The following is a 72,089-nucleotide window of genomic DNA, read 5'->3' on the forward strand; positions in this document are numbered from 1 at the left end:
TTCTATTTTTTTTTCACAGTGAATCATTTTTGGCATACATTTGTGCTGGTATTTCTTATTTGCACATTTTAGAGGTGTGCAGTAATTCACTGCAGACTTTGGTCCAAGTAAAAGCATGTCTCTTTTCTTCAACTTTATGAAGGTCCGGCTGTGCTGTTTAGATGTGACATGAAGTCACATAAAGTTACCAGGTTACGTCTGCAACCTGATAGCAGGCAGTTGGCTAAGTTCTGAATCATCTACTTTTTTTGTTAAAATTTGCATTAGATAGTGCACACACTAGTGAGCTACGGCAGCTAAGTAGTCAAGTTGGTAAGTAGCACCTTGACATAGCTTCAGCATCCCTGCTTTGATTCTGAGCCACAAGGTTTTGCATGTTCTTTCCATGGCCACAAGACATGCCAGTAGCTGATAATTTAGCTGTTTGGCTAAATTGCTCCTAGGTGTGAATGTGTGTTCTAGCATGTTGTCCTGTAAGAGGCTTCAATCCAAGGACCCAATGTACGCCCAGTATTCCTGGGATAGGCTCAAGATTGGGGCTCTGATTTTCAGAGGTTATATGGTGAAATACACTGTGGGATTTTACCATCCTTGGAACTGTGGGATTTTACCATCCCAGGATTGTAGCTTCTTTGCTGCTGTGAAAACTCAAGTGGTTGCTACAGTATAGCTTGGTGAATGTTATGAGGTTCCAAGTGGTTTCTGTGATGTTTACTATAAGTTTCAAAATGATTCCAGGTAGTAAAAAAAATGAATTAGCTGGTTGCTAAAGAAACTCAGGTGGCTGGTAGCTATATTATAAGGTCTCATTTATTTGGTTGGGTGACACTAGGAAGCTGTAATGGAGTCCCATGTGGTTGCTATGGTTTTTCAAAAAATATTTTAGTATGATTTAAGTTGTTTACAGGGTTGTAGTTTGTTGGCTGCTAATGGATCTAAGCTGGTTACTAGATATTGCTTGTTGGCTGTTATGGGGTTCCAGGTGGTTTCTATTGTGTTTTTAGGAGATTTAACATGATTCCTGTTGGTTACAAGGTGGTAACTAGTAGGAACTGCTAAAGAAACTCAGCTACTTAATCCTGGTATTAGAAACAGTATTTGGGTTCTATGTTTTTTTTAATGAGGTTTTATTATGATTATTCCTGGTTGCAGGAGTTACAGGCTTGTTAGTTGCTAGGGAACTCATATGGTTACTGGTATTGCATGATGGCCATTATTTGGGGGTTTTGTGGTGTGTATTGTTGTTGCTAATTGATTACTTAAGATTGTCCAGGAAACTATTTTGGTGTCCCAAATGATTGCTATTGCAAGGAGTTTCAGTATGGATTAAGATGCTTAAAGAATTGTATTTTGTTGGTTGCTAATGAAAATCAGGTGGTTGCTAGAGTCTGATTTGACTGGTCTATTTTAGTGTTTCTATGAGGTTTCAATATGACCTATGCTGGTAGCAAGGTTGGAGCATGTAGGTTAACAGTAAGGCTCAGCTGTTAGTTGCATGTTGTTAGGTGCTGTTTTGTGGTCCCAGGTGGTTGCTATGGTGTTTTTAAGCAGATTTGATTCCGATTCTTTCTGGTTGCAAAACTTTAGTTTAGCTAGTTGATAAAAGTTTAGCTGGTTGTTTGGATACTGATTGATGGCTTTTATGGGGTTCTAGGTGGTTGCTTTGGTGTTTTGTATGAGGTTTCAACATGATGTTCAAAGGTCCAAGATGGTTGTTATGGTGTTTATAGAAGGCTTTATTTTGATTCTTCCTTTCTGATTCTTCCTAGTTGCAGAATTTTAGTGTGCTAGTTGCTAACAGAACTCAGCTAGATTTTGTCACAAAGTTCCCCGTGGTTGGTATAGTGTTTATATGAGGTTTCAATGTGTGCCTAGTTGAAAACTTGGGCCTGGGCTCCACACTAGTAGTTAGCCAGTTACTCATGAAATTCAGCTGATTCCTTGGTTGTTTAAATGGTTGCTATCATGGTTCAGGTACTTGCTGGGGTGTTGTTAGGTGGCATTTATGGTGCACCAACTGGTCTCGCTGTATCACAGTGTTGTTAGGATGTTTCTATGTGACTCCAGTTGGCTGCTAGTTTATTGCAGGCAGGTTTCTATGATATTCCAGGTTGTTTCCAGCAGGTTGCTATAATAATCTGCATGTTGCTAGAGTTTGAATGACCTAAACCAGCCTCAATGCTTCCCTATGACCCAATTTTCAGCATTGCTATTTTTTTTAAATAAAACAATAAGCATAACATAAAGAAATACAAAAAAACAAAGAAATATAAACCTAAAATGTTTTCAATAAAAAGTGGCATTTGAAATAGAGTTTAAATTAAAGAACTCAACATTAAATGAAACTAAACAAATCCGAATAAATTCAAAAAAGAAAAAAATAAATCAAGAAACTTAAATAAAATTTAAATTTAAATTGAAAATGAAAATGTGTCAATTTTAACTACAAAAGAAATGATCTGTCAATAAAAGAAGTCAAGTTTAAATAAAAAAAATGTAAAGAAGCAGCTTCAGATCAAAAGAAGTAAATTTTATAATAAAATAAACAGCTTAAAAATACTGTGTATGAACTAAACTGTCTTAATGAAGACACAGCAGGACAAATAACATTTATCTGGGTTCTTACAAATCTGTTGGGCTGGTTGTCAGCTACTGCATTGCTGATTTTACAGTTATTTAAATTAGTAATATTTAACATGTAGTAATATTATTTTCAAGGACAATCAGGATTTTATTAAATAATTTAACCATAAATAGGCAAGTAAGAACAATTATTTGTCAAAATATTGGACAATAAGTCCTTTACTAACTATATCTGTCGAAAATGTTGATGTTCTTAATAGTTTTTAACTGTAGAATATAGAAAAAAAATCAACTGATCCATGAGCAGTTTCTGGTAGGTCATCTTTGTATCTGAGAACAGTTGTTTCTTGTATTGAGTTTTTTTTTTTTTTAATTTATTTAATTATGTGAAGGTTGGACATCTGATTTTAAGATACTTAAATCCCAAAAACTGTTCATCAGGGAAATAGTTGATCATCAGACTACTTTAAGTGCACCACTCTCATAACTTTTGCTATAATATTAAATTAACATTAAAATTTGCATTTAAGTTGTAAATCATTGATTATGCTACATTATACTGAAGCTTTATTAAAGCATTATTTATTCCTCTTGCTTTATAGATATATGATTAATTTACAATTAAAACTTGGAAACATTTTTTGTGATAAAGCAGCATTAATATAGTTGCTATTAAAGTAAATAAGCTTTCTATACTAGGCTATTACTAAAGAAAATATATAATTTCATCATAAATTTTATGTTTCAAATTAAGAATCAATGAAGGCATGGACTTTACAAGATGTTGCAAACATTCTGAGATTCTGTGTCATTCAAATGGTGATTGGTATTAACAGGCCAAAGAAATACTGTAGGTCTGGCACCAACAATCATTCCACCTCCACTCTTGTAAGTCACTCTATGCTCCTCCCTCTTCTGAAAATAAGTGGTAACCACAGCCATGTCCATCCTCTTAGCAAAGTCCACTACCATCTGCCCTTCAAGGTTCCTATCCTTAACTCCACACTTGCCCATCACCTCCTTATCTTACCTTAACTTGTGTTCCCCTCACCAATTAAAATCTGCTCCTATCATCACTCTCTCACCTGTGGGAATACTCTCTGTCACCTCATCTAATTCACTCCAGAATCTCTCTTTCGCCTCTAACTCACCTACCTGTGGGACATAACCACTAACAACATTCAACAACACCCCTTCAACCTCTAACTTCAGACTCATCACCCTGTCTGACACTCTCTTCACCTCCAGAACATTCCTCACAAACTCGTCCTTCAGGACCACACCTACCCCATTTCTCTTACTATCCTCACCATAATAAAACAGCTTGAATCCTGCTCCTATACTACGAGCCTTGCTACCCTTCCACCTGGTCTCCTGTACACACAGTATATCCACCTTCCTTCTCTCTATCATATCAGCCAGCTCTCTACCTTTCCCTGTCATAGTACCAACATTCAGAGTTCCTATTCTCAGTCCTACACTCTTACCTTTCCTCTTCTCTCTCTGTCTACACACTCTCCTCCCTCCTCTACTTCTGTGACCAACAGTAGCCCAATTTCCACCAGCGCCCTGTAGGTCAACGGCACCGATGGCGGTCGTTGTTAACCCGGGCCTCAACCGAGCTGGTATGAAATTCAGAGTACTGACGATTCGCATGATTAAATTTGGCAATGTTTTACGCCGGATCCTTTTCAATGTTTTATCCTGGTCAGAGTTTCAGAGCATCTCGAGCTTCTCCAAGAAACACTAGGTATGAAGCAGGAAGACAAATGAAAATTGATTACAGTGGGTTGTAGGCTGTTTATTAATGTGATTGCACATTGTATTCACCAGCAACATCTGACACCTGAAACATGTAAGTTTGTGAAATTACCACAAAATTGTGTAGTTGCTGTGTTAATCTCTCAGCATGCTTTTTTCTGTTATCTTTGCAAGCTGCAAATGTTATTACAAATGTTTTTTTTTTTTTTCCTGTGGTTAACCACAATGTTGATAAAGTTGAGTCTCTTTGATCTTGTGGTTTCTGATACTTCATATGTACCATTTTACTGTTTTTGTAAAGCTTTTCAGTGACTCTGTGTCACTGTGCCACTCCTTCAAGAGCACAGTGATAGAGTGCAGAATCTGAGAGCTTTAGACCTCTGATAGTAAGTTCAGTAGAGTTTCTGCTTGTTTGTGTCTCTAATCGATCATCATCAGGAGTGCTCTGGCCAGTACTTGACCTTGCACCTTTAAACAGTAAAAACTGTGGTGCGCTGTTAGGATATTGTTTGTACCAGTAAAGCAAAACAAATTCAATGGTTGTCTCATAGGAACATTTCAGAGTAACTGTGTCTGTTTCTTCCCCAATAATGTTGACATCTTCATCCATTGGACCAATTTTATCTGCAAAACTACCTTTTATATATATAAAAGCAATGAAGTATTAGTGAAGTATTTTCTGTAAACCCAATATAAACTTAAGAAAACAATAAATTACTAGATTAACCCAACATAATTATTAATTAATGCAATTAATTAACTGTTTAAATATAATTGAAAATGAATGACCTGTAACTAGAGTGAGAATCAGTGGTATGTATCTCACTATGTACAGTAAGTTGTATAGTTGATCCATTTCTGAACACAGCTCTGTGAGGATTCTGTATAATAGTGCTGTATGTGCTGAACTTTACACGTCTCTAGAAGGACACACCCAGGAAGTGATGCTGTTGTAGTGTAACTTTGTACAGATCATTACATCACAGTTTCAGTGACAGAAAACTGAAGTCATTAATATGGCTGGTGTTGTATTTCAGGATTTATCATTTATACAATACTATAAGCCTCTACCTGTTTGTGTGGTGTTTAAATTATTTGTACTTTTATAAATATTTAAGATATGTTTCTGTGGAACTGCATATGTGATGAATAAGCTCACTGGCCACTAGATCAAGCTTTTATATGAAAAATGAATGCAAAAGTTCTACAGTGATCATCCTAGGAAACTAGATCCAGATTTAAATAAAATCTCTTATGAGTAAATTTGCTGTGTCTATTTCCAAAAGGAATTAAATTCAGTTCACTTAATTTTTTTTTGTACATCACTTTTAACAATGGACATTGTCTCAAAGCAGCTTTACAGAAATACAGAAATTCAGAATAGAAATTACAAAGTTTAAAATTAACTTTATCCCTAATGAGTAAGTCTGAGGCAACAGTGGCAAGAAAAATCTCCCTGAGACGATATGAGGAAGACAAAAGGAAACCCATCCTCCTCTGGGTGACACCAGAGGGTGTGATTATAAATAAATTAATTTCTACAACTGTATATATAGTCAAAAATTAAAAATCAAAATCAAATCAATTGCATATATCAGTTAATTGATGTGGATATGTAAGATACACAGAGAGAGTCCAGCATCTAGGATCTAGCATTTTCTCGCTGTGGCCTTAGTACAGAACGAACCCAGCCACTGCGATCAGCTAAACCAACCCTAATGGGATCAGCTAAAAGAGGAATAAAATGGCAGTATATTTGCCTTCAGTGTAGTTAAACTGTGTGAAAGTTTTTGTACAGTGCAGCTGGATTTCCTGTCACTGTGGGCTCCAAAGCACAGTAGTATAGAGCAGAGTCTGATACAGCAGCAGAGGAGATGATCGGATCCACTTGTTTAGTTTTATCATCAACTTCAGCAGACAGACGTGGTGGCATAGGGTCAGTTTTAAATCCACTTGGAGTGATGAAAAAAGGAACTCAGGTTTAGATTTTGGATGTTGTTTGTACCATTGTAGGTTGCTTACTGTACCACTGAAGTCTTTGTAGCTGCAGGACAGAGTAACATCATCACCTTCATCTACAACTTTGAGTGACATGTGGCTCTATTGGATCTGCCATGGAGTCACCTGTCATTGAGAAGAGAGCAATGTTTTTATTTTTGAGTTACATTGCTCAGACTCATTTTCTAATTATTCTTAACATCACACAGGCTAATTAATCATTAATGTAACACTTCCTTTCTGAGAAGGTCAATGATACCTTACCTAAGGACAGCCACAGACACATGAATATAACAGTGATCATGATGAATGGTGTTAGCAAAATGACAATATTCTGAGGTCTTTCTGTACTTTATTATATTAATATTTCAGAGGTTCATGAAGCTCCACCCCTCAGCATCATATGACAGTGTCACCAGTTTTACTGACAGATTCTTGACTTACTGCATCCTGACATTACATTCAGTCTCACATGTGGAACAAGACATTTAACATTCATCTAATAATTAGGATTTAAATATTATACCAGGTGTCTCTAACTCCTTTTTGGACCATATTAGTCCAATGTCAAGTGGGCTAGACAATGAATAAATCAGTTAATCAAATAATTGTTTGTTTATTTATGTGACCAATAACACAACAACATTATCTGAAAGCTTTATCTTCAATGTAAAAATGATTTCATTAGGTAAAAAATAAAAATCTACATGATAGATACAAAATCTACAATGCTGAGTTTCTTGAACATTTCCTGAAAGAGACATGGTTACAGAGTGACAGCAGCACGTTTATTAGTGGCTGGGTTTATTGTTTTATTGATTCATTATCTTTTCTTTCTCATTTATGTGTGATTTTGTATCACATGACAGTGTTGATTGTTGATTATTTCAGTAGAATCCAGGATTTACATTCAGCTTCAGTTAAAGGAGCTATATTTATATTTTATGCAAACAAACATGAAGCAGGAAAAATTAATTAAAGGAAATAATTGTAATAATCATTAAATCTTTTAATTAATTCATTTAAATAATCATTTATTTATAAAAATTGAAACCAGTAATTTAACTACACAGTGTATATTTATAGTCAGAGGTGTCTGCATCTTTATCTGGAACCAATATTCCATTTAAATCCAAACTGGTTTCTAAAGTAACCAAACATAACACTAATCCATTCGACATAGTCATGTTGTTTTTCAGATTCTATTTCATCGGTCAGCCCAATTTAAGCTGCAAAAGTTCCTGTTCTAAAGAAGTATGTAAATAAGATAAGTTTCTGTTCTAAAGAAGTTTATAAATAAAAGAAATAAATCTGTCAAGTATTGTGAACAAACTACAGAATATGTTCACTCTATGGACCCTTTCTTACTCTTCAGGTCTAACCATAATAGTAACTGGGTTTTTTTGGCACCTTTCTATGAATATATTGCAGTATATTGAAAATACTTCTCAAACACTACAATTCCAATACAAATCTACAAAGCTCAGTGTGTCTATTTACTTCTGAGCCATTAACCACCACTGTGGAGTGTAACCTGACAAAGAAATTAATTACTGAGTATGGACACTCCAAACAGGTGGAAATCCCATTTCATGCTGGTGATTATTGTTTATTGACCAGTTAATTAACTAACAAAGATTAGCAGTCCAATTTCTCCTAACATCTTATATTTGAATGTTATCTAGAATGACTACAACACTTGATTTATCAGTATTAACAAATAAAACAGTTGAGTATTGGAATAGTGTAGTTTAGTTTCTGTGGTACTACAAAACCTATACAGAATCCTGCACTTCAACAGAGGACCTGTCAAGCTGATTAGATGTTTAATTGCTTTTAGTTCAGATAATTAGCTTGACAATCTATAAACTTTTAGTGTGTCAGGATGGCCAAGTGGTCTCCCCTAGAGGCATGGGTTCGAATCCAACTTCTGACATTCACTTGTTTCCTTTGTGTTGTGATCTAATGCAAATGTCTGTTCTTGCCTGTTGAAAGCAATATTTTGGGGCAGTGGTAACTCAACCACATGTTCAGTCCCTGAGCAAGGCTTTTAAGACCCTCACTGCTCCAGGAGTGCTGTATCATTGTTGACTTGGTGCTCTGACCACAATCTCCAAAGTTGCAGTGTGTGCAGAAAGAATTTCACTTTGCTGTAATGTTTAAGTGACAAATAAAGGCTTCTTCTGTATATATGAATGAATACAGATGTGAGCAATGTGCTGTTTTATTTTAAAGTTCATGTGGTGAGGTAAGAAGGTAAAGGGTGCTGTTGTCGGCGGTGTGCTCTGTGGCTGTGAATTCCAGATGGTGCTGAGCAGAGACAAGGCCGGACGCAGGGAACTTGGGGAAATAGAAATAGCCTTTATTTGTCAGATATACATTACATCATAATGAAACTTTTTCTTCACATATCCCATCCTTGGAGGTTAGGGTTAAAGCACAGGGTCAGCCATGATACTGCACCCCTGGAGCAGAGGGGTTTAGCCAACAGTGGCAACTTGGCTTGATCCCCCGATCTTCTGGTCAATGAGCCAGAGCCTTAACCACTTGAACCACCACTGCCCTATATGTGGGGTACAGCAGGATTGGGGAACATCATCCTCACTTAGGTAGATGGAAGCAATCATTATCACAGTCCACCAAACTCCATTATCCTTCTCTGTCATAATCACACATATACACTATATTGCCAAAAGTATTCGCTCACCCATCCAAATAATCAGAATCAGGTGTTCCAATCACTTCCATGGCCAGAAGGTGTATAAAATCAAGCACCTAGGCATGCAGACTGTTTTTACAAACATTTGTGAAAGAATGGGTCGCTCTCAGGAGCTCAGTGAATTCCAGCGTGGAACTGTGATAAGATGCCACCTGTGCAACAAATCCAGTCGTGAAATTTCCTCGCTCCTAAATATTCCACAGTCAACTGTCAGCTGTATTATAAGAACGTGGAAGTGTTTGGGAATGACAGCATCTCAGCCATGAAGTGGTAGGCCACGTAAACTGACGGAGCGGGGTCAGCGGATGCTGAGGCGCATAGTGCGAAGAGGTCGCCAACTTTCTGCATAGTCAATCGCTACAGACCTCCAAACTTCATGTGGCCTTCAGATTAGCTCAAGAACAGTGCACAGAGAGCTTCATGGAATGGGTTTCCATGGCCGAGCAGCTGCATCCAAGCCATACATCACCAAGTGCAATGCAAAGCGTCGGATGCAGTGGTGTAAAGCACGCCGCCACTGGACTCTAGAGCAGTGGAGACGCGTTCTCTGGATTGATGAATCGCGCTTCTCCATCTGGCAATCTGATGGACGAGTCTGGGTTTGGCAGTTGCCAGGAGAACGGTACTTGTCTGACTGCATTGTGCCAAGTGTAAAGTTTGGTGGAGGGGGGATTATGGTGTGGGGTTGTTTTTCAGGAGCTGGGCTTGGCCCCTTAGTTCCAGTGAAAGGAACTCTGAATGCTTCAGCATACCAAGACATTTTGGACAATTCCATGCTCCCAGCTTTGTGGGAACAGTTTGGAGCTGGCCCCTTCCTCTTCCAACATGACTGTGCACCAGTGCACAAAGCAAGGTCCATAAACACATGGATGGCAGAGTCTGGTGTGGTGAACTTGACTGGCCTGCACAGAGTCCTGACCTCAACCCGATAGAACACCTTTGGGATGAATTAGAGCGGAGACTGAGAGCCAGGCCTTCTCGTCCAACATCAGTGTGTGACCTCACAAATGTGCTTCTGGAAGAATGGTCAAAAATTCCCATATACACACTCCTAAACCTTGTGGACAGCCTTCCCAGAAGAGTTGAAGCTGTTATAGCTGCAAAGGGTGGACCGACGTCATATTGAGCCCTATGGATTAGGAATGGGATGTTTATATCTGAGTCAAGGCAGGTGAGCGAATACTTTTGGCAATATAGTGTAGGTGTTGTGATATATTTTTGTACATTATAGTATATTAAAGTATATATAAGTTTAAAATTTAAAAAAATAATCTTAAGCTCTCTCTCAAACATTCAAGTCAGAGTCATGTAAGATAAGGACTGTTGTGGCATTCTCTCACTTAAGCTCAAGGATTTCTGTTTTTCTCAACTTATTTATCCATTTTAACAAAGATACTTCCACTTTATTGACAGACTATGTTCCTCGTTTTTTTTTTTTTTTCGTTTTATTTACGTCAGAACCATGGATTGCAGATGTGTCAGAAAGTTCAGGAATAATTCTTAATGGCCTAACAATGCACCAACTAATTTATTATGACTGTAACAAATGTTTATTCATCTATTCAGACATTCATTATGCATGTACACACAACTGCATGTTACTTTGCTGCATGTGAGCTAAGGCAATGTCCTTTTATAAAACATTGAACTTTTATAAAACAATGAACCATCTGGTTCCTTACATGATTATACATTTAATAAACTACCCAAAATTTACCTGTTTCTATGTCTGCAGAAGTACCATACTACCTTTTGTACCATCGACCATACTGGTCCTCTCTCCTATAGCTAACACTAGTTAGCTATAGGAGTGTGTTAAGTGTGTAGTCTGTTTTGGAACATGTGATTGTGTTCACACTACAGTGTTATACGTACTATCAGCGTAAATTTTTACTGTGTGTATAAGCCTTTAAAAGGGTCTACAAATAGTCTATAGGGCTTGGACTCCATTCTCCCTAGTCATTTGCCAACAAGGCTTTTTATGTGTCTCTCTAGTGCCCCTCCATTACGCTGCTAACTTTACTAAATCCATTTCATCAATGGTATCATCCAATTCAGACTTCAGCTTAATCTCTTGTGTCATTTGTACATACTGTCCAAATAGCCAATGTGTCATACGTTGCACGAAGCAAAGGAATTAAGCAACATGACAAAAATATGAATATCAGTAGTACTATTCCTACAATGGTCCCTAGTCTAAACAAAACAGCCTTCCAGTTTGAAGAGAATAACTAAGAAAACCAATCATCTGATGGTTTATAAGTGTTTTCTATGTGCTCATCTCTGAGGTCTTTCAACTGTCTTAGTACCTTACTCAGATTACCTTCTGGGCCCGTATGCATAGGGATGTAGGTGAATGAACTCGCAGTAGCTTTTCAATTCCTTCAATCGGGTGGGGCCTTAGGAAAATGAAACTGAGTGTAGGAGACAAACAAATGGGCACAAGTGGTGTAGATTGTGCACAGCGCTGTCACAGTTCTCTGGTCCCCTCGTTGGCATGAGACTGGGAGCTCGAGATGTTCTATCGTGGCATTTTTCCTGTGTATGCTGTAGGTGTCGCCAGGATGACCTTTAATGATCCGACCTTCTGGGCTCGTTCCACTTTCGCTTGAAGACCTTGACCTACACCCAGTCCCCTGGTTGCACAGTTCTCAGCTCTTCATCGATTTCACTCATTCTTCCTTCAGTGGCACCTTTCACCTGTTGGAATATAGCTCGATGTATTTCAGTTAGATGCTTTACATAATTACCAAGTTCATTTTTGAGCTGCTCAAGCGGAGGACCTTTATAAGGTCCTCATAAGTATGTTACAGGCATTGGTCGTCCAGTAAGCTTTTCATGCGGGGTTAGATGCGTCATTCGGTTAGTTTGCATTCTCATACTCATCAATGCTAATGGCAAAGCTTGTACCCAATTCATCTTTCCAGCCTCACAAATCTTAGCTGGTTTAGCCTTCAATGTTCTATTAGCTCTATCCACCATTCTCTGTGACTGCGGATGATAGACACAACCCAATCTGTGCTTTATCCTTAAATACTGGAACACTTTTCGAATCACTTTGTTCACAAAATGAGTACCATTATCTGAGCTAATTTTGTCAGGGATCCCAAACCTTGGAATAAGCTCTCTGCACAGAACCTTAAGGCCTGGTCACACTACAAGACTTTAACCGTCGGCAGATCGCTTTGCTGTTCAGACTACATGACTTCACTCTATGTCTTTTTGTCCTTGTGGTGTTCACACTACGCAACGCTTTGTAAATGATCCACAAGAGGGGGTCGCACACCACATGATCTGACAACAACTCTTGTCACTCAACGCCGTCCCCAAACCACGTTTTGTCACGAAAACACATGCAACAGGTGGATCCGGAAATGACACGAGACTTTCGGTAATAAATGTTGTGTCCACACTATTTTTGAAGCCATGTTGCTGCTGTTGCTTTTCTTCCGGTGACCTCAACTCAGTTGACTTGCTCTCTTATTGGCTGGAGGTCGTAGCTACAATTGACACCATGTGATGTCGAGTCGGCTGACCGTCCCAGATATTTAACATGCCAGATATCTGGATTTTGTCTGAGAGGTGTCAGCGACGCGTCAGTGAGCCTCTTTGATGCGTCATTGAGGAGTCCTGGGGAAACCTGGTGTCACCTGAGCCAGGTGTCAATAGGTCTTACATATTCATGAATAGTCATTGATTATTCAGTGAAACAGAGGCTCTGTTGAAAAAAGTTAGGCACATCAGTCACTTTACCCCAAATAAAAGGTCTTTCTGAGTTTTATAATTTAGCTGTTTTTCTATGGGCCCACACCCAAGACTTTCCTGAACTCAGTCCTGTGTTCAAAACAATCTGCAAGGTTTGTTTATTCTCCATTTTCACTGTTTTTCTGCTAGAGTTCAAAATTCTATTTTCGTGTATGTGTATTTTGACATAAGCTTAAAAGTCACACATGAATCTAACATACTTACATCAGCCATATTATGAAAGCCCAGTTTGTGCTCTATGTAAATAAGTTGAAATGTATTAGCTACTACACTGGTAAAGATTTGAAATTTACACAAATTTAAGAAGAGCCCAGATTCACTGCAGATCTTCAAAAAGGCCTCAGACCCCAGAGGGTTAAAGGTATCCCAAAGTAAGCACAGCAGGGGGCACCTGGATTTGAACCAGGGACCTCTTGATCTGCAGTCAAATGCTCTACCACTGAGCTATACCCCCACAGGTAAGGGCTATCAACTGACAACAGGTGTATTCTAAATGGATGCACTTTCAAAGTGTTTTAAACCTGTCATTTTAATATTGGACCAAGGGTTCATAGATTAAAAGTCAATCCGCAGTTTCCTCCTGCCATGGGATTATCTACACATGACATCATTTGTAGGTTTGGTCATTTCCAGACGACTTTTAATGTTGTAAACTGTTAACCAGTTAAGGATACCTGAATTAGTGGAGTCAGGCAGGGGTACGCGGATTCGTCCAGGGGGCCTTCTGATCCGCAATAAAATTCTCTAACACGCACTCTGCTTGGTCCCAATGAAAAGAGTGTCAACTGGTCTAGGTGGTCTACTGGTGTGGGAATTATTTGTTACAATGAAAACAGTCCCTGCTGGTAGACGTGGCATAATGATCAGGGCAATATAGTACTGTGAAGACAGTCCTTGTTGGTGCAGGGTGTGTGGAATTTGTTCATAGCAGATGCTGGGCAACTTAACACAAATCAATCTCCACTTGAAAGCCAAAGCCTATTTGAGCATCTTTGCTATCCAAGAGCATCCCTTCAAGGCGACAATTTACCCATCTTTGTAAATTCACCACGTTGTGTAATCCATTCCATGGATAAGTTAGGGTGTCGGAGGACGAAGGTAGGTCTTACCCTGGATAAAATACCAGCCCAAAATTCATACTATGATAACTAATACATTAACAAACAGAAAACCCAAAACAAATGGGTTAGTGCAAAGGGCACTATTTACACATACACACACACACACACACACACTGACAGACCCGCAGCACAGGCGATCTCACCCAGTGTCCAGCTCTTCAAGTCCTGCAGAAATCCGCGGAAGTTTTGATAATTTTATGATCATTCCTAAATATTATACATTACATTAGTAATATTGACTGTCAGATACTGAGCCAGGAAGTGGTCACGTGATGAACGAACGAACGAATCAGACCCAAAGACGGTACTGACTGCAGAGCTGTAGCCTATGAGGCTGTCACGTGACGAGCAAGTTTCCCCGCACAGACCCAGATAGGATCTTGCGCATGCGCGGTCAATACAAAATGAACGAATCTCTCCCAAGTCATATTCAAAATGAACGAATCTTTCATGAACGACACATCACTATCAAACACAGTGATTCATAAAAGCATTGTTAAACATGTATAAACAAAAAGTGACCGTGTGCCTTTATCATGAATTAAAGTTTAAACCTATTTTTCTCTACTAAGAAAAAAAGGCAGAAATCCCTTAGATTAACCTGAAGAAACCCGAAAACATTTGGTGAATTCCTCCAGAAAACATTTAAAACGTCGCCATATAGCGCAAATCAAATCAAAAACTGAAACTATTATGCTATTCCAAGTAAACAAATGCACTAATATGTGTAAAATGGTGTTTGATCCTTTACAGTTAGAATTTCAGACTATGATCCTGACAGGTTGGGTCTTGAAGGCTATCTGTATTTTGTTATTTTGACATTTTCATTTCACACTGTAGTGAATGATTCAAAGTTTCTGATACTCTTTAAAAGGGATTTGTAAATAAGTGAGAAACAAAACTGTGTGAAAGTTTTTGTACAGTGCAGCTGGATTTCCTGTCACTGTGGGCCTCAGAGCACAGTAGTATAGAGCAGAGTCTGATACAGCAGCAGAGGAGATGATCAGATCCACTTTCTTATTCGTTTTATCTTGCTCTTTTTTAAGTTGTACAGACAATCGTGGATGAGGTGGTTGAGCCTTTGTGACAGTTTCACTGGCTTCATGAATCAGCAGCAGAAACTCAGGTCTTGATCCAGGTTTTTGTCGATACCAGTGGAGACTGTAAACTGATCCAGTATATGTGCAGGACAGTGAGATGTTGCTGCCTTCCATTGAAAATACATTGGTTTGATCTGGTTTAATGTTATTGTCAGCAGCCTCTGCTATAAAAACATTACAACAATATTGTGATTATTTTAATCATAAATGACACATTTCACATGGAAAATTGTGTCTTCTTAATTAGAAAAAATAATATTTTGTGTGCAGTGTATATGACTTACCAACATCAGCAAGAGTGAAAAACACCACGAAGAGGAACAACATTGTTTTCCTGAGTGTTTAGTTCAATCCTCTAGCTTTAGAAATGAATGTCAGTGTTACTATTTGATGTACATCTCCACCTCTAGCTCCACCTACTTGTATTTATGCATATTCATGATAACTGTTCTATACTGTATACTGTTTATATAAATCTGTAGAAATGTTTTTGTATTAATAAACAATGTGGTCCTAAGCCATGGATTCACTCGTACCATTTACTCAATTTTCCTGTGATATTTTAACATTGTTAGTTACATCACTTGTTTTTGCGTCTCTCTCTCTCTCGCTCTCTCTCTCTCTCTCTCATTAATAAAATAAGAATCTTTTAATGGATGGACATTCAGGAATTGTTATAATATGTAATGAAGTCCTTTCTTTAGTAGTTGGTGTTTGTGACTGCACTGTGTGACACTGGTTGCATAGTGCTACTTTCCATTTGTAATTTTACAGATTGTTCTATTGCCTCATTGTTCTGTGAAATTCTATCTAAGACAGTTTTACTGGATTAAATGTACTTAGCAGTGGTATTTATTGGTTTTGTGTACAGAAATCTGTTTTGTTTATTTACCTTCCTCTGTGTGTCATTTGTACAGCAGAAGGTGGCTTATTGTTAGAACCATTAAAAGAATAAGGTTTATTTGAGAATACAGAAGAAATATTCACACAAAAGTATGTCTTCATAACCCCCATATATTTCTCTTTAAATACTGCTGAATTTGTCATTTTCATGTTTGAAAGCAGCTATAAAACTCAACTCCACTGAATTGGCCATTAAGAAAGTCCTGTCCTACATCTTGTCCTAACAGGGAAGTAAAGACACAAAATTACCTTAAATTTACTTAAATACTTGATTATTAATCACAAGATAATATTTGAAACCAAAATACAATTAAGAAATAATTCTTAGTTGTTGTTTTTTTTTTATCTTTCCTACACTGAACACTGTGTAAAACAGTAGAAAAAAGCAGTTATTTATAAAGGATTTTTTCTCTGTAATACTGTAATACATTATGTGTTAGTTTTTGCCTCTTCAAGGCAGTGGTGGTGAACTTGCTGTTATTCACTGCAACAAACTCAAAAGATTCAGTGCTGCCTTCCATGATATAGTGTTGGTATATTGTATATTGTAAAATTCTGCTGCGATGATATGTTCACTGTGTGGTGCTCTAGATCTTAACCCACAATAAGAGAAGTGACTGCGCCATCTTGTGTTCACTGAAGAGAAAAACCTTAACACACTAATAAATAAAGCCGTGCAAAAAGGTCATACAGCCACACATATATTGGATTTTTAATTTTTATTAGACCTTATATTTAAATTGTATTTACAGTTTGGGGTGTCATCCATTTCTCTCTTAAATACTGCTGGGTTTGTCACTGTATCTTTGTTTTTTATATTTTCTTTACGTTACTTAATACAAAGCAGAAAAAATAAATAATAAGGGAAAACTAAAAGGAATCAGATGTTGAACACGGTTGTAAAACTCAACAACTAAACTAAATTGGCCACTGAGAAATGCTTTATATTCACATGATATACTTTCTGTCCTATCAGGGGATTAAACACACACAACTGCCTTTAGATAAATTTACTTAGATGCTTGGTTATGAATCTCAACATAATATTTTAAACCAACATACTTTTATGAAATGATTCTTAGTCTTTTCTTCAAATGTTCTCACACTGAATACAAAAACAAACCAATGCAGTAATGAATGATCCAGTTCTAGTCAACTGTAGTGTTTATAAAATCTGATGACACTGATAATGCATGATGACAGGATAATGCTAGGTGAAGTGCAGGCCAGTTGGTGGGTGCATGTGTAAAAGTTTAGGATTTAAAACAAAACAAGAAAATCTAAATAAACACCATATAAAATAAATAACAAAACTTTACATCAGACGCACTTCAGCAGTTCATTATTTTCTGTGATTTTGTGCACCTTAGTTTATTAGCTTTTTTTATACCATGAATGGTCTTAGCTGAACGGAAATATTCTTTCTGTACTCTAATATGTTCATTTTATGAAGCTCCACCCACAGCATCACATGACAGTGTCACCAATGTTGCTGACAGATTGTTGATTCTTACAGATAAATCCAGGATTTACATTCAGCTTTAGTTAAAGGACCTATATATATTTTAAGCAAACCCAAAGCAGGAACTATTTGTAATATACAGATAATAGCAACAATATAATTAAACAAATGTAATTATTCTAATGATAATTATACAACTGTTAAGCCATAATATAAAAATTAAACAAGTTTTAAATTAATTACACATTATATGTTTGCAATCAGGCAGCTTAGTGGTTAGCACGTTCACCTCACACTTCCACGCGTCCATCTCCATGTGTCCTGGGTTCAAGTCTTGCTCCTGCTCACTGTGTGTGTGTATGTGTGTGTGTGTAGAGTTTGCATGTTGCTTGGTGGGTTTCCTGCGGGTGCTACAGTTTCCTCCCAAAGACATGCTTCTAGGCTGATTGGAGTTCTGTAGTGTGTAAATGAGTGTGTGTGTGCACCCTGCGATGAATTGGCACTCTGTCCAGGGTGTATCCTGCCTTGATGCCCGATGATGCCTGAGATAGGCACAGGCTCCCTTTGACCTGAGAATAGATCAGATAAGTGGTACAGAAATAAAATGTTAAAAAGTAATCAGTGGTGTCTGCATCTACATCTGGAATATTCCAATCCAAAATAGTTTCTAAAGTATCTAAACCAGTGGTGGGCCATCAGTGCCAGCAAGGCCTTCTCTGCTGGCCTAAACAGCAGTGATCTGAATCACTGATTTGCATTTTAATATATTTTTCCATGCGTGTGTATTAAATTATTCCCAGTAGTCTATTCTCTACATTTCCTAGCTTTGCTCTTGGTTGCGCTGCTTCCAGTAATGATAAGAATGTTTATCTAATCATATTTCAGCCAGTGGCTGACATCATGTGTTGCCAGAGTGAAAGAAATCTGTCTTAAGGCCTTCAGAATGAATAGTGCAGGCGCCCGTAGCTTATTATAAGTGGCAATTAAAATTGTTACATTAACCAATCAGATTTCGAGTTGGCGTCATTGGCGCCATCTAGCAGGCATACGATTACGTCAGCAATTTCCCGTCCGTTGATTGGACAACTGGAGTAGTCAGAGGCAGAGAACCACACAAACTAAATAAAATTATTTTAACTCACAATGACTGACAGAGGAGAAGAAATCGATTTGGTGGCAGACATCCTTACACATGCATTTTCAAGGCAGACTGTAATAAAATTGACTATTCCTTGTGAGGTGTGAAATACTCTAGCCTAATTTCTATTTTACTTTGCTATTAAACGGTTGAGGACACCAGTGAAGACCGCAGGACGCGGTAACCATAGTAACCAGTGATTTCCGGATTGGACCTAAGATTTCCAGCCAAGCTACAGCTTAAAACCCGTCCATTTAAAAATAAAATAAAATAAAATAGCAGCCCAAAATGCATACTGTGATAACTAATACATTAACAAACAGAAAACCCAAAACAAATGGGTAAGTGCAAAGGGCACTATATAGACACACACACACACACACACACACACTGACAGACCCGCAGCACAGGCGATCTCACCCAGTGTCCAGCTCTTCAAGTCCTGCAGAAATCCGCGGAAGTTTTGATAATTTTATGATCATTCCTAAATATCATACAACATTACATTAGTAATATTGACTGTCAGATACTGAGCCAAAAGTGGTCACGTGATAAACGAACGAACGAATCAGACCCGAAGACGGTACTGACTGCAGAGCCGAAGTCTATGAGGCTGTCACGTGACGAGCAAGTTTCCCCGCACAGAACCAGATAGGATCTTGCGCACTTATGGTGTTCTAGATGGCTACTTAATTTACACCTTAACACGAAGCAGGATGTAAGCCTAAACATGTCCTGTTCTCCAAAAAAGATGATGTACTGTACATTTCCTCCCGCCGCCCCATCATAAGTGCTAGCTCAACTCAGGAATGGTTTACCATGGGGGAAAAAATCACATCATAGCAATGATTTTACTATTACTGCATCAGGCGATTTTTTAGTGATTGGATTTTAGGTTTGAGTGACTTGTGGCCAAGAGACAAAATCACTCTCTGTATGAAATCAAATGTGCTCTTCAGAGCTGCAGGATACTCTAAGTTTAGATCATAAATCAGTCCAAAGAGCAGACACATTGCTTGTGGAAGATTTTCCACATCATCCACAACCATGGTACCTTCCAAAATGATAGCTGTTGTTTTGGCATCAAGATGCAGGGAGTAGGGTAGTGTTGCAGTTGCAGAGTGCTCGGGAATCACCAGTCAAAATTCCAATTGCAATTTCGGACATTTCTTCATTGTCATCACAGTCCTAAAAACAGGGCATATAGCAAAAATAAGGTCAAAGTAAGACACAAAACATCTTTTAAGAGCATATACTCACAGTAAAATGTGAAACAAAATTAATAACACTACAATATGTCTAAATGTACAGGCCTTTTCAATCAGGACACAGCAGTGGATGCAGGAACGAATACAGACATTCAAACCACTGCATGAAAAGACAATAAATCAAACGGAAGGCCAGCTATATAAATTAAAACCTATTCTAAAACTCACAATTTGATATTTGAAAAGTTATCAAAATACATAATTATGGAGGAGAATTGACTGAATTTTTAAAAAAATTTTCTTTCTTTCAATCTAATCTCCTTTCTGTATTTTATATTCATTTTACTGTACTTTCTTACCTCTTTTACTGACTTCATCTCTGTTGCATCTGTCCTTTATTCTTCCTACCTGTCTAAATTTCCAACCTCCTGTTTATTGTCCTTCTTACTATTGTTTTCTTTCTTTTCTTTATGTATTATAAAATGTCTTCTTACTGTCTTTTTTTCTTAATTTATCTTTACTTTCTTTTCTCTACCCCAGGTGTAGGCAAGTTCGGTCCTAGAGAGCAGTCCTGCAGATTTCAGCTCCAACCCTGAAAAAAAGATTTGCTTGCCTGTAGCCTTAGTAATCCTGAAAACCTTGATTAGCTTGTTCAGATGTGTTTGATTAGGGTTGGAGCTGAACTCTGCAGGATTGCGGCTCTCTAGGACCTACCCCTGCTCTACCCCTTCTGTGTTTCAGTTTCCGTACTGTTTAGATCTCAAAACTGTTTAAAGAGCAGTTTGCCTGTCGAAACTACTTACAAAACAGGTCTTGTAAAAAATCTTCCTCTCCAAGAAGGAATGGTAATCCATAGAGAACGGCTGTTCGTCTCACGTTGATGTTGGATTTCTGCAAAGTTATGAAAATTATTATTTAATAGCGCTCATGGCACTAACACAACACAAAGCAAAGAACAACAGCAAAAGCAACAGTTGTTTTAATATAAAAAAAAATTGTGATGTGTGTGAGGAGCTTACATCATTTTTAATCTGGTGCAAAATCTTCTTAAGTTTGGATAAAATTCTGTCATCATTCACTTGCCCTCTGGTTTTTCCAAACCTGTATAAATGTCTTTGTCCAGCCGAACGCAAAGGAAGATGTTTGTAAGAATGTCAGTAACCAAACAGATCTCATCCCCCATTTACTACCATAATAGGAAAAATAAATACTATGGAAGTAAATGGGGGATGAGATCTGTTTGGTTACTGAAATTCTTACAAATACGTTCTTTTGTGTTCAGCAGAACTAAAACATTTATACAGGTTTGAAACTATCTGAGTAAATGACAGTTTTAATTTTGGGTGAACTATTTCTTTAATGATCCATAAAACCAAGAATATTTATTCACCTGACTCTGTGTGAAAAGGGCTGGCCACCTTTCCACTGTATTCTTCACTGCAGGTTCCTTCTCTATCAGTTCCTTTCTACACAAGGCAAATGTAGAATGCATGTTCTGGGCTAGTGCAGAATTAACATGACGTTTCTTCATGTCTTCCACCATCTCCTTCCTTTTAGACTCCATGCTGGCTTCATCTTCACCATCAGGGAAGTTCGGTAGAAAGTTGATTTCAAACCTCTTGGGACTTGTGATGTTTCTCTGAGGCTGCCGTCCCCTTCTTTTCCAACCATTTATGGATATCTCCAAACATCCAGCTTGATGCAGTTTTGAGTGGTAGTTACCCATTTTCCATCTGAGGCTATCATACCACCTATTCCGCCCCTTAGATGAGCTCTCCTGACACTTGTAGATATGTTTTATCTCGCATGTATTGTAGATTTCCCTGATGTAATCTGTATTCAACGTCAACAGGAAAAGTAGGGATCTCAAAATATTCTGGCCATGCAGTCCATAGACTATGAGATGAATGATCATCAGAAGCCACAGACAGGACTTCAGTGTCAGCTGTGTTAGGGGTTGTTGTCATCACAGTTCCATGTGGGCTTATCTGGCAAGTCAGCAATGTAGGTAAGATTCACAAGGGAATTGCTGAATTCTGGATCTTCATACTGAAGCTTTTCTTCAAGTTGCTCCATCAGGGAGTCAACTGTCTGTGGTTTCGCAGGAAGTATGATTTTTCTGATGTCATTTTCACAAACTATAACTCAGAGTACAGTCCTTGTCTCCATATTTATTCTCTCTACAAAGGTTAAAGAATTGGGTTGGTTTTCTTAAATTAAAGTAATAGCTTCAACAGAAAAACAGTTGTCCAATTGCATAATTCTAAACCCATCCTTTGAAAAAAATGATTTGAAAAGTTTCACTCATCCTTGTTTAAATGTACTTTAAAAAGTACACAAAATAATTAATAATTTAATGTGACATCTGCCATACAGTCCAAGCATTTAAGGCAAATAAATTGGTTTGCTGAGAAATCAACTTCAATATATAATCCATTTCACTGGATCAACCCTTCACATAGAATAGCATTTAACTGCTGCTCTCTCAGGAGTGCATGCAGGATATGACCATTTAAAGAAAATGAATTACATTTCAGTTTGTTTCTTAATAAACCCATTGATACTATTCAAACACTTGAAGTTGAATGAAATTATATGATGCTTTTGTGTCCTCCTGAAGTTTGAGAAGCAATGCTTGCTATCTTCTTACATAGTAGTCAGACATCAGCAATCAGAAATCATTACAAAAATAAGCCTTTTTGTCTTCCAAGTAAGAATGAGAGTAAACAATTTTTCAATAATTTCAAGTCTCTTTAAGCCTGAATTATCATTCATTCAGCATATGATATAATGTTGGAGTGTAACACAGGTCCTTCCCCGAAGTTTATAAGAGTTCTGAGAGTTTGGTGATTGTCAGTGATAGCACATGACAGCAAAGTTCAAAAGAACGCAGGTGCTGAATGTACCAACATGTCAGATCTTTACACACAAACAGAACAGCACTGTTGATGACAAGAATTTTGAAAAAACTGTCTGAAATCAGACAGGCCTGGAAAAGTACCAACAGATACAACCATATCTGGATTATACTTGATTCCATCATTGCTCACAGATGATGCTGTGAGGACAGGATATCAAGGGCCACCATGAGGGGCAGAAGTCTAATAAATGCCCAATTCTCATGGGCATTACCCCCAGTGGTACCTTATGAGGCAAATGTGCCTGGGATGATCTGAGGCTGATAAACTTTGTCTGAGAATTTGTAAGGTAACTGCTTGATAGCTTGAGTCAGGGATTCAAGAGATATTAATTTCCTTGATACCAAATCATTAATGCACAAGGACATTTCAATAGGGATGACACCCTCCATAAGGTTGTGCATTATGTCAGGTGGAAAACCACCAACTGTGTGAAAATGTTCCAACCTTTCACTTAACACACAGCCACCTTTCACACCATGTTCCCGACCAGACCTCCTTCTCCTGGATTTCACTCCTCTTTGCAAAGCAGAACCGACATGGGTGCTCAACACTGAAACTCTCCTGTAGTCCTGCAAAAGAATGTGCACCCAGATTATCAGATGAAACAAAAAGCAAACTTCCTTTCAAACAGTCTCCTAACTGTTCAATATATACACCATGCTTTTCAAGAGTTTCAAGGTCCCTAACAAGTGGGTGCAAGATGTCTTTGTAACCATGATGTTAAATTGCACTAGCTCTGCATAAAAATGCTAGCTGAATTGACTGAAGTGATGAAAGATCTTTTGAGGAAAGGTTGGCTAGAATCCAATAGAGAGCAAATATTTTGTTTCTTTTGAGAAGTGTCAAGGGGATTGGCAAGCTCAAATTCATCAAAATAAAGACCTAGGACAATCCTGAAGGTCTCAGTGTTGAAAAAGTCACTTTCTTGATACTGAGAGAATCCATGGCCACTTCCAGAACAGCGGAGACTCCCGGCACATGTGGCAGGGTATCCAGGCGATCACCAACTACAGAACATCACCACCTGCCTGTGACAGTTACGACTCCCTTCCAGATGCGCTGAACGACTTCTACGCTCGGTTTGAGGCACAGAACAACACAACAGCGAGGAAGACCATCCCTCCTCCAAACGTCCAGGTGCTCTGTCTCACCACAGCTGATGCGAAGAGAACTCTATGCAGAGTTAACCCACGGAAGTCTGCTGGACCAGACAACATTCCTGGCAGAGTGCTGAGGGAGTGTGAGGAGCAGCTGGCATATGTCTTCACTGACATCTTCAACATCTTGCTGAGCAGCTCCATCATCCCAATGTGCCTCAAGACAATGACCATCGTCCCTGTGCCTAAGAAGTCTACGGTTTCCTGCCTCAATGACTATCAACCCGTCGCACTCACACCAATTGTGATGAAATGCTTCGAGAGGCTCGTCCTGAGGCACATCAAGTCACAGCTACCACCCTCACTGGACCCCTTGCAGTTTGCGTATCGTCCTAACCGCTCCACGGATGACACCATCACCACAACCCTCCATCTTGCCCTCACACACCTGGACTGTAAAGACTCCTACGTTCGAATGCTGTTCATAGATTTCAGTTCAGCATTCAACACAATCATCCCTCAGTGGCTGATTGAGAAGCTGAGCCTGCTGGGCCTGAACACCTCTCTCTGCAACTGGATCCTGGATTTCCTGACTGGGAGACCTCAGTCTGTCCGGATCAGGAACAGCATCTCCAGCACCACCACACTGAGCACTGGAGCTCCTCAGGTCTGTGTGCTCAGTCCACTGCTGTTCACTCTGCTGACTCACGACTGTGCAGCAATGCACAGATCCAACCACACTGTCAAGTTCGCCGATGACACAACTGTGGTGGGTCTCATCAGTAAGAGCAGTGAGTCAGCTTACAGAGAGGAGGTGCAACATCTAACAGCCTGGTGCAGAGCCAATAACCTCTCCCTGAACGTTGACAAGACTAAAGAGATGGTGGTTGACTTCAGGAGAGCACAGAGTGACCATTCTTCGCTGTTCATCGATGGATCCACGGTGGAGCTCGTCAAGAGCACCAAATTCCTTGGTGTTCATCTGGCAGAGAACTTCACCTGGTCACTCAACACCAGCTCCATCACCAAGAAAGCCCAGCAGTGCCTCTACTTCCTGAGGAGGCTGAGGAAAGCCCATCTCCCTCCCCTCATCCTGACTGTGTTCTACAGAGGGACCATCGAGAGCGTCCTGAGCAGCTGCATCACTGCCTGGTTTGGGAACTGCACCGTCTCGGATCGCAAGACCCTTCAGCGGATAGTAAGGACAGCTGAGAAGATCATCGGAATCTCTCTCCCCTCTATCACGGACATTTACACCACATGCTGCATCTGCAAAGCTAACAGCATTGTGGATGACCCCACACACCCCTCACACACACTCTTCACCCTCCTGCCATCTGGAAAGAGGTACCGGAGCATTCGGGCCCTCACAACCAGACTGTTGAACAGTTTCTTTCCTCAAGCCATCAGCCTCCTCAACACCCAGGACTGAACTGTAGAACAACTCTCTCTCACACACACACATAAACACACACACACACTCAAGACTGAACTGTACAAAACTCTCTGTCTGTCTCACACACATACACACACACACACACACACTCTCTCTCTCTCTCTCTCTCACCTGGATGGATACACTTACACACACACATACACACACACATAATTTAAATTGTTCATTACTTGTGGCACTACCACTACCTGTCATACGCTGCTATAGTTATACTTATGTTTATTTCTATTTGCACTACCTCAACTGCTGCTGTTGAATTTTTTTTGCACAATATTTTTTACATCATTCACTATGTACTGCGTCAGCTATATGTGGTTGAAATGACAATAAAGCTTCTTGAACCTTGAATCTTGAGTGCCATCTCTGTAAGTCTTAAATTCATTAACTAATCGATCATTGCAAAGAACCCTATATAGAATGTCAGCCCAGTTTAGCATTTTCTGCAACATTTGCAGAACTGGCACATAAGAGACTGACTCTGAATCAAGCTTGTATTCAACTGGCATGGCAATCAGAAATTCACTCTGAAAATATGATGCTCCTCTGCTTATTGTGGAAAGAGGCTCACCATCTTTGGTCATTGTCAAGATGAAAGAAGTAAAATTTGATTTATATGTTGAATTATTTCCTGTGAATCCAAATCAGAAACATGCAAAATCACCTGCATTTTGAGAGAGTGAGGCTATAATTTGAGAAAGAGTGAGGCTCCAACTGAGGACGCAATTCATCAAAGTTTTCAATCTCTATATCATTTATCTCCAAAAGTTCATCTACAGGATCAGCGCTCAAGGGCTATTCTTGTTGCACATTATCTACACTGTGTGTAGCAACATACAAGAGAACGTCAGATTTTAACTGCCTCTGATCAAATGCTCCATGCTCTCTACATTTATGGGAATTAAATGTAGAGTAGATATTGCTCTCAAAATTGCAATTGTTGTAGGGAAACTGCACAGTTCTATGATTTTTGAGATGCTGCCGCAAATGAGAAAAAAAATAGACTCTGTGCAGGGCTCCTCAAAACTGCAAAGTGGGCAGTGAAATATCAAAGGGATGTTATCACATGGACTGGATAGGCTACCATGTGCCTGATGTGAATGATGTTTTGTTAAGTGTACACTTATTGCATTAAATGGTTTGAATGAGCACAGACAATCTGTGTAGAGACATGGAATTGGAGTACTTCTAGTGTAGCTTCCATGTTTTATTCTGTAGTGTTTCTACAGCTGAGCCCACTTTTCACACGAAAACAAGCAAAACCTACACTTCCACTGCATGAATTTAAGTCCCCAAAATAAGCACACACTAAATAAAAAACACAAAATATGGTACATGCTTGTTAATTAAGCTATCTTAATTCAGGCATCATGTTGTTCATTTCCATGTGAACCACACGTGCGGATCAAACGTTCTAGAAAGAATGTTCATAAAGGCCGCACAGGTTTTTACATATCATTAATGATAAACCATGAACTTACAACCGATTAAAATAGCTTAGAAATGTAATAAAACAAGTGTTCAGTAAAAGTCGATTTTTGCAACCTAGCACTGGTCGCATTTGACATAAAACTACTTCAGTGTGCCTTTTTATGTCTTTTCCTCTTTCCACACAACTAGCAAATAAAATTGTATTTAAGTTGTAAGAGACACTGATGTTTATAAACAGATCATTGTGAGCATACCTAGTCATTCTACTACATCCCTAAAACGTGCTGTTCTTTGAGTTCTTCTTCGTCAATGTCTTCTCCAAACACCTGTGTTCTGTCACATTGCACATGCATGAGACAAAAGCGTGTTTAAGAAATTAGAAGAGTAATTCTAATTGTGATAGTAATAATAATTGTAATAGTAATTGTTTCGTCCTATGCTGAAACTTAACCAAAGGCCAGTAAATATATCAAGCTCTGTTCATACAAATATGGTGGATTGTGATGTAGCAGCAGCTGATTGGCAATAAGCTTAAATCTTACTGGTTTCCAGGTTATTTTATAGCACAAAGGGGAAAAAGACCCAGAACCTATAAATAAATAAATAAATACTCTTAAGTACTCTTAAGTTTAGTTCACACTACACAGTCTAATCAATTTAAATCAACAAATTTTCTAAAGTCAGTTAAATTTACAAGTTTTTCTTGAGTAGATTCAACAATTACTTTTTACAGTGCATGTGTTTGACTGGTCTATACCACAAAAAGAAAATACTGTATATTACTGTTAAATTCTATGGTAACCTGCTTAAGATTTTACAAGTATGTTACTGTATCGTACTGTTTGGAAAAACAGTATGTTGCTGTTAGAATTTGGATGTAATTTTACAGTCTGTCACTGCTCGAAGTCCATGTTCATAGCTTGATATTGGCTAATATGGCCCACAAAAATGAATTTTGTTATAAATCATGATCATTTCTGAAAGTAATTGAATGAAAACATTCAGGGGGAAAAACACTATCTTATCTCTATTATCCCAATAGGTGGCAAAATAAGTCAACAAACATGATTTAATATACAGTATTATATATATAATCATGATATACTGTGTAATCCCAGTTAAGTTCATTTCAGGTCCAGGTTGTAACAGTACAAAATGTGAAAAAAATATATAAGCACTTAAAAATGTATATTTCTTTGCAGTATGTCTTTCAATAGATTATGCAGTATGTTGGCGATATATCCATGTGTACAATCAGAATATAGTATGTAGATGCTGATAAATGAACGGATTCAAGAGGAAATGTGTTTTTTGGTCACTAATCTGGTTTTATTTCTGGCCCACTTGTTCATTTCTTTGGCATGTCCCATGTTATCTTTTCTTGGTGAAACTAAACTAGTTTCTCTGTTGTCCTGGTTTCATGGTTGTTAAATTTTTTTAGCTACTTATTTGGGTAAACAGGTTCATTACATAATTATAGATACTTTAATGTAATGAACGTGAACAGAGTCAGAAACTTTAATTTAATGAAATACTTTGCAATTGTAGATTTAAATCAATCATGAGTAACTGAAAGGAAACAGTTACATGGAGGAAACCTTTGAGATGACATGAGGAAGAAACTTTATGACTTTAACTCATTAGAGAATACAGGTTGTAGCTACTCAGGCAGTGAGGGCTTAACAGACATACATGAGACAGCGAAGGTTAAAATTCACAGTGTATTTATTTGGTGCACATAGGGAAAAAAAGAATCTTTGAGTACAAAATTCAGTGAAAATAGAAAAAGGAGCAAAATAGGGAAAACATGGTTACACAGCCATGGTTGATGGTTGATGGCTGAAAGGGGCTGAAAGGGGTCCAGGTACGGTGGAGCAGTGACGAGTGCAATGGCTTAGGGATGTCTTCCCTAAGTGTCAGGATGGCCGAGCGGTCTAAGGCGCCAGACTCAAGGTTCAAACCTTCCCCCTGATGTAAGGAGGATTCTGGTCTCCGAATGGAGGCGTGGGTTCGAATCCCACTTCTGACATGATCCTTTAGGGGCAGTGGTGGCTCATGTGGTTAAGATCAGGGGTTCAAGCACCAGCCCTGCTAAGTTGCCACTGTTGGGCCCTTGAGCAAGGCCCTTAACCCTCTCTGCTCTCTGCGCTCTGACCCCAACCTCCAAGGATGGGATATGCGAAGAAAGAATTTCACTGTGCTGTAATGTATATGTGACAAATAAAGGCATTTTCGTTTCATTTCTTCGGTCTCCAACAGCTTTGCCATGCTTCACTCGCTCCACACCGCAGCCATGTGCTCCTCTGCTATCCAAAACATTGATGGTGCTGAACCAGCACGGTCTGTTCAGGTTTTTTATCAAGAAGAAAAACCTTAAAACATGTATCTTCAATTCAGTAAAACTTTCAATATAACAGAACTGTCAAAATTTTTGTACAGTGCAGCTGGATTTCCTGTCACTGTGGGTTAGGGTTAGAGCAGAGTAGCATAGTGCAGAGTCTGATACAGTTGCAGAGGAGATGAACAAATCCCCCTTTCTTCTCCATGGACTTTAATGTTGAATCAGAAAAAAACACTTTAGTCTAAAGTGAACAGTTGTTTTATATGTCTGAAATTAGTTTAGCTCCTGAGATTAACAATGGCAAGGGTTAAATATTTGTGCAGTATGAATGATAGAAGAACAGGCAGAGCCTATATTACAGAAGGTGCTCTTGTACTTGTCAGACCATAAGATAACCAAGTTCGCCATCTTGTGTTCATCAAGAAACATATCTTTCTTTTCCTCTATTTATGCTATTTATATTCTTGAGTCTACAAAACTTTCCCTAGGTTCTACCTAGCTATAACCTTGCCATTTTAAAAAACATGTCCCCACCAAGAGATGTCAGAGTGACCATTTTAGCAATTATAAAGGAAACCCAGCAAATCTGTACACTCTATAGATTACACTGAGCACCTGCTTAGATACAGAACTGCTCTGAACAGCAGCTGGTCAGCGTATTTCTCTAATATCAATAATGCCAGCTGTAATAATTGATTTATTTTGAAGATGAGAGCCCGAGCTGCTTCTTTATATTTTCTGTAGTGTAGTGGTTATCACGTTTGCCTAACACGTGAAAAACCGGGCAGAAACAACCCAAGGCTTTTGAGCTTTGCTTCAGTATGCGTCCACTCATCCTAATCGGCACCCTGAAGGCGACTGGAACAGTTTCTCCACAATGTGATGCCTAGTTTGAAATGCGCTTTAGTGCTTAGAAAATGAACAAGTGTCTACTTCAAATCAAGCAGCGCGTAGGGGCTTTTGCTGCAGACCTCTCACAAGCAGAGAAGCCTTCGTCACACTCTTGCCAAAGCCTGCTAAACGCAGCTGGCGGACTGTCCTGTTCCGTTTGCTTTTTCAAGGGCGGCCCTCGTACATTTGCCACGCTCCAACATGCGGCTTAAAGGTCGTGCGTTGGCCGGGAATCGATCCCGGGTCAACTGCTTGGAAGGCAGCTATGCTCACCACTATACCACCAATGCCTGAGGTCGCATACTCATTACTCGGTTGAAGGAACGCTTAAGCCTTTGCGTTGATCGATTATTTATTTATTTACTTACTTTGCGGTTCCCCCGCCGAAAGGAAACACTTTCCTTCGCTTCTGTTTCTGTAGTGTAGTGGTTATCACGTTCGCCTCACACGCGAAAGGTCCCCGGTTCGAAACCGGGCAGAAACATCTTTTGGTGGTCAGGGGCTTGTGCTTTGCGTCGAATAAGACTCGAGTATTGCGCTCTGTAGCACCCGTGCCTTGGGAACAAGCAGAAACTGAGATCCGGCCCCACTCCCACATAGTTTCTGTAGCGTGACTGTTTTCACGTTTTCTGCTCATTTGCACTGGCGAACAAAAGTCTTGATATTGTCTTTTTTTTGTTTTCTATTTTGGTTTAATTGATTTATTTTGAAGATGAGAGCCCGAACAGCTTCTTTGTAGTTTCTGTAGTGTAGCGGTTATCACGTTCGCCTAACACGCGAAAGGCCCCCGGTTCGAAACCGGGCAGAAACAACCCAAGGCTTTTGAGCTTTGCTTCAGTATGCGTCCACTCGTCCTAATCGGCACCCTGAAGGCGACTGGAGCAGTTCCTCCACAATGGGATGCCTAGTTTGAAATGCGCTTTAGTGCATAGAAAATGAACGAGTGTATACTTCAAATCAAGCAGCGCGTAGGGGCTTTTGCTGCAGGCCGCAAGCCATCACTTACACCACAATTGGAAATCGGAAAGAGCTCTCACCAAAGAACTCTGGCCAAAGCCTGTCAAATGCAACTGGTGGACATTGCTGTTCCGTTTAGACTTTCGAGACCGGGCAGAAACAAGCCTTGAGCTTTGCTCCAGTAAGAGCCCACTTGTCCTAATCAGGACCCTGAAGGTGACATACTCACAATTTGCTACTTTTTAAAAAACATGTGTTCATTCATATCTAAGAATATTGTATTTTGCAATAATAAAAATGTTTACTCACCCAGTGAAAGCCACAGATACATGAATATAACAGTGAACATGATGACTGGTCTCAGCTGATTGAAAATATTCTTTCTTTACTCTGATATGTTAACATCATAAAGGTTCATGAAGCTCCACCCCAAAGCATCACATGACAGTGTCAGTGATGTTAGTGTTGATTCTTATTGAAACATCCTGGCTTTACATTCATTTGGAACCTGTCCTGAACATGCAGTAAACAAACAATAACAGAATGAAAGATTTTTAATAAGGAGAAATATTTATTCCATTTCATAACATTAATCAATAATTGAATTAGAAAATACTTTGTTGTGTGGATTATAAATAGTGCATCTACTTTGGGACATTTAGGTTTTTTTTTGTTTATTTTGAAGCCTGTTTGTTAAATAGGATTACAAACATATTGGGGAGTATTTCACTGAGGTGAGGAACAAACCAGCCTCTTTTCTTTCTTGTGTCTATTATTTTTTAATCAATCTCATTTGATTTCTTATTAATATCATTATTCTGCTTAAAAAAATCACTGTCCCAAAAATCAATCATCCCATAACCTTGTACTCCAGTACATGTTAATTCTGAACTAATGCATGTACTAATCTCAAACTAATAAAGAGCTAACCTTAACTATGCTGTGAGTTTTATAAATTCATGTGGGAATAATACCACCTCACATACATTTCACACACACACACACACACATATATATCATGGATATTTCCTTGCTAGACCACCAGAGGGCAGCACTGAACATTAGAGTTGAACTCTATTTTGGTTCTATGTTCATTTCCCCTGTTCAGTTGGTTCACCTGTTTAGTGTTATGTGAGTAGTGACACAGGAATTAGCTTCCCGAGTTAAGCTCCTTTGCTCTACCTTGTAATTGCCTAGCTTCTGTTTGACGCACGTTTGTTTGCCTAGCCTAACCTAGCCTAGCCTAGCCTAAACTAGCTTAGCATAGCCTAGCCTAGTTTATTTCCGAATCAGGTTTTGGTTTGCTTTATTTTACTGCAGTTTCTGCTTCTATGTAGTAGTTTATTCAGCAGAATAAAAGACAAATTCAAAGTTATCAAAATGAAATGTTTTAAAATGTCTGTGTATTGATAAATCCTTTATTATAAGAAGAGGAATTGTGGGATCTTTTGATTCTGTTTGCCAAAAAGATTCGCTTAAATTCATTTACTGATGTTCTCAGTGACTCTTCATAAGTTACATCATTACACCAGTTGGTGTTTCAGTCTGTCAATACATTCATTTAAAAAAAAAAAGGTTTCAGGAGACTGAAAGTCTTAGTATTATAATTGATTCGAATTGGGATGTCGACTTTTAAGAGGTCTGATAAAGTTATTTTCAAGGAAGCCATTTCAGGCAGTGAGAGAGGATCAATCGATACAAATGTAATTTGGAAAAAAATACACATTTTTATGTTAGTGTATTAAATAGTTTTAATACAATAATTTAGCCATCTAGCCAATGTAGCCATCAGTTATTTCAGAATAACAGTCTCTGTTTCTTTCCTGACAATGTTGGCATCTTCATCCTTTGGTCCAATTTTATCTGCAAAACTGCCTGGTGTAAGAATAACATAAAGAAATATATCAGTGAAGTATTTTTTGCAAATCATATAATAAAAAATAAAAAAATGACTAGATTAATACAAATGGTAATTAATCAATATAATTTATAAACAGATTAAATGTCATTGTAATAATTATTATAACAGATGAAAAATAAATGACCTGTAACTAGAGTGAGAATCAGTGGTATGTATCTCACTATGTACAGTAAGTTGTATAGTTGATCCATTTCTGAACACAGCTCTGTGAGGATTCTGTATAATAGTGCTGTATGTGCTGAACTTTACACGTCTCTAGAAGGACACACCCAGGAAGTGATGTTGTATTTTTCAGATTCCATCTAAAATAAACCAAATAAATCAAATATAGCATTAATATTCTAACTTTAATGGTACAAGAATGTCCAGAACAGAGCGTTTACTGGGTTTCTGATCCACAGTGTCCACTGGGTCCATGCAATAATAACCAGTTACACAACAAACTAGCTGTATGAGGAGTTGTTAGTGAAGTGCAGTTTGGGCTTTATTCTACAAACAATACAACATTGGTTAACCTCTAATATTGTGTCCATTAAAATATTACATTTGATGGTTAAATGATGGTTAATGTTACAGGTTGATGTTACAGGTTGATGATGAAGTGAATGTAAAAGTGTAAATATCTCCATCTTGTGAGAAAAGCATGGCTCTTAAGTTGGTAAAAGGAAAAGAAGAGTAAAGCTCAGTGTAATCACTGCTTGACTCGTATGAACATTTTAGAATAACAGAGTCTGTTTCTTTTCTGACAATGCTGGCATCTTCATCGGTCAGCCCAATTTAATCTGCTAAACTGCCCATTATAAAGAAGAATATAAATAAACTATTTAGTAGAATAACAAGTAAACTCTATGTCACAATTGTTTACTGTGAAAAGTAGCTTCCATCATCTCAGAGAATGTGAGCAGGTTGTGTGGTGCTCTAGTTCTAGACCCACAATAAGATAAGTGACTGCGCCATCTTGTGTTCACTGAAGAGAAAAACCTTAACACATTAATAAATAGTTTTATAATTTAGCAATTTAAAATCTCTCTCTCTCTCTTTCACACACACACACACACACACATTTTCATGAAAAAAAGGGATTTAAGGGAGAGACACACTTCAGCAGGTAAAAGATAGTGTAGTGTGTGAACATTATCTGTGAGTGAGCATGTAGTGAACACACCCCTATTACACCAATAAACTGATCACATGCAATTACAATTTTGTAGTATGAAAGGTTCAGTGACAACAGCCTATGCAGGATTATAAAGGAAATAAAAGATTTAAACATTGCTTGGTGAAATATGTTTATGGCTTGTTAAAGTTGGGCTTTCAAACTACATAATACTTAAATAAGTAATAAGTAATTGTTCTTTATTATAACAATGACACAACACCACACTACAAGAAAACACTTTAAGCAGAAGGATTTTAACAGTGTGATAGCACAGTGACACAGCAGGTAGTGTTGCTGCATCACAGCTTCAGGATCCCCAGTTTGATGATGAGTTCAGGTTACTGTCAGTTTGTGTGCAGTTTTGCATCACCTCCAAAAAACATGACAGTAGTAAATTTACTAATAAATTCACTATGTGTAAATAAGTATGTGAAAGGGTTTGTGTATGGAGCTCTGCAAAGGACTGACATCCCATTCAGGGTGTTTCCTACCTCATGTGTGGGACAAACTCCATATCAACCATGACCCTGATCAGTAGAGAGAAAGAGAGAATCCCCCAAAAGGACATGTAACTTTCTCTAAAGCATTGGCAAAACTTCTTTATATATAACAAAACTGTGTGAAAGTTTTTGTACAGTGCAGCTGGATTTCCTGTCACTGTGGGCTCCAGAGCACAGTAGTATAGAGCAGAGTCTGATACAGCAGCAGAGGAGATGATCAGATCCACTTTCGTACTCGTTTTATCTGGTTTTATGGACAATCGTAGATGAGGTGGTTGAGCCTCAGTGACATAACTACCACTTTCATCAGTTAGCAGCAGAAACTCAGGTCTTGATCCAGGTTTTTGTCGATACCAGTGGAGACTGTTAACTGATCCAGTATATGTGCAGGACAGTGAGATGTTGCTGCCTTCCATTGAAAATACATTGGTTTGATCTGGTTTAATGTTATTGTCAGCAGCCTCTGCTATAAAAACATTACAACAATATTGTGATATTTTAATCATAAATGACACATTTCACATGGAAAATTGTGTCTTCTTAATTAGTAAAAATAATATTTTGTGTGCAGTGTATATGACTTACCAACATCAGCAAGAGTGAAAAACACCACGAAGAGGAACAACATTGTTTTCCTGAGTGTTTAGTTCAAACCTCTAGCTTTAGAAATGAATGTCAGTGTTACTATTTGATGTACATCTCCACCTCTAGCTCCACCTACTTGTATTTATGCATATTCATGATAACTGTTCTATACTCAACATTTTGACATTATGAGTTTGGATCTCTCTCTCTCTCTCTCTCTCTCTCTCTTTCTCTCATTAATAAAATAAGAATATTTTAATGGAGATTGCCACAGCAACATATGTCATGTTCTCCTAGATTGCCACTTACATATGCTGTGGTTTAATAATTTAATATATTAAGATAGTTGTGATGTCTTCATAACCCCCATATATTTCTCTGTTCGTGTTTTTTTCCCACAATGATGTTGAAAGCAGTCATAAAACCCAACTCTACTGAATTGGTCATAAAGAAAGTCCTACATCATGTCCTATCAGGGGAGTAAACACAGAATATGACCTTAAACTTTACTTAAATACTTGATTATTAATCACAAGATAATATTTGAAACCAAAATACTTTTATGAAATGATTCTATGACAAAACAGTAGAAAAAATCAGTGCACTAATGAATGAGATCTAGTCAACCTTGAATGAGGAACCTGTCCTAAGCACATAGTAAACAAATACTGACAGCATATCATTTTTAATAATGAAAACAATCAATCTATTCTATAAACATTAAATCATCATTAAATTACTATATATTGTGGTTGAAAAAAATAATATACACACATTAGGGCATTGTTTGTGTGCTTATTTGTTTGTTGCGATCATAAATAGGACAGTTTGGAGGGTATTTCACTGAGGTGATGAACGAACCAGCCTCTTTTGTGTCTTTGTCTATTTTACTTTGTCATGACCCATTTGATTTTAATATAATTGATAAAGCCATCTGCTTAATAAAGCCACTGTGAAAACATTAGGCATCATCAAAAACACTTTGCAGTTCACAGATTAGTATTGATTCACCCCTAATTATTAACAGTAGTACAGATTTATTATCAAATATAATTAGGATCTGTGTCTTGGGACCTGAAACAAAAATCTCACTTAGAAGTTTCCTAAACAATCTTGCTTTCTTTTACAGGTTCGGCAGATGCAGGGTCTCAGAGGGTAACAGACATATTCCCAAATCCCACAGCAATTAAGTGCTGAAGTATTTCAATCAATGTCAAAAACACACTGGGAAATCAAACTAGTGGACATTCTTATTATTCAAGACTCAAGACCAAAGTAAACCTGCACAGAAACATATGTTGAACACGTCAGATCTCAAGCACAATAAACAAAGAAATAACTGCTCATCAAAGAATTAGCATTTATTATCATTATACCTGTAATAGTATAGCATTTTGTGGTATTTCTAACATGTGAACTTTACACTGTCATTTACTAAGCTAGCTAAAGTCAGTGGGCTAAAAGCTGCCACCACTGGCTATGAGAACTGCCCTTAGTGCTGTGGAGACTGAGTGAACATGTGGCAGCACAGTGAGAGTCTGGAGTGGAGCAACCATTTCCATTTCAACCACAACTTGTGATTTCAAGTGCTATTTTATAATCTGCCAAATAATGAAGAGTGAAGTATTTAGTTCAGTGTTAAATGAAAAATCAGCATAAAATTATTTAAATACATATTGTTATTGAACTTTGTGTTACATTTTTATTACATCAGGGGAATAACAAATTCATTATTTTGATTAAAGATGAACATTTATTTTTAAAGGATTTCTTCTTTGATTGTTCAACCAATAAGCATTACCAACATATGTAAGAGGATCATTGTTGAAATTCAAAGCAAATCAACACCAGAGTCTGAGAAATAAGAAAGAAAAGTGTATTTGAATGAAACAGGTAAACACCTCCCCCTGCTGAGAAAAACATGCAGCTTGACTTTTTGTACAGTCTGTTTGAGTTTTGTGTCACTGTGGGCTCCATGGTGCAGTAGTACAGTGCAGAGTCTGATACTGCAGCAGGAAAGATCTCCAGATCTACTTTCTTCTCATCTTTACGAACTTTGGTGGATAGTCTTGGGTCATGTTCAGCTTTAGTGACACCATCTGAGGATTTATGAATCAGCAGGAGATATTCTGGTTCTGTTTGAGGTTTTTGTCGATACCAGTGGAGATAGTAAGCTGAATCATCATATGTGCAGGTCAGTGTGATGTTGCTGCCTTCACTTGAAGATATCATGGTTTGTTCTGGTGTAATGCTGCTGTCAACAGCACCTGCTATAAAACATTACAACAACATAAACATTTCTACTTTCATTGTGTAAGTTAATTAATCATGTTTAGGTATCAGCTCATTTCCAGCATTCACCTAAAGTTTGTGTATAATATAAATGACTTACCGATGTTTTTAACAACTATGAAAATAAAGAAGAGTAACATGACTGTTGTGTCTCTCTTGCAGTAGGTATAAATGGCAGGATCTCTGTGAAACTTTCTAAACTGTATCTTACCACATCTAGCTCCACCCACTTTTACTCAGTAATAATATTTTGTCAGTTCTGGCATTATATGTGCTAAATCCATTGTTTAAACAACAAGCAGTGAATGTTCATAATATATTTTATTGCTTGTTTAAGTCTGTTTAGATTTGATAGATTTAGTGATAATATTAAGCAGTTCACTAGAATGAGAATCTCTTTACTAATTGTTTGCATATTGTTTCTGTAGTATAGTAACTGCATTCAATCATATATTCAGATTAATTTTATATATTCTGTAATGCTACATGCTACACAGTGTCATTAATGCCATAGTTATCTGTTTGTGTCTAAAGCCAAATGTCAGTATCTACCCTGAATGAGCCTCCCTAACACACCCATATAAAATGATTCACTATGCTGGTGTAAACAAATACTTGACAAAATGAGTCCCATTTGTTTCTGAAGGTATGAACACCATCTAAATTTGAACAAGTCTTACATCCTCTGTGATAAACAGACTAGCATTAATGTGCTCCTTAATCTCTATCACTAGTGAACCTTTGGGTACCTGCTACACGTTCTTTTTTTTTTTTTTTTTTTTACAGTGAATCTTTTTTGGCATACGTTTATGCTGGTATTTTTTATTATGTGCACATTTTAGAGGCATGCAATACGACAATTCACTGCAGACTTTGGTCCAAGTAAAAGCATGTCTCTTTTGTTCAGTTTGATGAAGGTCCTGCTGTGCTGTTTAGCTGTGACATGAAGTCGTGTGAAGTCACCAGATTACGTCTACAACCCGATAGCAAGCAGTTGGCTAAGTTCTGAATCATCTATATTTTGTTATAATTTGCATAAAATAATACACACACTAGTGAGCTACAGCAGCTAGTTAGTCAAGTAGATAAGTAGCACCTTGACATAGCTTCAGCATCCCTGCTTTGATTCTGAGCCACAGATTACTCACTATGTGGAGTTTTGGATGTTCTCTCCATGGCCACAAGACATGCCAATAGCTGATATATCTAGATTGCCCCTAGGTGTGAATGAGTGTTTTAGCATGGTGTCCTGTAAGAGGCTTCAATCCAAGGACCCACCCTACTCCCAGCATTCCTGGGATAGGCTCAAGGTTGGAGCTTTGATTTTCAGAGGTTATTTGGTGAAATACACCATGGGATTTGCACCTCCTTGGACCTCTCAAGAAACAAGCTTCCAAATGAGAACCAAGCAGCCGGCACTCCAAGTTTCCATTAGTTTTGTCCCACTCAGTCTATTCCATGTAACATGTTAACAGTATAGGAAGGGCTCATCACTTTTCAGTTGACGACTATTGTAATAATTTCACTAACTCCATTCGTTTGGAAAGGAGACATCAACAAGCAGTGTTCTTGGGGATGTGCCCAAAGAACAGAAAGGAATGAAAGGAAGCCAATATTAAGTGGCAGGAACTTGGTTCATTTCATGAAAATAGTCAACATTAACTAAATACAAATTAATTTCTTTTCATTAAGTAGCACTGGTTTCAGTAGAAATAAAAATACTTACACAAATAGTGACAATGTGCAAAGCTTCATGTACATGTACATTCTCAGTACTTTTTCCACACCTGTGATATGGTGTATTCCAGTGGTGGGCTGTGCATTTCACACCTAGGCCTTCACTGGTGTCCTTCCTGAATTAATCCACCTCTATACCATCATTATGACGCCACGGCAATAGATACTAATCAACCGTTAAATAGAAAAGTATATATTCTCTGATTATCCAATCAAAGGACGGGAAATTGCTGACATAATCGTATGCCTGCTAGATGGACCCAATGACACCAACTCGAAATCTGATTGGTTAATTTAACAGTTTCATTGCCATTTATTTTAAGCTATGGACGCCTGCACTATTGATTCTGAAGGCCTTAAGGCAGATTTCTTTCACCCTGGCAACACATGATGTCAGCCACTGGCTGAAATATGATTGGATAAATACTCTTATCATAAATATACACTACTGGAAGCAGCGCAACCAAGAGAAAAGCTATGAAGTTTAGAGAATAGACAACTGTGAATAATTTAATACACATTCATGGAAAAATATATTAAATATATTAAAATGCAAGTCAGTGATTCAGATCACTGCTGTTTAGGCCAGCAGAGAAGGCCTTGCTGACACTGATGACCCACCACTGGTGTATTCCCTCCTTATGCCTAGTGTGTCCATGATAGATTCTGGAGCCTTTATTTAGGAAGATCAGTGAATGAACCCATTGTGGAATTCATGTAATGATACACATGTAAATACATATTGTAATTAGTCATATTAACATGTTTGTGTTACAGCCTGGGAATTATGTTCTGTTGGCAAAATTTCCCATCTTCTGTTTAGTTCAGTAAAACATTTTAAAACTTTATCTACTGCCATCTGTACAGAGTGTGTAAGCTCTTCTCTCTGGCAATACAGGTCAATCACAGACATAATTAAACTGAACAAAGTGTGACATTTATTGAATGAGAAATGCAGCATAACCAGTTTTTAGACATCTTTAGGCAGACTGACTGCATTTACTGTCATGGACTGCTGGACAGTTCCCTGTCAGGACACCAGAGGGCGGTCTGGCAGGGTTTAATTTTGTTCCCATGTGTTTTTGTTAACGTTGTATGCACCCTACCGCCCCACCGCTGCACACCTGTTCCTTACTTTTCAATGACTTTATCAGTACCTACTGCTTCTGATTCAGTATCTTCTGCTCGGCCACTGATACAGTACGCATTGATCAGTATAAGTGTGTAGTATAAATACAATATTGATATTCTTCATCTGTCATGTTGACATGGTGACCTGCAACTGCAAATCTGTAACAGTCTGCCAGTTAGAGCACCTGAACTTATTTTAATGATATTTATGGCTTTTGTCTGCATTTTGATGACATTTGGAAGTCCAAGACAATGGAGGCACCAGACAAGTGCTTTTTTTAAATAAAAATACATAAGTATCATCATCATCAAGCACTTTGCATAAAATTTACCTCAGGTTTGATTCCCTGACTCCCCTGTCCTCCACAAAACCTTTAAGAGAACAATGGGGGAAAATGCCATTCGGATATTTTCTGCAAGGTTGACAATGTTACTTTGGGACACCTTTGAAAATATTATTCTCCTTCCCTAGATTATACTACACCTCTTAAATTAGACACTTCTGAATGTTGTGAATCCCCAAACAAGTTGTACAATATTGTGCCTCTTAGAATACATGACAAATCCTAATATGTGTTTGTACATATAAATGAATGAAAATTCATTCGAATTAATCATGGGAAAAACTACAATGCAAAAGTACAATGAATTAAATTTTAAACAGTACACACCAGCAACAAGTGACACAGTGTCTCTTTATTTTATTCTCTTTCTTCAGCTGCATATGTTACCACAAATGTCTTTTGTGTCTGTGGTTAACTGATAAGTTGCTAAAGGAAGTATCTTTGATATTAAACGTTGAACTTCAAATGAATTATTTCATAGGTTTTTGTACAGTCTCTCAGTGACTCTGTATCACTGTGCTGCTACTGTAAGAGCACAGTGATAGAGTGCAGAATCTGAGATCTGCAGATCTTTGATAGTGAGTTCAGTAGAGTCTGGGGATGTTTCTGCATTGAATCGAGAGCCAGAGGGGTTGTACTGATCTGAACTTGCTAACTTTGCACCTTTAAGCAGTAAAAACTGTGGTGCACTGTTAGGATATTGTCTGTACCAATAAAGCCGAATGCTACCACTGCTTGATTCATATGAACATCTCAGAGTAACAGGGTCTGTTTCCTTCCCCACAATGTTGACATCTTTGTCCTTCGGCCAAATTTTATCAGCAAAACTGCCTGTTGTATTGAAAAATGATTAATAAAGATATAATACAAATATCGAAAAATTCTAAAAATGTTTTTTGTGTAACACCAAAAACACTGATATTAAAAATAAATGAATTAATTCTATGAATATTAGTTGATTCCATTAATTAATTGATGAACTGATGAAAATTACCTGTAACTAGAGTGAGAATCAGTGGTATGTATCTCACTATGTACAGTAAGTTGTATAGTTGATCCATTTCTGAACACAGCTCTGTGAGGATTCTGTATAATAGTGCTGTATGTGCTGAACTTTACACGTCTCTAGAAGGACACACCCAGGAAGTGATGCTGTTGGAGCATAATTTTACACAGATCATCACTTCACAGTATCAGTGACAGTGAACTGAGTCACTAATACAACACAGAACTATTCCACTGTTGCTGATCAACCCACTGCATCTGACTTCACCTCTTAAACACATCTTTTGGAGTTAGAGGTCAGGGCTGTGTCTCATGACTCTAACACCAAAAAGACACAATAACTCACAATACTTTAACCTTTGGTACTAACTTTTGAAACAAAGTTCATTTCCAAGCATGAAATGAAGTATTTTTCTACTTTATTTTGAATAGAAATTTTAATAGAAAAGCTATACTTGTTTTCAGGCTGTATAGGTACAGGTGTTTTGTTAGCTGATCATTCTGAACTACTGTATAAGTGCAGCATTTAACTCTTCAAGCTACTGTTATAAACACACATAGCTAATGTTAGCTTGCTAGCTAGCTATTCTCACAGTTTTATTAGAGAACAATCACCTCATAGAATAACCTGATACATTACTGTTACATATGAGATGTTAAAAGGCAATTATAATGTTGCAATATATGCTTGAAGACTACAAGTTATCTAGCAACAAAAACTGAAAATAACAGTCTGTGTCTTGGGGTAAAAACAAAAATCTCACTTAGAAGTTTCCTAAACAGACTTCATATGAAATTTAAAGGAGACTGAGGCGATCACGAATTTGTGTACAATTTATGGAGAAAAAGGAGAAAAAGTGTCCATGATAGATTCTGGAGCCACCGTGACCCTGATCAGGATAAAGTCTTTACTGAAGATTAATGAATGAACCCATTGTGGAATTCAGTTATGTAATGATACACATGTAAATACATATTGTAATTAGTCATATTAACATGTTTGTGTTGTTGCCTGGGAATTATGTTTGTTGGCTAAATTTCCCGTCTTCTGTTTAGGTCAGTAAAACATTTTAAAACTTTATCTATTGCCCTCTGTACAGAGTGTGTAAGCTCTTCTCTCTGGCAGTACAGGTCCATCACAGACATAATTAAACTGATCAAAGTGTGACATTTATTGAATGAGAAATGCAGCATAACTAACCAGGTTTTAGACATCTTTAGGCAGACTGACTGCATTTACTGCTAGATTTGTTAATATGGGTCTTTATCATAATATTTGGGTGTTTTTTGTTTAGTCACAGTAATATCTGATGGATTTTCTCAGCCATCACACATTTAGTACATATACTACTTATATAAACTTAACTATATATGAACTTAACTCATGCATTGGTAAATTGTAGTTTTATTTTATTTGACAGCTGATTTTATCCAAAGTAAGGAATTGTTTACACAGAACACAGTATGAACACAGAACACAGTATGAACACAGAACACAGTATGAACACAGAACACAATATGAACACAGAACACAATATGAACACAGAGCACAGTATGAACACAGAACACAATATGAACACAGAGCACAGTATGAACACAGAACACAGTATGAACACAGAACACAATATGAACACAGAACACAGTATGAACACAGAACACAGTATGAACACAGAACACAGTATGAACACAGAACACAGTATGAACACAGAACACAATATGAACACAGAACACAATATGAACACAGAACACAATATGAACACAGAGCACAGTATGAACACAGAACACAATATGAACACAGAGCACAGTATGAACACAGAGCACAGTATGAACACAGAACACAATATGAACACAGAGCACAGTATGAACACAGAACACAGTATGAACACAGAACACAGTATGAACACAGAACACAGTATGAACACAGAACACAATATGAACACAGAGCACAGTATGAACACAGAACACAGTATGAACACAGAACACAATATGAACACAGAACACAATATGAACACAGAGCACAGTATGAACACAGAACACAATATGAACACAGAACACAATATGAACACAGAACACAGTATGAACACAGAACACAATATGAACACAGAGCACAGTATGAACACAGAACACAGTATGAACACAGAACACAGTATGAACACAGAACACAATATGAACACAGAGCACAGTATGAACACAGAGCACAGTATGAACACAGAACACAGTAGGAACACAGAGCACAGTATGAACACAGAACACAGTATGAACACAGAACACAGTATGAACACAGAGCACAGTATGAACACAGAACACAGTATGAACACAGAACACAGTATGAACACAGAACACAGTATGAACACAGAACACAATATGAACACAGAGCACAGTATGAACACAGTATGAACACAGAACACAATATGAACACAGAACACAATATGAACACAGAGCACAGTATGAACACAGAACACAATATGAACACAGAACACAATATGAACACAGAGCACAGTATGAACACAGAACACAATATGAACACAGAACACAATATGAACACAGAGCACAGTATGAACACAGAACACAGTATGAACACAGAACACAGTATGAACACAGAACACAGTATGAACACAGAACACAGTATGAACACAGAACACAGTATGAACACAGAACACAATATGAACACAGAACACAGTATGAACACAGAACACAGTATGAACACAGAACACAGTATGAACACAGAACACAGTATGAACACAGAACACAGTATGAACACAGAACACAGTATGAACACAGAACACAGTATGAACACAGAGCACAGTATGAACACAGAACACAGTATGAACACAGAACACAGTATGAACACAGAGCACAGTATGAACACAGAACACAGAGCACAGTATGAACACAGAACACAATATGAACACAGAACACAGTATGAACACAGAACACAGTATGAACACAGAACACAATATGAACACAGAACACAGTATGAACACAGAACACAATATGAACACAGAACACAATATGAACACAGAACACAATATGAACACAGAACACAGTATGAACACAGAACACAGTATGAACACAGAGCACAGTATGAACACAGAACACAGAGCACAGTATGAACACAGAACACAGTATGAACACAGAACACAGTATGAACACAGAACACAGCATGAACACAGAACACAGTATGAACACAGAACACAGTATGAACACAGAACACAGTATGAACACAGAACACAGTATGAACACAGAACACAGTATGAACACAGAACACAGCATGAACACAGAACACAGCATGAACACAGAACACAGTATGAACACAGAACACAGTATGAACACAGAACACAGCATGAACACAGAACACAGCATGAACACAGAACACAGTATGAACACAGAACACAGTATGAACACAGAACACAGTATGAACACAGAACACAGTATGAACACAGAACACACAGTATGGAGACTTTGAACATTGATTTCTGGCATAAATTGGCATAAATGTGAGTGTTTACACTGAATAACAAAATTTAAAAATTATGAAACTATTGAATATTATATTTATTTGTACACTCCTTTAAACACCAGACAATAACAAAGCACCAGTTCAAAATAAAATAAACAGTGATTACATTTAAGTTAAATTAAAAATGTAATTTTAAAAATTCCTGTTCTTTTATTTAGTTTCTTTAACCAGGGCTGGGGTTAAGATAATATTTGTGCAGTATGTATGATAGAAGAACACCCACTGTGGGTGGAAGGATCAGGATGGAGTTGGGAGGGTGTAAATACAACCATGAAACTATGTTACTGAACTTTAATACATAAAGTAATAACATCATTTTCATTCAACTTTTGGCCCTCAACAATAGAACAAAAACAAACAAATTAAAAAAAAAATGTTTAGCATTTAACACCTTTTACATGACACTCTTTCTTTCTTTAAGGCCATAGGTTAAAGTAAAATAAAAAAAATCAGTTGAAATGAAAAAAAAGAAGAAAATAAAATCACTATTTCAGTCAAAAATCATTTCAGTCCTCCTGATGTTCTCTCGTATACTTTCCTGAAGAACAAATCTTTCCCAGTAGTCCCTGATTACCAATTAAGTAAGCATGAAAGTCTCAGCTGCCGTGATTGCTTCCATCAAACAGCACAATAAGGTATGTCTTCCCGTGCTTTCAGAGCTAAGTCGACCGAATGTGGCGCTATCACAGCGTTAACAATTGCTTCAGTCTTCGTACGAGACTTCATAACAACCTAAAAATGCAAATAAAAGTTCACAGACAAAAAGAGGTTTGATTCATCAAAAAGAGTATTTAAACTTTGTATATTTATAAAGGATTTTTTCTCTGTAATACTGTAATACATTATATGTCTGCTTGTGGTGGTGAGCATGCTGTTGTTCACTGCAACAAACTCAAAATATTCAGTACTGCCTTCCACAATATAACCTTATTTGAGTATCTGACATTGAAGGTGGTTGGTCTAACACCACTCATTATAATTCTAATCTATTGACCACCTTAGTGAACACAACATCTTCAACAGTAATACAACCTGATGACTTCAATATCCATGTAGACACGGATTCTGCTAAAACCGAGGAACTTATGTCAATACTGGAAAACTTTAACCTTATGCAATATGTAAACTTACCCACCCACTCTCATGATCACACACTTGACCTAAACTATTCATTTGGGTTAAGCTGGGTATCTCTGACCATAAGCTCATGGACAAGGGATATGTTTCTCTTCTCTATTTATGCTTTTTCTATTCTTGACTCTGCTAAATTTTCCCACCCTTCTGAGATTCTGTCCAGCTATAACCTTGCCATTTCTCAAGCTTTAGAAGGACATGTTCCCACCAGTATAAGTATATATATATATATATACTTATACACCAGTATAAGTCTGGTTCCCTCTTCCTGCACCTCCCTGGTTCACTCCTGAGCTTCAGAAAATGAAAGTGATTGAGTGACCCCTTGAGAGTCTATATATGAAAACCAGCCTAGCTGAACGCTCTAGGTTACTGTCTGTGCAATGGCTTTCTGTATCCTCTGATAGAACTTATAGATCTCTGACCAGGAAAAAAAATAATAATAATATTAGTCTCCTAATAATCCAACATTTGTCAAAACAAATTTATGAATTTTGTATGAATTGAAAAAGAGACAGAATTCCCCTAATGCCACGTAAATTCAAAATCATCAGTAGAACTACTTTCAATATAACAAAACTGTGTGAAGGTTTTTGTACAGTACAGCTGGATTTCCTGTCACTGTGGGCCTCAGAGCACAGTAGTATAGTGCAGAGTCTGATACAGCAGCAGAGGAGATGATCAGATCCACTTGGTTTTTATTTTTATCAATTTCAGCAGACAGACGTGGTGGAATGGATTCACTTTTATCTCCATTTGGAGTGATGTAAAGAAGGAACTCAGACTTAGATTTTGGATATTGTCTGTACCATTGCAGGTTGGTGTTTGCTGCAACAACTGTTTCATATTTGCAGGACAGAGTAACATTATCACCTTCATCTACAACTTCATGAGTGAAAAGCGGCTTTATGGAATCTCCCATGGAGTCACCTGTCATAGAGAAGACATCATAATGTTTTTAAACTTTACACAATCAAGTCAGAATTACATAAATCACACCTACAGTCTGATGCTTCATAACACCACAAAAAGTAATTATTTAGTAATTCAACAATGAATATTTCTGCAATAACAAAATGTCAGTGTTAACTCACCTAGTGAAAGCCAAAGACACATGAATATAACAGTGAACATGATGAATAGTTTTAGCTGAATGAAAATATTCTTTCTTTGCTCTATGTGATCATTATGATGGTTCATGAAGCTCCACCCCACAGCATCACATGACAGTGTCACTAATGTTACTGATTCAGCCTCGAAGGAGGAACCGGTCCTAAGCACACAGTAAACAAATACTGACAGCATAGAATTTTTTAATAATGAAAACATTCAATCTATTCTATAAACATTAATTAATAATTAAATTACTATATATTGTGTTTGTAAATTTAAAATATATACTGTACATTGGGGCATTGTTTGTGTGCTTATTTGTTTGTTTGTTGTGATAAACCTGTTGTTATAAATAGGACAGTTTGGAGGGTATTTCACTGAGGTGATGAACAAACCAGCCTCTTTTCTTTCTCTTGTCATTTGACTCATTTGAACATAATTAATATAGCCATCTGCTTAATAAAGCCAGGATATAAAAGTAGTTTATCAATCAACATCAACATCTCTGGGGTATGTGAGCAGGAACCTAGTCCTTTGCCCACAATAAGCTAACTGACTACGCCATCTTGTGGAGAAAGGAGAATGACTATACCACAACAAGGTTTTGTTTGTTTGTTTGTTTTCTCTACTTCTTTACCACTTTGCCCCAATTTGTACTGATGAATTCTGATAAAACATGTACAAAGTGGGTGATTTCTTAAATTCATTTTCCTGGTAAGGCTCAGCTGAAGTAAAAGAAACTGCACAGGATGCTGAATGTGGATGTGAATTCCGTGAATGTAGTGATGATAGAAGAGGCGAGGTTTAGTCTCCTGTCTCTGCAGAAAACTGACAAACTGATGGGATTTTATGGTGGACTATCATTGTGCTTAGTAAAAAAGGTGTAGTATTTCCTACACTGTTCACCCGATTTGAATGAAAAACTCTTAAATTAAAGGTGAAAGTATACACTTTAATCTCATTTTCACTCATATTTGGTTGTTTATTTCATAGAACATTTTCTAAGGCATTTCACTAAAGTGAGAAGAAAATCTTCTGCTGGTCTTGGTCATACTATCAAAGATGCCAGAAAGCCATTAAGCCTCACAGGAGAGAGGTGTTTGGTATGTGTGCATGACATTTGCTGATTTGAATGAAGGTTGGTTTTCACTTGGTGTGTGTTTGGTAAACTGAGTGTTTTATTTGCTTTAGGTGTCTTACCTCCTCCCTGTGGCTTTCATATACATTTAGATTTACTTTTATCAATACCACTGTAATCAGCTAATCTTTATGGACATGACTGTAGGTGTTAATCATGAATACACTATATGGCCAAAAATATAAAGATGCCTAAATTGACCCCCATATCTGAAATAGGAGGCCATGACTTTGCAATAGGATGTTCAACAAGCACATGTGGGTTCCTTGGTCAGATGTCCACATACTTGTGGCCATGCAGTGTACCTACATGTACCTCGGTGTTGACAGGTTGGGATGTGAAGTACACATGGATAATTTCTATGTGGTGTTCTCCTTGAGTCCTGTGTGTGTTTTCTCCAGGTTATCCAGTTCCCTGTCACATTCTAAAAACATCAGTAAGTGGATTGGAGATTCAAACAGAATATCATCTAGACAGAAAAAGATCTGCAGAGGAACAGAAACTTTCTCCAACAATTCTCTCAGTTAAACGAACATTCTTACTATACCCATATTTCACTGACAACCAGAAACTCATATAGATTTAATTTGTGTTCATCTAATAGTTATGTTTATCTACTTAAAGATGCTCAGTGTGACTACATTAAACAGTTTATTCTGAGTGACTGAATGAGCAGAATGTGTTATACACTCAATAAATGCAGAGCAGTGAGACTATTTTCTTTAATATCAGTTCATTAGAAAACTATGTTATATCTTGAATTATATCCTGATCACACTCCCACACCTGTCAATATACACCTACATTCATTCATCTTCAATAACTGCTTTATCCTGGTCAGGGTTGCAGTGGATCTAGAAGGCCACACCCAGGAAGTGATGCTGTTGGAGCATAATTTTACACAGATCATCACTTCACAGTATCAGTGACAGTGAACTGAGTCACTAATACAACACAGAACTATTCCACTGTTGCTGATCAAACCACTGCATCTGACTTCACCTCTTAAACATATCTTTTGGAGTTAGAAGTCAGGGCTGTGTCTCCAAAGGACACAATAACTCACAATACTTTACCCTTTGATACTTGAACTTTTGAAAATAAGTACATTTCCAAGTATGTATTTTACTTCATTTAAATAGAAAAGCTATACTTGTATTCAGGCTGTATAGGTAACAAGAGGTTTTGTGTTTTTGTTAGCTGATAATTCTGAACTACTGTATGAGTGCAGCATTTGACTCTGCAAGCTACTATTATAAACAGACATAGCTAATGTTAGCTTGCTAGCTAGCTATTGTTACGGTTACATCAGAGAACAAACAACTCCTGAAATAACTTAATATATAACTTTTACTGTTACATGTGACAGGTTACAAATGACAGTTGCAACATATACCTTGAGGAATTCAAGCTAGCTAGAAAGAAATACTGAATGGATCATTAACTTAGGGAACAATCTCACTTAGAAGTTTCCTAAACAGACTTGCTTTCTTTTACAGGTTCCACAGATGCAGGATTTCTATGGGGAACAGACACATTCCCAAAACCCACAGCAATTAAGTGCTGAAGTATTTCAATTAATGTCAAAAGCACACTGGGAAATCAAATTAGGAGACATTCTTTATTGTTCAAGACTCAAGACCAAAGTAAACCTGCAAAGAAACATATGTTGAACACATCAGATCTCAAGCACAATAAAGAAAGAAATAACTGTTCATTGAATAATAAACATTTAATATCATTATTCCTGAAATGATGAAATGGGGTATTTCTGGCATGTGAACTTTACACTGTCATTTTCTAAGCTACCTAAAGTCAGTGAGCTAAATGCTGCTACCGCTGGCTATGAGAACTTGTGATTTAGTGAGATATTTTTGGCTGAAGATCTTTCTGTCTGCTCAAAGGGTTTAGAGCAGAGAAGTCTTTTCTGTTCAGCATGGGCTTGTGTTTTAATTAGTTTGCTAACTTGTGCTGTCAGCTCTTGACTGATCACAAATAACATGTAACACCAACACTAACAGACAGAAGGAGCACACAGCTGCCTGAGAAAGCTGACTGGCTAATATCAGTGCTGGATCAAGTGCTATTTTATAAACTGCTAAATAATGAAGAGTGAAGTCTTCAGGTCACTAGTGTTACATTAAAACTCAGTATCTTAAATTATTTAATACATATTGTTAATACATATATTGTTTATATGTTTATATATATATATATATATATATATATATATATATATATATATATATATATATATATATATATATATATATTTATAAAAGCATTTATCAAAAGTTTGTGTATAATATAAATGACTTACCAATGTTTTTAACAACTATGAAAATAAAGAAGAGTAACATGACTGTTGTGTCTCTCTTGCAGTAGGTATAAATGACAGGATCTCTGTGAAACTTTCTAAACTGTATCTTACCACATCTAGCTCCACCCACTTTTACTTACTCATAGTCATGTCAGCGCTGGTATCATATATGCTAAATTCTTTGTTTAAACAACAAGCAGTGAATGTTCATAATATATTTTATTGCTTGTTTAAATTTGTTGAGGCTAAATTTAGATATGTTTAGTGATAATATTTAGCTGTTTGCTAGCATGACAGCTTCTTTACTAATTGTTTGCATTTTGTGTCTGTAGTATAATAACTGCATTCAATCATATATTCAAATTAATATCAGAGGTTATTTGGTTGAATAAAGCATGGATCTTGAACCTCTTGAGAAACAAGCAGCCAGCCCTATAAGTTTTCATTAGTTTTATCCCACCCAGTCTATTCCACTTAAAATCAGGGTTTTGAACCCAGGACCTCTCACACCCTAAGTAACAAGCCACGACATCCTTCTCTCGCTTGCTGTATGCAGACGGATGGTCACTGTACTCTGCAACTGTACGGCCATCCTGTTTGTATGGACTTGGGTCTGATCAAAAGGTTACACAAAGTCAAGTTAACAATAAAGCAAGGGCTCTTGTAGGATTTTAACCTTTCTGCAACCCTCAAGAACCCAGCAGCCAAGTGTGAACCAAGTAAGCAGCTCTTGGCATTGGGCCAAATACATCATGAATCTTGGTTAACATGATAAGCAAAATCCAAGTCTTGCAGAACAAAGAGTTAATGGGAAAGCATAGGCTCATACAGGATTTGAACCCAGGACGTCTTGCACAAAAAGGATGAATCATTCCATCAAACCAACAAGCCAGAATGCTTTTTACTGGGTTGTCAAGCACTGATGCTATTGTACCGTACCATGCAAATGCACGTCTTCCTGTTCTATGGGCCTGTGCAAAACTTTTCAGTTGACTACTATTGCAAGTCCAAAATGCTGGAAAGGAGACATCATCAAGTAGTGTTCTTGGGTATGTGCCCAAAGAACACAAAAAAATGAAAGGTATTAAGTTGCAGGAACTTTATTTAACTTTACGTTTATTTCATGTAAATAGTCAACATTAACTAAGTACAAGTTGGTTTCTTTTCATCAAGTAGCACTGGTTCCAGTAGCCAACATAAAAAAATGCTTACACATGATTTGTGTTAGTGTCCATGTGCTTGATTCCGTTGCTATGGTGTGTTCCCTCTTTGTGCCTAGTGTGTCCATGATAGGGAGCCACCGTGACCCTGATCAGGATAAAGACTTTACTGAAGATTAATGAATGAACCCATTGTGGAATTAAGTTATGTAATGATACCAGTGGTGGACTGTGCATTTCAGACCTAGGCCTTCACTGGTGACCTTCCTGAATTAATCCACCTCTATACCATCATTATGACGCCACCATGGGCGTTGCTAGGCCATTTTCTACTCAGCCCTCTACAATTCTCTATAAATTGTACACAAATTGGTGATCGCCTCGGTCCCCTCAAAATTTCATATGAAAACGGCAGCAGACTTCGGCTCCTCCCCGTCTTTCAGCGCGTTCTTCAATCCACAGACTGCTGCGTCGCAAAGCAAGGATCAGAGGACAAGTGTGTGTGTGTGATCAGGAAGACTCGTATTTGGCTTGTTCAGTACTGTGTTATACATATCTATGCAATACAGTGGAATGCTGCAATAAGTTTACCATCTTAACCTGTTAGTCAAACCTTTATTTTATTTTATTTTTTTATTTTATTTTATTTCTATTATACCCTCACTGGGGGCTGAGCCCCCCTTAAATGAAAATTCTAGAATCGTCCCTGGATGCTATGGCAATAGATAATAATCAACCGTTAAATAGCAAAGTAATAAAGAAATTAGGCTACAGTATTTCACACCTCACAAGGAATAGTCAATTTTTTTACGGTTACATTTCTCAAAAAAGACATTCTTGATGACATATGCAGCAAAGAGCAATCTCCTGAGGACGCAGCATCCGGAATGGGACACAGCGAATATAGAAACAATGTTTATGTGCAGTTCGCTGCCTCTCTGACTACTCCAATTATCCAATCAAAGGACGGGAAATTGCTGACGTAATCGTATGCCTGCTAGATGGCCCCAGTGATGTAACAGTTTCATTGCCACTTATTTTAAGCTACGGGCGCCTGCACTATTGATTCTGAAGGCCTTAAGGCAGATTTCTTTCACCCTGGCAACACATGATATCAGCTACTGGCTGAAATATAATTGGATAAATACTCTTATCATAAATATACACTACTGGAAGCAGCGCAACCAAGAGCAAAGCTATGAAATGTAGAGAATAGACTATGGAGAATAATTTAATACACATTCATGGAAAAATATTTTAATTATATTAAAATGCAAGTCAGTGATTCGGATCACTGCTGTTTAGGCCAGCAGAGAAGGCCTTGCTGGCCCTGACAGCACACCACTGAATGATAGATATATTTTTTATATAATTAAAAAATAAAAAATTATTAAATTAAATTATTAAACTATTTTATCCCTATTTTATTTTATGCCAAATGAGCAAGCCTGTGGTGACGGTGGCAAGGAAAAACTCCCTGAGATGATATAAGGAAGAAACCTTGAGAAGAACTAGGCTCAGAAGGGAACCCATCCTCATTTGGGTGACACTGGACAGTAAATAATGTAACTGTAGCTGATTAATGTCCTTTTTACAACAGCAATAAATGGCTCATGGGGAACTATTAGGTCACTGTAGTTTCTGAGGTCATTAAAGACACTAATTCCTTGCTGTCTCAAGCTGACAGATGTAATGGCAGATCTGTGATGGTGTGAAAGTCCCCAAGTGGCTCTGTCCATGGCTGTCTCCTGGGTCAGGCTGTCCACACAGATCCATCCACAGCATCAGTGAGCACCACCAAGCGACAAGACTCTGACCAGGGGTAGAGGCAGTGGTCACACAGGAAGCTGGAAAATAGGATATTAAGATATTAAGATTAATAAGATATTAAGTATGCTTCTGATCATGTGATGTTTAAAGACTCCGGCAAGACTAGCTATGACAGCATAACTAAAAGGGAGAGCCTGAAGGTGACAGACATGAAGGCTTCCCGGGACATAAAGCATCCAACCACTTCACAGTCAGCAAACCTGAGCGACTGACCTTCCAGATCTGCTCCTTAACTTAAGAAAACTATACATTAAAAGCTTGACTAAACAAATGCATCTTCAGCCTAGACTTAAACATTGAGACTGTGTCTGAATCCTGAACACTAATTGGAAGGCTGTTCCATAACTGTGTGGTTTCTACTTGAGGTACTACCAAATAACCTGCACCCTTTGAACAGAGTAGGCGTGTCGGATCATAAAAGACTAAAGATCGCTCAGGTACTGTGGCGGGAGAACATTTAGTGCTTTATAGGTCAGTGACAGTATTTTATAATCAATGCGAAATCTGACTGGGTGCCAATGTAGTGTGGCTAAGATAGGAGTGATGTGTTCATATCTTCTGGTTCTAGTTAGGACTCTAGCTGCTGTGTTCTGGACTAACTGGAGCTAATTTATGCTCCTACTGGTACATCCAGACAGTAAGACATTACAATAATCCTATTGTAAGGACTCGTCTGAGACCGGAATGTTCGAATCCATGTGCAGATCTTTACTGATAAATCCACATGCAGAAATCGGAAACCATAAAGCGAGGCACAAGTCAAAAACCGGAAAGCAAACACTAGAAACCAAAACAGAAACTCGTAGTCAGATAATAACAGGCAAGGTTCATAGCAATATCAAGGTAGTAATTCAACAAAGGCTTGGTACATCTCGAGGGAATGATACTTTGCGTGTAATAAAGGGTGTGTGCTGCTTAAATGCCCAAGCAGACCCGGAATTGAGTTTGTGTGTGTTAATACTCGGGTGTTCTGGATCTGGGCATGCTGTTACACCAACCTAGAGGTAACAAAAGCACTAAATAGCAACTAGTTTTTCTGCATCATGAAGTGAAAATAAATAAAACATTACAACTTAATCCCTATATTGCATGAGTTTAATACTGTTGCATGAAGTCAAACACATTAAATGATGTGCTTGGCCACGGAATTTCTCTCAGAAGCAGATTAAAACAAGCAACAAAGAAAGTAAACGTGTGGAATTCATATTTAACTTGGTGTGAGGTTTTATTGCGTGTGATGGAAGCGTGAAGAGCGCGTTGCCCTGCAGGCAGCTGAACACGGAGCGCGAGCCTCCATCAGGATACGTTTAAAAAAAATCTTAAGATTCTACAAATGCGCCCTTCTTCTACTTACGCACTCGTTTTGAGTGAAATGGATAAAACATATTGTGCCTAAAAGCTATTTCAAGCCATTGTTATAATATTATAGCAATATGTAAAAATTTGTTTATGGATTGGTCAAATGGCTCTAACATTTTTATGGCTCAGTTATTAATAGTTTTTACATCATACGCGTTTGATCGTTACTGTAGCACTTATATATTATCTTATGTCACGTTTATATATTCTCTAAAACACTTCTAAATATGAAATATATCTATCTATCTGAACATGGTCTCTGTTTAATAATCACTGCAGCATCTCCCTCCCGCAGCCCGCTGCTATGTACAGTACTGTAAACTCATGCGCTCTGAATCTTACTTCCCACATTCATCTGAGTTTATGTAGCGCAGTTCTTTGACATTAAATGGCATATAAAAAAGCTTTACAGGAGCCTCCGCCTACTACAGTAGTTCTGATATACTATCTGATTTAATATTGTTTGTTTATTGTTTCACAGCTTAAATATACATTAATATACATAGACAGCAGGATGTTTGTTAGTGGATTAAATTAGGGGAAGTTTTAGGATGTTTTTGAGGCGATCTCTTCGCCTTTCTTCCCCAAAGAGGTGCTAAATGTAATTTACATGTAAAAACCGGTTCGAGCGGTGTTCAGACTATCTGAGAGATCCTCCCCCACACTGACTTTTAGGGTTGGGGAGGGTTTACTCTTATGAGTTAGATTGTCAGAACACGGTGCCGAATTCGGGGATAAAACTGTACAATAACTCACCTTTGTATGTCACAATCTAATCTTTAGTTAGTTTAATCGGTTTAATACTTTCTAACCAAAATGATGAGCAAGCTGAAGAGTCTGCATAATGTTTATTTTTTATTTAATGCAATCAGACCACATTTTTATTATTTTAAGGTTTTTATTGAGTGATTACATTGGGCGGCGGTTTCTTTTATGATAGCTTCCTCGAAGAAAGACCGGTCCATTATCCCTTCAAATATTGCAATCGCTCCTGGTCCATGTCTGGATATCGCCCCCCAAACAGTGCTTAATTTGTAAATGAATAATTTCCGGAACAAAACCAGCAGTGTCTCGCCGCTGTGACCGACACCAACCACACAACTTCAGTTTTCCCGGAACATGACGTCACTAACCGGTGGTAGCGCAATTATAAACATTAATCCGTTGCTGAATGGTCTCGTGTATTATTCTGTTCCATATTGATCATATATTTCAGATGATATGTGTTCCTAAATACTGACGCCCGCTACATTAGAATGTATATATGCCCCAAGTTGAAGCCATTTAACTCTTTGCCAGGGGCGATTCTAGGATTTTCATTTAAGGGGGTCTCAGCCCCCAATGAGGGTAAATAGTAAAAATAAATAAATTAATTAATTAAAATAAAGGTTTGACTAACAGGGTAGGATGGTAAACATTTGAGTACTGAACAAGCCAAATACGAGTCTTCCTGATCACACCCACACCCACACCCACCCACACCCACACACACACGTCCTCTGATCCTCGCTCTGTGACGCCGTGGTCTGAGGATTGAAGAACGCGCTGAAAGACGGGGAGGAGCCAAAGTCTGTTTTTATGTAAAATTTAAAGGGGATTGGGGAGATCACCATCCTACCCTGTTAGTCAAACCTTTATTTTAATTAATTAATTATTATATTTTTACTATTATACCCACATTGGGGGTTGAGCCCCCTTAAATGAAAATCCTAGAATCGTTCCTGGTGTAGAGTTTATGGAGAATGGCAGAATTTTAGGAGGGCTGAGTAGAAATGTTAGGGGGGTTAAAGCCCACCTTAACATGGCCTGCCGTCGTCCATGCTGCTACCATATGCTTTCTGCTATCTGCTACCATATGCTTTCTGCTATCTGCTACCATATGCGATTTAGTAGGACTGTGCTCAGTATCATTTATCTGATCAGTGGAGGTTTCTGTCTCCGTGTAACTCGCTTTGCTTCTGTCTCCCACTATCTTGATAAAAGGTGTGCAGTTCCATCTTCTCAGGATCTCTTTTGATCAGGCACACCATCAGCTTTTCTCATGGATTTTAAAAAATTAAAAAATATGTTTGACGGTCTCTTTGACATTTTTAAAATATCATATTTATTTAGGTAGATCAATAAACCATTCTTTTTTCCGCTGCTCTCTGCGCGCGAAACAATAATCACCAACCAATGAGAGTAACTGTAACGAGTAAAGTTTCACTTTTATGCGTATTCTCATATGCATTAAGTCGTTTTATTAATACCTTAATTTCACTATACACAAATAGGCCTAATATATTATTCATCACTCTAAACACGTTAATGTAAATAATGACATTATTCTCAAAATATCACAAATTTAATCCCGTATTGCTACGAATCTCGTGATTTTTACGTTATTCTCATAGTGTTAACTTTCTTTGCGAAATATTACTACTTTGTCACAATTTTATTTAGTTTGACTTTTTTTCTGGAATAACTACCAGTTAAATTTTGCATTATAATGACTTTAATCTGAAGAGGTTTTCCATTTTAATTTTTATCTTTGCACAGGCATCTTTAAAGTTGAACAAAAACAAGTTATGTGCAAATGGCAGGACAACACCAGCGCAATTAAGTATTTACAAAGCACATAAAATACTTCGCAGCTTTACACTCACACAGTCACGGGTAAATTTATATATATTCATTTAAAATGTAAATATTATTATATATGTATTAAAGTATTAAAATATATATATATAAGAACTGCATTATACTGTATAATGTGCTCAGGCCAGAGTTGTACCATGTGCCACCTGGTGGAAATTCGGTGAAGTACAACACATGCATTTAAATACCAAAGCGCCGACTCGCAGGATCTCGCGGCACACTGCGGGCGGAATCGCGGCATACCGTGGGAAAAAGCGCGCATTTTTAAATGCCACATCTGTAGCTGCATGTGCTCCAAGTACAAGCACCTCTGTCTTGTCAGAGTTGAGCAGGAGGACGTTAGTGTTGCACAAGGTTCTGCTGCATATAGATGGTGTGTGCTTTTATACAGTGGTTTTACTCCTAGTTAGTTTTGCTACAGTACTAAATAGAAATTTAGGATTGTTTTTGTTATCGTCGATTAGGGCAGAGAGATATGCTGATCTAGCTGTACTAGAAAGATACTTGTTGGGTCCTGTGTTACTACATTCAGACACAGCTGCCGGGTGCCACACGTGTTTAGGTCTAAACCACACACACACGCACACACACACGATCACATCTCGATCCACACCCCGCTCCAACGATCCACTGATATTAATATCAGTTAGCATGTGAGCGTTAGTTATATGCTAATAACTTTAAAGTATATGGTAATATCGTGCACGTTTCCATGGAAACTGGACTACCTTTGTCACAGAGCAGTCCTCCCCAGTTGGTGTCGCAGAGACACTGCCACGGTTCCTCACAGGTACCATGCACACAGCCGGGGTATGGGATACACTGATTGCAGTACTCCCCCTGCCACCCATACGAACACCTTCACACACACACACACACACACACACACACACACACACACACACACACACGGTGCTTATGGTTAGACAAGATAACCGAATATCTCTGTAAAAATTTGCACACCAGGAATAATTTAAAGGCTGTGGATATTTGGCTAGCTATCACATAACAGTTTAGTACGAGATAGAAGTGCAGTGAAGGTGGAAATGAGACAGAACTATCAGGAACGTCAACATGTCGCTCCATACAACCAGAGTTAAACTGTAGCTAGACCTAGCATCAAGTGCTAGGAAAAAAAAAATCCTTCATAATGAATAAATCAACATTCAGTGGCATTTATGAGCCAGGTGTTTTAACATTATGCTATTTTCCAGGTTAGCATTTAACTACACACAGAATTTGGTTAGCGCTTGATGATAACATTAGCAACTCTGAGTGTAGCGAGACTTTTCCTAGTAAATGACTACCACATCTGAGGAAAAAGTTGATGTTCCTAACGCGTCTGTCTTACTTGCAGAGTCATCGCACTTTGCATAAAACAGTTATATGATACACTATATTGCCAAAAGTATTCGCTCACCCATCCAAATAATCAGAATCAGGTGTTCCAATCACTTCCATGGCCACAGGTGTATAAAATCAAGCACCTAGGCATGCAGACTGTTTTTACAAACATTTGTGAAAGAATGGGTCGCTCTTAGGAGCTCAGTGAATTCCAGTGTGGAACTGTGATGGATCTGGAACTGGATGCCACCTGTGCAACAAATCCAGTCGTGAAATTTCCTCGCTCCTAAATATTCCACAGTCAACTGTCAGCTGTATTATAAGAACGTGGAAGTGTTTGGGAACGACAGCAACTCAGCCACGAAGTGGTAGGCCACGTAAACTGACGGAGCGGGGTCAGCGGATGCTGAGGCACATAGTGCGAAAAGGTCGCCAACTTTCTGCAGAGTCAATCGTTACAGACCTCCAAACTTCATGTGGCCTTCAGATTAGCTCATGAACAGTGCGCAGAGAGCTTCATGGAATGGGTTTCCATGGCCGAGCAGCTGCATCCAAGCCATACATCACCAAGTGCAATGCAAAGCGTCGGATGCAGTGGTGTAAAGCACGCCGCCACTGGACTCTAGAGCAGTGGAGACGCGTTCTCTGGAGTGACGAATCGCGCTTCTCCATCTGGCAATCTGATGGACGAGTCTGGGTTTGGCGGTTGCCAGGAGAACGGTACTTGTCTGACTGCATTGTGCCAAGTGTAAAGTTTGGTGGAGGGGGGATTATGGTGTGGGGTTGTTTTTCAGGAGCTGGGCTTGGCCCCTTAGTTCCAGTGAAAGGAACTCTGAATGCTTCAGCATACCAAGACATTTTGGACAATTCCATGCTCCCAACTTTGTGGGAACAGTTTGGAGCTGGCCCCTTCCTCTTCCAACATGACTGTGCACCAGTGCACAAAGCAAGGTCCATAAAGACATGGATGACAGAGTCTGGTGTGGATGAACTTGACTGGCCTGCACAGAGTCCTGACCTCAACCCGATAGAACACCTTTGGGATGAATTAGAGCGGAGACTGAGAGCCAGGCCTTCTCGTCCAACATCAGTGTGTGACCTCACAAATGCGCTTCTGGAAGAATGGTCAAAAATTCCCATAAACACACTCCTAAACCTTGTGGACACCCTTCCCAGAAGAGTTGAAGCTGTTATAGCTGCAAAGGGTGGACCGACGTCATATTGAACCCTATGGATTAGGAAAGGGATGTCACTTAAGTTCATATGCGAGTCAAGGCAGGTGAGTGAATACTTTTGGCAATATAGTGTATGTATGTATGTTTATATGACATGCTTGACATGGTTTATTTTTTTCTGGTCATCCACGTCATCCAGATGTTCTGTATTAATCATTTTATATTAGATCATATAAAATTGCATTTACAGCACTGGGTAGTGTGATGGATTTATAATTCCCAATGTATTTCTATCTGAAATGTTGCTGAGTTTGTATTTGGGCATGTTATTGTTTTAAAGAGTTGTTGAAAACAGTGATAAACCTCAATAACTAAACTGTATTGGTTGTTTCAGAAATCTATCAATTCACATGATATACTTTCTGTCCAATCAGGGGATTAAACACACAAAATTCCCTTTAGATGAATTCGCTTAAACGCCTGATCATAAATCACAGCAGGATATTTTAAACCATTCAGAAGATTTAAGAGATAATTCTGTCTTTGCTTCACACTTTCTTCTTTTTCCAAACTTTTGCTAGAGTCTCTCTAACTCAAACTGAACACTGTGCACAAGACAAAAAAAAAACTGATGGACTAATATATAAAGGCAGTTCTAGTCACTTGTGTAAAAATACCAGGAATTGGTCTGTAGTGGTTATACCATCTGAAGAGATAATTCTATGTGAAGTGCAGGTTTCCTGTGTAATGCTTTAACACAAACAGATTAAAGTACACACAAAATATAAAATGAATTGACAAAACACTGCAGTGTTAAATTACACAGATATACTCCATCCCAATAGAAGCAACAAAGCATGAGAAGTCTAATTCTTATATCCTGCAAAGCCTCAAACTCATTCCTTAGTTCTGGAGATTTCCTCATTACCTCATCACTGGTCTGAGTGAATTATGCTAGATGCTATATATAGTTCAATGTTATATATCTGGAGCCATAGCTTGTCTTTAGTGCACTTCTAATTTAATTAGAAATTGCCCCTAAGAGTGAAGGAGAGTGTGAATGTGTGTGCATGATGCACTGTGAAAGACTGGCATCCCATCAAGAAAGGAGCTGTCTCTAAATAATACAACATTTACCAGTAATATAAACTAAATTAAAAATATACATTTTGAGAGAGAAAGAAAACAATGTGAAGGTTTTTGTACAGTGCAGCTGGATTTCCTGTCACTGTGGGCGCCAGAGCACAGTAATATAGTGCAGAGTCTGATACAGCAGCAGAGGAGATGATCAGATCCACTTTCTTATCTTTAAGTGTAGCATTCATTCTTGGGGGACGGTTATCACTTAGAGCTCCATATTGGTGAATATAAAGAAGGAACTCAGGTTTAGATTTTGGATATTGTCTGTACCAGTGCAGGGAGAATCCTGTAGCACTTGTTTCATATTCACAGGACAGAGTAACATCATCACCATCATCTACAACATTCTGAGTGGAAAGTGGCTTTATTGAATCTGCCATGGAGTCACCTGTCATAGAGAAGAGAACATAAAGTTTAACACAATCAAGCCAGAATTACACACAGAAATCATGCTTTCTATAACACCAGACAATTAATAAACAATACATAATATCTAAACTAACAAAAGGTGTTAACTCACCTAGTGAAAGCCACAGACACATGAATATAACAGTGAACATGATGACTGGTTTTAGCTGAATGAAAAAGCTCTTTCTGTACTCTAATATATTAACATGATAAATGTTCAGGAAGCTCCACCCCCCAGCATCACATGACAGTGTCTCCAGTGTTGATGACAGTGAAACATCCTGGCTTTACATTAAGCCTCGTTTGGGAAACTGTACTGAAACTGTTTACATAGTAAACAAAAAACAAAACAAAAACTGACAGCAGGAAAAAATAATACTAATAATTAAAATGAGTAAATATTTGATTTTATTATTGTTTATATTTTATAAGTGGTGTCTGGACAATAAGGTATTTGAAAGCATGTTTATTAAATAGGATTACATTTTCATGAGGTGGTATTTTATTATGTGTGGAACAAACCAGGCTCATTTCATTCTGTTATCTATTATTCTTTATTGTCATTTAACTCATTGCTTAATAAAACCGCTGTGTAAAACTAGTTGACTTGATCTCATATCTGCTGATTGGTCATTTAAACATGAAACTGTGTTTATATAGAAAGGGTAAAGTTTCTTATCCTATGATGAGAGAATCTGTCCAGAGCCCATTTTATTCAATGCAGCTGTAATGTGCTTGTCCTTGCTGGAGACAAATATATTGCAAATATAAGTCAAACATTTTTAATGATATTGTATGTAATAACTGCAAATTCTACATATAGGTCTAGCACTATGTATGTAGGATTGAACAACAGATAGAGTCTATATTATTTTTCAAAGAATTATGTATAATCACAGAAGTCTACATATTTGGGCATGTGAGCAGGGTTCTAGTATTTGGCCCACAATAAGATAACTCACTACACCATCTTCTAACATCTCTAGTGCATTGGTTTTCACTTAGAGTGTGTTTAGTAAAGTGAGAGTAAACTGAAAGTCTGCACTTTAATCCATTCATTAATTTCAGCTCCAATATTTCACTTCACACAGTTACATTAACCATAATAATATTTGATTTTCTGTCTCAGATGTCTCCAAATGTAGCTCTGCCCACTCATATTTATTCATATTTACTACATACTGCTATGTAATATTTCACTCATCTACTACACCATTAGCACAGCCTAGAATGAAAAAAACTACAGCTTTAAACCTTGTGGAACCAAGCCCCAGATCCACCCTGAAAATCCCCAACCTTGCTATGAGGAGGAGGAGGACAGAAAACTGATACAGGACTTCGTTGCATGGTGTGACTGTAACCATCTGCACCTCAACACAACATAGACCATGGAGATGGTGGTGGACTTCAGGAGGCCCAGGCCTCAACTGGAGCCTGTGACCATCAACGGTGACTGTGTGGAGTTTGTCAAGACCTACAGATACCTTGGAGTACAGCTGGATGATAAAATGGACTGGACTGCCAACACAGACACTCTGTGCAGGAGAGGACAGAGCCGCCTGGACTTCCTTAGAAGGCTGGCATCCTTTAACATCTATAGATAGATAGATAGATAGATAGATAGATAGATAGATAGATAGCTAGATAGATAGATAGATAGATAGATAGATAGATAGATAGATAGATAGATAGATAGATAAAACTTTATTGTCATTGCAAAGTACAGGTACATAGTGACAAAATGCTGTTTAGCATCTACCAGAACAGTTGCAGATAAATATGTAAATATGTACAACAATAAATAAGGCTATGTCAGAGTGTGCATAGAGAGGTATGTGCAGTTTGTATTTACAACAGATAAAGTGTAAAGTGTAATCATAAAGCACAGTAGTATAGAGCAGAGTCTGATACAGCAGCAGAGGAGATGATCAGATCCACTTGTTTATCATCATGAACTTTAACAGACATTCTTGGGGGAGTGTTGGGACTTAGATCTCCATTTTGATAAATATAAAGAAGGAACTCAGGTTTAGATTTTGGATATTGCCTGTACCACTGCAGATTCTCTACAGTACCACTGAAGTCTTTGTAGCTGCAGGACAGAGTAACATCATCACCTTCATCTACAACTTTATGAGGGAAAAGTGGCTTTATTGAATCTTGCCATGGAGTCACCTGTCATAGAGAAGAGAACATAATGTTTTTAAACTTTACATAATAAAGCCTAAACTGCAAAAGTCAAACTCGTATTTTGCCTTGGACTAATTAATCACGAAATCAACACATATTTTAATAATAAGAAAAATTCAAAACTTTATGCCAGAATCAAGCCAGAATTACATACAGAAATCATGATTTCTAACAGCACACAATTAATAAACAACACATAATATATAAACTAACAAAAGGTCAATGTTAACTCACCTAGTGAAAGCCACAGACACATGAATATAACAGTGAACATGATGAATGATTTTAGCTGAATGAAAGTTAAAAGCTTCTGAACTCTTTTTGTACTCTGAAATATTAACATGATAAATGTTCATGAAGCTCCACCCCCCAGCATCACATGACAGTGTCTCCAGTGTTACTGACAGATTGTTGATCTTTACTGAAACATTCTGCCTTGTTTGGGAAACTCTACTGAAACTGTTTACATAGTAAACAAAGAAATTATTCTATTATTGTATTTATTCAATTTTATACAAATATAAAATAGTAAATATTTTAGTTTTTTATATTTTATAAGTAGTGTCTTGACTTGTGGCATTTATTTGTTTGTTGTGATAAAGCATGTTTATTAGAGTTCATATTATTCTGCAAAGAAGTATTTATAACAGAGTCTACATCTTTGGAGGATGTGAGCAGAGTCCTAGCACCTGACCCACAATAAGATAACTCACTACACCATCTTGTGGAGAAATAAGAAAGACTTGGTTTTTAAGATAATTGAAGGTAATTTATTTATTAATGACATTAATAAATAAACTTCTGAACTATAATTAATATAATATAATGTATATATTTAGTATTTTTTTTCCATTTCTTTGTATAGCCTTCCCATACAGAGTTCCATAGAGTTCCTGGACTAAATCGCTGTTCCAGTTGACTTCAAATATTTTTCCATCTGATTTTATTCAGTAGGGTTAATTAAGTGTTAATTAAGTGTAGTGACCAAAGAACAAAACTGGAGCTATGATTGCACTGGTGTTAATTACAATCATACAGGTCTCACAAACAGAATATTGTCTATAGAGAAAAAGAGCTGCAGAGGAACAGAAACCTTTACAACAATTTATTATTAAGCAACTTAATTAAAATACTTGATCTTTTGGTTTGTAACTTGCAAACTAAAGGACTTAGCAATATCAGCAATAGTGAAGAAAACCAAGTGGGCATAATAACATTGTTATCCTGAGTGTTTACTTAGTTTGTGTTTATCTTTTGAAATAAACATATGTATTCATATTCATGACAACTCTGCTTTACCTCACACAGCAACTCTTTCTCATCTACTAGACAATTAGCAAATCTTAGTATGCTAAAACTACAGTAAAACCAAGCCCCAGATCCATAAGCTGCAGCTGCAACCTAATGAATGGTCATTCAATCAGAGTTTATTTTTAGTACCTACTTTATCCTGGTCACACTTCCACAACTGTCTCTATACATTATATATACACACCTTCATTCATTCATTCATGCTTTGTCCTGGGCAGGTGAATCTGGAGCTTCTCCCAGCAACACTAGGGATGATGCAGGAATACACCCTGGATGATACAGCAGTCTAATGCAGGACAAAATGCACAGACACATTCACACACTCATTCAGACTTAGGGAAATTTAGTGTCAGCAGTCCACCTTAAGTTGGAACGTTTACATCACAGTACAAATAAGAAAACAGAGGACAAGCTCAAAAGGCTAGAGTCATCATCCCTCCATCAAATAATTATGTTTAAGATTATAGACATTACCCTTATGTGCAATCAAACCTTTTCACTAATTTTTTATTATTTTTTTATATCTGTATGATCAAACTCACATCTGTTCAAATGAACATGCAGAATAAACATTTAATAAATGAATGTAGATGTAGATTTATGAATTAAAGTATTGTTGTGTTAATCCCTCATGTTTCTTTTTAGGCTATTAGCTCCAGCTGCAAATGTTTTCACAAATGTTGTTTGTGTCTGTGGTTAACTGATAAGTTGGTAAAGTGAGTCTCTTTCATCTTCTGTGGTTTTAGAAACTTAATATACCATGTTGATGTTTTTGTAAAGCCTTTCAGTGACTCTGTATCACTGTGCTGCTACTCTTAGAGCACAATGATAGAGTGCAGAATCTAAGAGCTTTAGACCTCTGATAGTGAGTTCAGTAGAGTCTCTGCTTGTTTTCGACTCTAGTCGGCGATCATCAGGAGTGCTATCATCACCTGCATATGACCTTGCGCCTTTATACAGTAAATACTGTGGTGCGCTGTTAGGATATTGTTTGTACCAGTAAAGATAAATACGATCACTGCTTGATTCATATGAACATTTCCAGAATAACAGTCTCTGCTTCTTTCCTGACAATGTTTGCATCTGTTGGCCAAATTTTATCTGCAAAGCTACCTGGTGTGACAAAAAATATAAAGAAACATGTCAGTGAAGTATTTTTGATTCAGTGAAGTAATTCCAATATTGACTTAAGGAATCAAGAAATTACTAGATTAATACAAACATGCTTATTAATTAATGCAATTATTTAACTGATTAAATATCATTGTAATAATTAATAACTGATTGAAATTTACCTGTAACTAGAGTGAGAATCAGTGGTATGTATCTCACTATGTACAGTAAGTTGTATAGTTGATCCATTTCTGAACACAGCTCTGTGAGGATTCTGTATAATAGTGCTGTATGTGCTGAACTACAAACAACTTTAGAAGGCCACACCCAGGAAGTGATGCAGTTGTAGTATAACTTTTACAGATTATTACTTAACAATATCAGTGAGAGTGAACTGAGTAACCAGTACAACACAGAACAAAAACACTGTTACTTCACAAACCATTGCATCAGACATGCTATTTTATCATTGTAAAATATTTATTCCTAAATAAAAGGATATAAAGGTTTGACAGCGGCACACGCAGCACAAGACGCTGAGTGGTCTCCTTGTTTGTAGCAGTATCCATTGTTCAACTTAAACTGAATTGACTTTATTTTACTGTGAATACTGTGCACAAGAGCCGAAAACAAATGATGCACTAATAAATAAGGCAGTTATAGTCACTGCTAAAAACCCCAGAATTGTTCTGTAGTGGTTATACCATCTGTAGAGATATTGCTATGTGGAGAGCAGGTTTCCTGTGTCAAGCTTTAACACAAACGAATGAAAGTACACACATTGCAGTGTTAAATTACGCAGATATACTACATAACTAAAAAGACTAATTAAATCTAATTAAAAACAATTTCTGAATCTACAAAAATCAATGTTAACTCACCGAGTGAAAGCCACAGACACATGAATATAACAGTGAACATGATGGATGAGCTTATAAATGAAAATAAAATTTCTGCAGTCTGATATATTAACATTATAAACATTCATGAAGCTCCACCCCACAGCATCACATGACAGTGTCACTAATGTTACTGACAGATTGTTGATTCTTACTGAAGCTTTCTGGCTTTACATTCAGCACCACATGGATAAATTTTCCTGAGCACATGGTAAACAAACACAAACTGATAGCATGAAAAATACTTCAATAAAATAAATGAACTAATGAATGTGGAAGTGAGTGTGCATTGTGGGAAGTGGAGTCTGGTACAATGCAGGATGGGAAATGGATATTTAGGTGTGTGTAGACCTAATGACCTGTTTATTAAATAGGATTACAAACAGTTGAGGAGTATTTTACTGTGGTGAGGAACAAACCAGCCTCTTTTCTTTCTCTAATCTATCAATTTTTATCAATATCATCTGTATTGATGGATTTTTATATCATTATTTTCATTTAAGCATGAAACTGTGTACAAATAAAGAGTGTAGTATTTATATTATCTCATGACAAACATCCCATTGCAAGTGAACATGTACATTTCATTTTTACAGAAATTGCATGTATAGCCCTACTACAAGTTCAGTTTCCTTTCTGGATTCAAGCAAACCCCTTTCAAGGCTTGATGATGTGTTGAAAATGACACTAATTAGCTTGATTGTACAAGCAGAGATTATTAAAACATTCTGATTGGTTCTAGACTTTTTATATATAAAAGTATTATCTATGTAAGGCTGAAGAATAGCTGTAGTCTTTATAATTGTGTAAAGTATTCATAATCATAATGTCAGCATCTCTGGGGATGTAAGCAGAATCCTAGTACTTGTCCAACAATAAGATAACAGCCTCCACCATCTTGTGGTGAAAGGAAAGAGACTTTAACACACCAAGGTCTTTTTCTGTTTGAACTTAGTTATTTATTTATTTTTACTCAATCATAAAACTATATCCCAATTTGCACATAAAAAGCCTGCTGGGAAAAAGAAGCCATGGTTTTGTTTGATTGTTTTTTTTTTTTTTTCACAAATTATGACAATAATAATTTTCAGAACATTACTTTATTCAACTCCTGAACTTGTACAGAGCCTCAGCTGCTTCACTGAAGTTCAGAAATGGTCCCAATTGGACCCTCTGAGTACCTTTCTGTTTAACTTTCTGTCTAATGTAACTTCTGGTTTCCTGGCCAAAATAGAATAGTTATAGAAGAATAGAAGAAGAATGAATGAATGAATGAATGAATGAATGAATGAATGAATGAATGAATGAATGAATGAATGAATGAATGAACGAACTGTCTACTAATAATCAAATATTATAATAATATAAAATCTTTATAAATCTTAAGAAAGAAAGAAAGAAAGAAAGAATGAAAGAAAGAAAGAAAGAGAGACTTCCCAAAAGGGCATGTAGCAAAACTGTGTGAAAGTTTTTGTACAGTTCAGCTGGATTTCCTGTCACTGTGGCCCTCAGAGCACAGTAGTATAGAGCAGAGTCTGATACAGCAGCAGAGGAGATGATCAGATACACTTGTTTATCATCAACGTTAACAGACATTCTTGGGGGAGGATCAGAATTATAAGTTCCACTTTGATCAATATAAAGAAGGAACTCAGGTTTAGATTTTGGATATTGCCTGTACCAGTGCAGGTACTTGTTTCCTGAAACACCACTGAATTTGTATGTGCAGGACAGAGTAACATCATCACCTTCATCTACAGCTTTATGAGGGAAATCTGTCTCTATTGAATCTGCCATGGAGTCACCTGTCATAGAGAAGAGAACATAATGTTTAAATAATCAACAGGAAATACTTAAGTCAGACCCACACTCTGCATTTTCACACTGCATCACCACACAGACTAATATTTAATATAATATAGTTAATATTTCTGCAATAACAAAAAGTCAATGTTAACTCACCTAGTGAAATCCACAGATACATGAATATAACAGTGAACATGATGACTGGTCTTAGCTCAGTGAAAATAGTGGAGATCTTTCTGTAATCTAATATGTTAACACCATAAAGCTTCAAAATTGCTCCACCCCACAGCATCACATGACAGTGTCACCAATGTTGTTGTCAGATTGTTCATTCTTACTGAAACATCCTGGCTTTACATTCAGCCTCATATGGGGAACCTGTCCAGAGCACATTTAAGTAAACACATACTGAAAGGAGGAAATAAAGCTCTATTTTAAATCTAAAAATAAAACTTTCCTGTTCTCACAATAGCATTAGAAGAAGAGAAAGAAGAGTAAAGGCAGTTTTGCAGATAAGTTTCCAGTTTTCAGTGTTTCTGACACAGCAGGTACCAAAGAAATGACATTAGATGAGTATTTATTCTTATGACAGTTTAGTGTTAAGTGGACAGTTGTGTTGTTTAATCAGAATGATATCTCTGAAATTATCTTAGGCACTAAGAGTAACCAGGGCAGGGGTTAGGATATTATATCAGCAGTATGTATGATAGAAGAACAAGTATACTCTATGTCACAAAGGTTTTTCTGTGAAAAGTAACTTATAATAAATAGTTGTTAAAAAGTAACATTAATAAATTAGCAAATTTTATATTTATAAAAAATATTAATTGATCTTTCTTTCTTTCTTTCTTTCTTTCTTTCTTTCTTTCTTTCTTTCTTTCTTTCTTTCTTTCTTTCTCTCTCTCTCTCTCTCTCTCTCTCTCTCCATTCCTTTGCATTGAAATACTTGTCCTCTATGTGTTATATTCTAACAGTTTGCCAGCTTGTGTGATTTATAATAGCTAATACTATAATTTTCTGTTGTGTGAAATAGTGTGAGCAGTTAGGAATCTGAGTAATGTATGTGAACAGTGAAGAGTTACAGTTGTAATGAAAGACACAATAAACTGTCAGCGGTACACAACTACAGACTTTAAAGTTATTTTAGATCATAGAAACATATACTTGTAAGTACAACAACATCCTGAATTCATTTTTGAATCATGGTTCATTTTCACTCTCTGGTTTTTACGTGTTATTCGGTCGTGACGCCAATGCTTATTTCTGTTAGCATGTCTATGGCGCTTCCCAATACATGTTATCATCAAGCTAACAGACAGCACGCTAACTATCTTCCACATTTTTGTATCAATGTTGCTAGTTATATTCTGTCTTCTCAATTTTTCATAGTTGGATTTATAATAACTCAAATATGCTTCTGAGATGAACAATCAACTTAATGTTCTCTTTTTTGTTTTTTATAGCTTTGTAGTGCCTTTATATTAGAGGCAATAAACTTTACAACTGCACAAAGAATTTTTGTCTCTCATTTGAAGAACAATGTATTTGTGTTAAACGCTCAGTAATCCACATTTCCTTCAGCTGCAAATGTTTTCACAAATGAGTTTTAACAAAAAGTTGTTAAATTGAGTCTCTGTATACAGAGGATTCTGTATAATAGTGCTATATGTTAGAATAGATTTTTGAGTGACCTAAAAATATGTTTTCCTACACCCATTATACATATTTTGGAGTTAGAGGTCAGGGCTGTGTCACAGGACTCTAACACCATGTGAACTTTACACTGTCATTTACTAAGCTAGCTAAAGTCAGTGGGCTAAAAGCTGCCACCACTGGCTATGAGAACTGCACTTAGTGCTGTGGAGACTGAGTGAACATGTGGCAGCACAGTGAGAGTCTGGAGTGGAGCAACCATTTCCATTTCAACCACAACTTGTGATTTAGTGAGATATTTTTGCCTGAATATCTTTCTGTCTGCTCAAAGGGTTTAGAGCAGAGAAGTCTTTCTGTTCAACAAGGCCTTGTGTTTTAATTAGTTTGCTATCTTGTGCTGTCAGCTCTTGACTGATCACAAATAACATGCAACACCAACACTAACAGACAGAAGGAGCACACAGCTGCCTGAGAAAGCTGACTGGCTAATATCAGTGCTGGATCAAGTGCTATTTTATAAACTGCCAAATAATGAAGAGTGAAGTCTTCAGTTCAGTAGTGTTACATTAAAACTCAGTATCTTAAATTATTTAAATATGTATTGCTATTGAATTTGTGTTACCTTCTTATTATTACATCAGGGGAATAACAGCATGAACTTCAGCAGAAATAAATCTTTCCGATTAAAGATTTATTTTTAAAGGATTTGTTCTCTGATTATTCAACCAATAAGCATTCCCAACATAAGAGGATCATTGTTGAAATTCAAATCAACACCAGAGTCTGAGAAATAAGAAAGAAAAGTGTATTTGAATGAAACAGGTATACATCTCCCCCTGCTGAGAAAAACATGCAGCTTGACTTTTTGTACAGTCTGTTTGAGTTTTGTGTCACTGTGGGCTTCATGGCGCAGTAGTACAGTGCAGAGTCTGATACTGCAGCAGGAAAGATCTCCAGATCTACTTTCTTCTCATTTTTAAGAACTTTGGTGGATATTCTTGGGTCGTGTTTAGATTTAGTGACACCATCTGTGTATTTAGAAGTCAGCAGCAGAAACTCTGGTTCTGATTGAGGTTTTTGTCGATACCAGTGGAAATATTCAGCTGAATCATCATATTTGCAGGTCAGTGTGATGTTGCTGCCTTCACTTGAAGATATGATGGTTTGGTCTGGTGTAATGCTGCTGTCAACAGCACCTGTTATAAAACATTACAACAACATAAACATTTCTACTTTCATTGCTTAAGGGTGTTAATTTTTTTAAAAAGAATGATGTTTAGGTATCAGGTTCCTACAACATTCACCTAAAGTTTGTG

The 72,089-nt window shown here is 37.5% G+C and overlaps 1 long non-coding RNA gene, 5 other non-coding genes and 1 gene segment (V, D, J or C); 3 read left to right on the forward strand and 4 right to left on the reverse strand.

The window, feature by feature from the left end:
• Positions 1-13,208: 13,208 nt before the first annotated feature.
• Positions 13,209-13,280, reverse strand: trnac-gca (transfer RNA cysteine (anticodon GCA)). Its single transcript has one exon. It is a non-coding gene; the product is annotated as a tRNA-Cys (tRNA).
• A 15,295-nt stretch (positions 13,281-28,575) lies between these two features.
• trnal-caa (transfer RNA leucine (anticodon CAA)) lies at positions 28,576-28,689 on the forward strand. The gene is made up of 2 exons: positions 28,576-28,613; positions 28,644-28,689. It is a non-coding gene; the product is annotated as a tRNA-Leu (tRNA).
• Positions 28,690-30,110: 1,421 nt separating this feature from the next.
• On the reverse strand, positions 30,111-30,182 carry trnag-ucc (transfer RNA glycine (anticodon UCC)). The gene has a single exon. It is a non-coding gene; the product is annotated as a tRNA-Gly (tRNA).
• A 121-nt stretch (positions 30,183-30,303) lies between these two features.
• Positions 30,304-30,376, forward strand: trnav-cac (transfer RNA valine (anticodon CAC)). The gene has a single exon. It is a non-coding gene; the product is annotated as a tRNA-Val (tRNA).
• A 254-nt stretch (positions 30,377-30,630) lies between these two features.
• On the forward strand, positions 30,631-30,703 carry trnav-aac (transfer RNA valine (anticodon AAC)). The gene has a single exon. It is a non-coding gene; the product is annotated as a tRNA-Val (tRNA).
• A 16,039-nt stretch (positions 30,704-46,742) lies between these two features.
• On the reverse strand, positions 46,743-47,311 carry LOC131350596 (T cell receptor alpha variable 12-3-like). The segment is given in 2 exon segments: positions 46,743-47,107; positions 47,272-47,311. Coding segments are annotated over 2 exon segments (405 nt in total).
• A 4,536-nt stretch (positions 47,312-51,847) lies between these two features.
• On the reverse strand, positions 51,848-58,712 carry LOC131350591 (uncharacterized). The gene is made up of 2 exons (XR_009204279.1): positions 58,463-58,712; positions 51,848-53,755 (listed from the first exon to the last, which is right to left on the reverse strand). It is a non-coding gene; the product is annotated as an uncharacterized LOC131350591 (long non-coding RNA).
• Positions 58,713-72,089: the final 13,377 nt, after the last annotated feature.

The sequence above is a fragment of the Hemibagrus wyckioides genome, unplaced genomic scaffold (genome assembly GCF_019097595.1).
Source record: "Hemibagrus wyckioides isolate EC202008001 unplaced genomic scaffold, SWU_Hwy_1.0 Contig5, whole genome shotgun sequence".
Lineage (NCBI taxonomy): Eukaryota > Metazoa > Chordata > Actinopteri > Siluriformes > Bagridae > Hemibagrus > Hemibagrus wyckioides.